The 61,610-nt window shown below is 31.1% G+C and overlaps 1 long non-coding RNA gene and 2 pseudogenes across 3 annotated transcripts; 2 read left to right on the top strand and 1 right to left on the bottom strand.

Annotated features, from left to right (window-relative positions):
- Window positions 1-29,915: 29,915 nt before the first annotated feature.
- LOC18612229 (4-hydroxyphenylpyruvate dioxygenase-like) lies at window positions 29,916-31,344 on the top strand (annotated as a pseudogene).
- Window positions 31,345-31,685: 341 nt separating this feature from the next.
- LOC18612230 (GDSL esterase/lipase At2g42990-like) lies at window positions 31,686-34,157 on the bottom strand (annotated as a pseudogene). Its single transcript, XR_016028433.1, has 3 exons — window positions 33,792-34,157; window positions 32,983-33,473; window positions 31,686-32,003 (listed from the first exon to the last, which is right to left on the bottom strand). The product of XR_016028433.1 is annotated as a GDSL esterase/lipase At2g42990-like (transcript).
- Window positions 34,158-49,079: 14,922 nt separating this feature from the next.
- On the top strand, window positions 49,080-52,003 carry LOC108662051 (uncharacterized). Of its 2 annotated transcripts, none has more exons than XR_016024145.1 (3): window positions 49,080-49,191; window positions 49,684-49,869; window positions 51,292-52,003. It is a non-coding gene; the product is annotated as an uncharacterized LOC108662051 (long non-coding RNA). The 2 variants fall into 2 exon arrangements; XR_001927824.2 differs by lacking the exon at window positions 51,292-52,003 and adding an exon at window positions 50,914-51,070.
- Window positions 52,004-61,610: the final 9,607 nt, after the last annotated feature.

Raw genomic sequence — 61,610 nt, forward strand, 5'->3', positions numbered from 1 at the left:
AAAGTTAATAATGATTTATCAAAATTATTGAAGGATCCCAAAATTATTTTCACAAGGTGAATTAATTCAAAATAATTGTAAAAGCATAAGACAAGAAAGTAGTAATTAAAATCGAAGATAATTTAGAAATTTCATCATTAAAACAAAAAACATTTTTATAAGTGTAATTAATATTCATTTTATTTTAATAATTTTATTGTGTAAATTATGTAGCTTATCAATAATTATTTTATAAATATTATATTTTCAAAACATGAATTTTATTTCGCTATTAAAATCATGTAATTAAAAAAATATGATTATATCAACATAAGAATATATTAAGATATAACAAATCAAATGTTTTTTAAAAAGTTTATTTAAATAAAAAATGTTGCTTAGTAAGACATCAAAAAATATTTTTAAAATATTGAATTTTTAAAAGAATTATCTTTAATTTGTCATTATTACTATTACTTATAATATTTTTAAATTTAAAATTATTTTTCTTTTATTACTATTTTTATTTATAATGTTATATAATTTAAAATTGATTTTAATAACAATTCAACACCCACGCAAAGAGGGGCACCACTCTAGTTATATTTAAAGAAAGCCCCAAAGGGCTTGTTTGCTTGACACTTGGCAATGATATTACAAGGAGGGAGGAAATCAACTATAAAATCCAAATTCAAGAGTCAATTGTTTTGTGAGAGGTTCAATTCTAAGTGAAATAACATTTGTACTAGTTTAATTGTTTGACAAGGTCAATTGCTCTGTCAATCTCATTTCATAAATTTATTAATAATATAAAAAAATTTTGATAACCAAATAAATGAAAACTAAAGAAATTTAAAATATGAGTTGGCTTACTTATATGTCAGTATTTTTTTACGATAACCATATAAAGCTAAACGAATCTCATAAAATTTTCAAAGTGAGTGTTTTCAAAGTTTTTTACTTCATCCAACAGTAAAAAAATATGTTTCCTCTTAAACACATAAAATTTGACATTACTAGAATACCCCATTTCAAGTCTACTCTATCATCTAAAATTTATGGGCATAAATAAGAAAAAAAAGTTAAGAGAAAAATGAATAGTGAAAAGAAGTATTATAATTTTTACAGTTACACTCTTTTGCTTCATCATCAGCAAACAAACACATAACTGTTTATACAACTTCAGATCACTAAATCAACCTGACTATGAAAAAAAAAATAAAACACTTACATGCATTTTAGATCACTAAATCAACTTGACTATTAAAAAAAAAAAGAAAACACTTACATGCATGTGGGCGCTCTATTTAAGCTAATAAATAATCTCATGTAAGTTTTTTACAGTAGATTGGACATTGAAAATTATGAATTATGAAAAAATTTTGTTATATTTAAAGAAAGTCCCAAAGGGTTTTTGGCTTGATACTTGACAGAGTTCTTACTTTGACACATGGTTGTTGGGCTTGAGGTCTAGTGGGATTAGTTTGTGGCTGGGTTTTTGGGTGTGAGCTTGAGGTCTAGAGTTGGGTTTGGATTAGATTTTTTTTTTCTTTCACGGTTGATGTTCTAGATTTTTCTTTGACTGTTTATATGTGAGTATTTATAAAAAATAATTTTTTTTATATCATTATTTATTACTCCTATATCATTTTGCAGTGTTAAAAGTAATTCATGTAAAGTGGTGCGTTTTAGCTAGCTAAAGATAACGTTTTGAGAGATATTGAATTACTACATATGCTATTTTTCAAGTGTTTTTTTTTTTTTTTGAAAAATGGATTTTATTGAATCAAAAGCTAGAAAGCCATAGGAAGTCTAGCACCCGAAACTGGTGGAAGCTATTTTTCAAGTGTTAAATGTAAGGTGGTGCACATTAGCTAGCTAAAGATAGGGTTTTGAAAAGATTGAATTATTACATATTATACTTTTTAGTGTTAAATGTAACTAATAAAAAATGACGCAGATAAATTAATTAAAGATAAAATTTTAAGAGAGATTAATTTACTACATATTCTACTGTAAGTTTAGAGATTTTATTTAAGGTTTTATTTTGTGGTTAGGTTGTTTATAGGTGTGTTTTGGTATGGAAGCACTACCACAAATAGCACAATGATGTCTACCATAACAACAATTATATATTTTGTAAAATAATATTTTATACATGTCAATATACACCAAGAATTAGATATGATAATGTAATTACTATTGCATATCTATTTCACAAAGTATTCTCAACTCAATTTAAAAAAAAATTTACCACTTCGAGCACATCACACAAGCAACAAACTAGTACGAAATTAAGATGACCTTTTGAGTTAAGATGAAATTCTAAACATTATACCTTTTGAATAACTTTTGTTCCCCAAGGAGTTAGGTTATTAATTTTACCTAATAAAACTACAAATTTTCTCTTAAATATGAATAAATAGGTCAACTTTAAATTGAGGGTATTTTTATTATTTTTTCAAGTATAATTAACCAGCTTAACTTCTTGTGAGAACAGAAGTTATTTACGGAGTATTAATTGGAGAAAAAGTTATACGTGTGGTCTTAATTGGGAAAAAAAAGTACAAGATGCCATGTGAAAAAAATCGAAACCACAAGGGATGTAATTAGAATTTGCCCTTATTTAAAAAAATAACAAAGCATAAATAGAACTCTTTTTCTTGTTTAACATAAATTGAACTTGCGGAGTGTATCTTGTTCGTACTATATTACAATGTTTACGACTTGAACAATATTATTTTTTATCACAAAAGTATTCATATAACCTCTAATTAATTAAAACTTGATATTTTAACTTTAAAAAAATATTAATTTCAAATCTTGAGATGTAAAAAGTGAAATTATAAGATTGAAAGAGTGTTCAATACCTCAAATTATGAAACCTAATATCCTATTTAGGAGAAACAATCATATATATATATATATATATACATATATATATATATATATATATATATACATATATATATATATATATATATACATATATATATATACATATATTAGTCAATTCATAGTGGACTAAGTGGCGTATATATAATCTTTGATATCAAACTAGTATTTTCAGCACTCAGCAGCCGATGTTACTCGTAATAAACTTGAAAAGTAAATCACTTTGAAGGAAGTGGTTTGTATTAAATGCTGAATTAAAAAACCAAGTACATGTATATGGAAAGTAGACCGGCATGAAACATGTGCAAGTACGAGTGGCCCTACTAAAATAGATCACCACATCACTGATCACCCAACAAATCCAATGCCTTGCATTTGCATTTAGACATCCATTAAAATGTTATAATTTCTCCCAAAATCATTGAATTATTGAATGACTACTTTTTATTCACTATGAAATTAAAGTTAAGATAAGATTTAGGTATAGATTAATTCCATTGTCAAATTTTTTTCATAAAAATATTTTAAAAAACTAATTTGAAAATCATATAATCAATAATTTGATCAAACTTGTTGAATAGTTAAGCATATAAATATTTACATAATTTGTGTAAATCTTTACTTTATTTAACAAGCTAAACATTTCATTAATTTTTCATTTTCTAAAATTCAATTTTTTAAAATATTATTATCAACAAAAATTTTGTCAAAAATGATATTTAAAATTTAAAATAAGATACGTTTGAATTTAATTTTTGAAGTATTAATTGTGGTGGAATTTTCGTCAAAAATATTAGGAAAAATCTATTGTTGAAACATGTTTTATTTTTTATAATTTAGTGGTCTGCATTACATTGTCATAAAATGAAAAATATTATTTTCCCCACGCCTCTTGTGTTATGTGTTGGTGTATTTTCAAAATAAGAAGTTATTTCATATAATGAAAAGTTATCTTAGCTCAAAGTTTAAATCGTAAAGAGTGACATAATGTGACTATTAGATTTTAGGTAAGTTTTTCATGTGAATAATTATGTCTCTTGGTAAAGTGACATATTGAAAAAATACCTTTAAATCCAAAAGTTACTAGACAATTGAAAAACACCACAACTGAAAAGTTTAGATATGAAATATTATCTTTTCATATGGTAGCTCAAAAATTATATTTTATGGTATGAATGGTTGTCTTTTTATAAGGTGATTATTAAAACAATACATTTATAATGAAAAGTTATCCTATCTCAAAGGTTATATCGTAAAGAGTGACATAATGTGACTATTAGATTTTAGGTAAGTTTTTCATGTGAATAATTATGTCTCTTGGTAAAGTGACATATTGAAAAAATACCTTTAAATCCAAAAGATATGAGATAATTGAAAAACACCACAACTGAAAAGTTATCTTTTCATATGAAATATTATCTTTTCATATGGTAGCTCAAAAGTTATATTTTATGGTATGAATGGTTGTCTTTTTATAAGGTGATTATTAAAACAATGCATTTATTCAAGAATTGTCAAACCCTACTTTGTAAAATAATTATAATGTCATTCACATGCCCGATAGAATGTTTGTATATTTAGAAAGTTCGAGAAATCATTAAAAGATGATATTGCCCCTAATGGTACTATTGAGTCGATTAAGCCTCGAACTAGTTCAAATAGGAATCTTAAGGTAAAATTAAGAGTTTCACAATTCAGGGATGACTCAAAATGGTAATTCGGAGTTCAAGGATCAATTCGGAGTCAAATCAGAATTTTCACTATCTAGGGGCAAAATCGTAATTTTTTCACTTGCGGATAAAATTTGAGATTTTGAGAGAATTTAGATCACATTTGATAAATTGGAGAATGGTATGAGTATAATGGATGAAAAATATGTCTATGGGCAATTTTTCAGTTTTTGGGGTAAAAATGTAATTTTTCACTTTACAGGGGGCAAAAGTGTAATTTTTAAAAATTTACTCCACCAAAACTTTGAAAAAGTCTAAAATTTTCATGGAAGACATGGATAAGTGAAGAGGATTGAGTGGTAGAAAAAGAAAGTCAAAAAGATGGCTAGAAAAAAAATAAAATAATAAAATATTCAAAAGGTAAATAAAATAATAATATTTTATTAAGCCTATTAAAAGGCTTGAAAATTCCAGAATTCTTCATTGGGAGGGTCAGCCAAAACCAGCAGGAGAGAGAGAGAGAAATAAGAACAAACCCTAGAGTGAGAAAATTCAAAGAAAAAGTGTGATTTTTCAAGGAATCAAGTGTTTAAAGGTATGATTTTTCAAGCTTAACTTAAGATTTATCATTTTCATGCATTTCTCCTTATTTTTCATGGTTAAATTATGTGTTTTGATGATGGATTCAAATCTGATCATATGGGTTTAGAGAGAGAAAGTTGTTATATTAATTTGATTTTGAACTATGTTAGTATTTAGTGTTAGTTTAGCATGTTTATGAGTAAAACAACAAGAAAAATATTCATTTTTTCCATGAATTTCTCTAGGCCGAATCTAGCCAATGGTGTGTGAGGATGAGGTTGACTTTATTTTAAGAGAATTAGATGAAAAAATGATGAATTATGAGGTTGGAAATTAAATGGGAATTTTTGGTGTAAAAAAATTGAAATTTTTACCCACTAGGGGTAAAAGCGTAATTTGTGATCCGAACTGATAAATTGGACCACATTCACAGTCATTGAGGTATTGTGGATATAATTGGATAATTGAAATTGAAATGGATGGAATTGGAGTTGAATTGGAGATTTTAGAAATTTACACCGTGTATAGGCGAGTTAGGTCGGACACTGTGATTAAGCGATTACCCAAACATTTCACACCCTATCTAGTGCATACGCATGGATAAGAGCCTGAAATAATATATATTGATTTGACACAAATTATTGAATTTTTTGTGTCATGTATTGTGGATAGGTGGTGAGCTATTTGATACCGGTAAAAGACTACACCCGAGGACCTAGAATAGGAGTATATCTACTCCAATTACAGTGAGTAAACTTACTATCGTCTTAATTATCTAGAGTAGATTTATTTAATTGTGTGATTTTATGGAAAAATGGTTTAATTGGAAAATTATTGTGTTTTATGGAAAAATGAGATTTTATAAAATAATTTTCTAAAATTTTTGAAAATTTAATAATGATTTCAAAAATAGAGTAATTGGAGACCTATACTATGATTGTGTTGTTTATCCATGATTTTACATTAAATGGCTTATGATAAATGTGGGTATGACTGGTTATTTTTATGATTTAAAGAATATGTGAACTGCTTTGATTTGCCTTGAATGTGTTAAGTGAGCCATGTCATACTATGGTGATTTTATTGGTTGGTGGATTATAAAGTGGGCACTGCAGTGACAGGGGTTCCGTGGGCCAGCCTAATTTGAGGGGCACGGTTCCCAATTATTGAGCTTACCTCGATTGGAGAGGCGCATAGGATAACTCCCGAGGTAGGATTTGAGTACACTTCACTCTGGCCACCACGTGAAATTGGGACTCAGCCAACGCCAAGGAACGACTGCGTTGTTAGAGGTGAAATGTGTTTGTGTGTGTGACAATAAACAGCCTTAGCGGTCTCGGTAAGATGCCTTCGCGGGGTATCCCCGAGAATGGATTTTTGGCAAGGGCTAAATTTTTGAAAAGTGCATAAGCCATGTTGAGTAATTGGATGAAATCCAATTATTTATAAGGGTTGGGATGAATTATTTTAATTGTCTCATATTACTCAGCTTTAGATTATTTTGATGATGTCTGTCTACTCACTGGGATTTTATAATCTCACCCCTTCTTCCTATACATTTTTCAGGCTCAGAATAGGCAGTAGACTGTCAATTGCATCGAGAAGTAAATTTCAGAGTTGCATCCTAGAAAGTAAGGTTATAGACTTAAACCTTCTCAGTTATTTGGGGGCTCACGTGTCATTGTAATTTAAATTGCATACTCTAATTTTCTATATTACAGTATGTATAAATTTATTTTGTTTTTATGTGCAAAAAATTAATTTTTGATGTTTCGAAAAAATATATATATATATATATATTGTTTTACATTAAAATAGATTATTTTAATTAATATTTTTATTTTATTTTATTATTCAAAAAAAAAGAAAGAGAGAGAAATGGAAAAACTGGTACAAAAGCCTTGCGAGGTCTCGAAGGGCATTCGAGGGAAGAATGTTTGTCGAGGCTTCGCGGTAGTTGTCACGTGCTCGATGGGAGTTCCGGGTCGTGACAAGAATTGTGTCTTGCAAAATATAGAAGTATCTTTGAGACAAAAAGGTGTCTTGAAGAAAAGATTGTATTCTTAAAAAGATACACTTGCAAGTCTATATAAAGAATTTTCTACTAACTATTTTGACACACCAAAAAACAAATAAGATAAGAGTAGAAAAATCAAAAACAGTAAAAGTGTTATGTTCTAGAAATAATCATAAACACTTGAGTTCCAATCATCTATCAAAGGAATCCAAATTTTTTATAATTTGCTTGCTTTAAAAAGTAGACTTTAAAATCGAACAACTTTACAAACTCTCGAGTGTATCTAGTGAACTTCTCTCGTAAAATACAAAGACGAAATTATTATCTTCATTATATTCCTAAGGCTATTCACACGATTCTCCTTTTGCATATTGAGTGATGAGAGTGAAATAAGTTTTAAAGTTGTATATCGAGTAGTGAGTGCGAAATAAATTTTAAAAATAACATTTATTAAAAGGTTTACTTTAAATTCAATTTTGTCAGTTTCTTATATTCCATCTAAATCTCATTTGCACCAATATTATGTCCTTAACAATTTTATACCTTTTTTTGTTTGCTTATCTACTATTTTGTAAGAAAGAAATTTATGTTATTATTTTTTAATAAGTTGCATCAATAGAGAAAGACAGCATCTTTTAATAAGTTATTATTATTTTTTTTAAAATAGAAAGTTTATGCTAATGAGAAAATCCTAATGATATCTTACGTTTTTATTTCTCGGGTTCGCAAGCTATATGATAGAAAATGTCTATAACATATTAAATCTTTGGTTGATAACCATAACATTTATAAATGTGACGTAAAATTCTTACAAAAAATAAAAATCATAATATTGATGGGCTTTTTTCCTAAATGAAAGCTGATAATGAAAGGGGTCATAAGGCAGTTGGGCTTTTGGACCTTTACCCTAAATTAACAATCATAAAGGACGGAGTCCCAACTGTCCAATCGTTTCCTAATTAATGGCCTTAACAGTCACCTAATTCTGACCGAATAGAACGGGTCACCTAGTTAACTTTATTATCCAGTATAATTAAAGCTACCGATTTAGTAGCTTCATTTCTATTTCTTTTTGGTACATATATAATTTTCTTTTTGGTACACCATTAACTTTTTTAATTGCTCTAAAATTTTTCACTATTTTTTTTATTACGGATATCTTAATAATAAAAGTGCAAGTCGTATGACATAGGATTATCTTTGAGTTTCAAGTTGTTTTAAATTTTGAATTGTTTAAGTTCAAGTTCAATTTCTTGGAGTTGGAGATCATTTCAAATTTTTAGTTTGATTGGATGTGTTTAAGCTGATCATTCCTTCAGGTTTTTGATTGACTTGCAGGTTAATTTCTTCTTTTTTTTTTCAAGTTCAATTAATTTGCTTCAAGTTAATTTTTGGTCAAAAAGAATATTTGCATCAGTAAAAGGAAACATATAGTAATGATATGATAGTACCATTGTTTAATTTTCTTCTTTGTATAGCATTGATTATCGATATATTTAATTACAAGTTAGAGTCAAAAAGTTTGTTCCAACTCGAAAATTCATTTGAACTCAACTTATTAGGAAAATTTGATAATTTGAATTTAAGATGATTTAAAATCTAAATTAATTTAAATTCGAAATGATCGAACATAAACAATCAAGTTTAAAATTAACTTGGACTTAAATTAAATTTAATTTAAAAATTAATAATTTAGATTTAAAATAATTTGAATTAGAAATCTAAATTCATAATGAGCTGAACTTAAAATAAATCAAATTTTGTTTGATTTGTAAGTTAAATTTTAAATATAAAATAAAATTTATGCCCATGAGTCTTTCATTTCTAATTTAATTAAAAAATTTTCTTTGAATTTTTCTTTTCTAAGCTTTACTCAAGCTAACTTTAGATGTTTCCTTTTTTTCTTCCTTTACCTAAGTTTTGCCTTACTTTACAATTAAATCATTAACTTAATTTTAGTTAATTTGAATGGACTTGAATCAAGTTAATTTTTATCATCACTAAATGCAAAACTAGCATTACCTCAACCATAATTAAGAAGAATTAATATTTTTTATAATATCAATACGTATAGAAAATTTATATAATATCAGATGCCTAATATTAATTTACTTTCATGTTTAAGCATAATTAAAAATCATCACACTTAGAGTCTATTTGATCTGACTTTTTTTCAGTTTATTTATCTTTTAAAAGCAAAAACTAGATCAAACTGTATTTTGAAAACTCTTAAAAATATCAACTTTTTTTAAAAAACAAAATTTAAAAATGAAGAGTTTAAAAAACTTCAGAGGAATTTTTTTTTTCTTCTTTTAAAAACCACGTCAGTTTTACAGGAAAATTTTTCCTTTTGTTTCAAAAATGTCTTCATCTATTAAAAATAATTCTAACATTACCATCTCAAAAAATATCCCCTCTCTCTCAATCGATCTCCCTCTCCTTTTCCTCTTTCTACAAATTGATTATATTTCCAAAAATTTGTTTTAAATAGATAAAAAATAAAATTAACTTTTTTCCATTGTGAACAAAGAAATTTGTGATTAATATAAAGTTATTTATTAAATATTTTTTATGATAACTTTAATTAAAATTAGAATTTATATAAACTGTTTTATTAAATAATTTATCTATAAAAAGAGCTATAAAAATAAATTTACCAACCAGCTTTAACTTAATTTTAAAATTTATTATTTTTTATAAAAATTTCATGATAACTTTTAAATTTTAAAAAAAAGTCGAATAAGCTCATACACTTAACAGTTAAGTTAATAACAGGTATATATTTCTCTGCTCAAGAGAATTGGATAGAAATCCCAATTCTCCACGTCCAAAAAAAATTATCACAAATGGATCCAAAAAAATTATCTCTCAAAGTCTCTGAAAAGTTTGTGTACTCTCTACCTATATGAAATAACTATTATAACTCAACTGGTGTTGCATCAATGCCTTCTATTTGACGAAACGAACTAGCATTGCTTGTACTATCCCATACTGCTCCTTAAGTGGTGCATAATGCAGCCCAGCCTATATAGAGCACTGCTGTTATAAATCTTTTAATGACACAAGTTAAGATATTACTAATATGATTATATATATATATATATATATATATATTTATAGTGGCTGAGGTAGACGGGTGGTCAGTGTTTAATTTTTTTTATTTGTATGGGTATAAAATTACAATTATATAAGTTTGTCACCCTTATTTAATTTAAATGAATTGGTTTGACATGGTGGTAAATCATCTAAGTTAAATTTTGGAGATCTGGTTCAATCCCTACTAGGATCAAATTTTGGAATTCTTTTTTTTCCTAAATTTTGGAATTAAATTATTTTTCTTGTAATTATTTTTTTCTTTTTTTCCCTTCTTTTTTCCTAAACTTTGTTTTTTTTCTTTTTTTGCCCAAAGTTTAAAATTATTTTTCTTTTCCTTTTTTTTCCTATAAAGTAAAAGATGCATGACTTAATTGCCTAAAAGTATAATTTTTTATTTTAATTTTTCTTACAATCTGTTGATACAATTTGAGCACTTGTGTAATATGTCTTTTACCTAAAAACCCTTCATTTTTTTTTATGTAACTTTACTAGAATATTTTGTATTATTTCATATAAAATATTATGGTCTTATAGAGTAAAAGATGCATTACTTAACTACTTAAAGACTATTATTTTTTATTTTGATTTTTCTTACAATCTACTAATTCGATTTGAGTATTTATGTAATATATCATATGTTTACATGAAAACCTGAATAAAAATGTGATTAAAATATTTAAAAATTTTCAATAATCTTATCTTACTTTTTCAAATTAAATAGGTACAAAGTGATTACTAAAACCATTGACACAAATTTAGTTATAGATGAATTTGAAACTAATGAAAGCACTTTGAGCACAGCTTACAATTAATTTTTCCTCTTTGCTTTATGTCTATTTATATTGATAAATTTGAGAACTTATATTTAAGTTGTTAATAAAAATTTATGTTATAATTTAATTTATTTCAAAAATTATTAATTTTTTACTCCAAATCAAATCATTGACCCAATTCATGACCTTGTATAATGCTCTTTAGCCACCCTTTATACAAAATCATAGATCCATCATTGTATAAATATATATAATGGTGCACCATATAATTAAAAAACACATTTTAAAGAATTTAATTATTAGAAATAAGTCATTATATGTTTAGCTTTGTGCCATGCATATTAAAGTTAGATCTAGGGGGCGAAGTCAAGGTGGGTAACGGCGGGTACCACTCAATTTTTAATTTTTTATTATTATATATAAAACTTGATATGCATAGTATTATTATTTTTATATTTATCATTTAATCACCTCTCATGCGAAATCTTGAATTTTTCATTGGTTAGATCGAGTTAATTATGTATTAATTAAATTGATTATGTCTCACACACCAATTTTTTTTGGGATTTGTAATTGACATGGCATGAATCACATTATTTTTATTGCAAAAAGTTGTAAAGCTAGGTTTATTTCTCTTTCCATGTCATCCACCTTAGCCGAATTGTTAGATTGTATTTAATTTGCACCTAAGTCAGCTCATCAATTTATTCCAAACTTGCGTATTTGTACGGGTACTATTAAACTATTGAGCCAAGGTTATTTATATCTATTTTTTTCCCTTTCATAAATTTCATTATCTACTTTTCAATATATAAATTTTAATTCAATTAAGATATTGAATTGTCTCGAACAATTTAAGATCTAGTTCATTAAGAAGATCTTATTATTGTAATTTTGTTGATTTGTTTACGTCATTGTTTGATCTGTAGTTAAAACTTCTATGGCTCCAACTATGATTTTGTTTTGTACAATTATTTGAGTATTTTGTTAAGCCACTTTATATTGTTTTGTAATTTGCATAGTTCGTAGAGATCAATGACATTTTGTATTGTCATCCATAGTTGAATTTTGGTTAGAAAAGAATCCTTTTCACTGTTAAAGGAATAATTGATCGTGAAACAAGATTGACAAGCTTCTGTGTGATCTCTCCTTTTTATAGTATGAGAATGATATTTACTTTTTTCAAAATTTAACCATCTCATTGTGAAACCTCGACCTTCATAAACACGTAATTCGAGGTAAAACTTATGTTTAAAGGTTTAATTTGAGCCAATGATTGTAGTTTTACGTTACTTATAATTATTTTATATTGTTATAGGAGTAGGATTAAAAAATAATTTCAATTGGTGAAGAAATGCGCATAGTGGATTGTTGCTCTATTTGCATATATTTTGGTTTTTTAAGCGTAACTCCCACTACAGAAGTTCAAATAACATGATTTTTCAACCATTAGAAAGCTAAGAGGTAGGGCTACAATTTTGATGATTATTACTTTGCTCAATTTTGACGGAAAGATGGTCAAAATCCTTGTCGAAGTGAAAGTACTACGTTAGAAGAACAGATTTGGACAGAACATTTGAGCACTGCAGCGCTGGAAATTGAGAGCCGCGACCCTCACCGTAATTTCCACAAATAACAAGTTTAAGGGATTTTTGAAGCTAGGACTTTTGGGGGCTACTTAAGGGACCTTTTTCAGAGGATTTTGGATTTTTTTTCAGTGTCAAAAGAGTAAAAAGATTGCACAAGAAAAGGAGAAAGACAAGTGGCCTTGTTAAGGGCATTATTGTTATTGCATGAGAAATTAGATAAGCTTTAACTATAAAGATCTCATCTTTTCTAGCAGCTTCCACATTTCTCAAGCAACTTCTTCTTCTTCCTCCTCATATCTCACGTTTTTCTCCTCTTCCATGAAAGTTTCTCTGAAGCTTCCATCACTCTCTCAAACTAACCTCAATTTTCGTGCTTTACACACCCTATTGTAGGGTTTTTCATACTCTTTTACTTCTTCACCTTAAACAAACCCTTAAAAGTCTTTCTTCAATACTTTCTCTCACCAACTGAACTTTGTGGAGAGAGAAAGAGAGGTTTCATGATAGCTTGAGAACTTTTGGGAAGAAATTTCATTACCATCCACCAAGGTGAATGATGGATTAGGATTGGTTTTAAGTTATTGATGATAGCTAGTAATTAGAGTTATGAGTTGTGTTATTTTTTGAAATTGTTTATCTATTTCTAGTGTTACTAAAGTAGAGAAACGGAATAGCCAATCAAATGGTAATTGGAAGGTAGATAGGAAGGGCTATTGAAGCTTGAATTGGGAAATAGCTTTTGGAGTGATATTAATGTAAATTGATTTGGCTATGATGTTTTTGTACGTGATAGGTTCCAACAAGGCCCTTTAGCCTTATTTGAACCATTAGGGAAGTTAGAGTCGATTAAAGGTTCAACAAGTACCGGTGAGTGAACTTGCATTAAAAGGTTTTAGGATATACACATATATGTTTGATTAAACCCTTAAAACGTTTTACTTGGTTCTTTCTTCAAAACTCGCACAAAAACAAGCCCTTATGAAATGTTTTTATGTTATGAAATGGATTGTGTGATGAATTCATATATTTCTGTATAATGTTGATATATATATATATATATATACTATGTCATAAATGGTACCATTGTGTGACAAATGCAACCGTGCATGTGCGGGGTGAGTGTGCACTTGCCGGTGATGACGTTGGTGAGGGAGATGAATGGTGATACTGTCCGTGTGTATGATGTGGGGGGATGCACATGATGGCATTAACTATGCACGATGTGGGGGGATGCACACGATGACTCCAGCTATGTGCATGATGTGGGGGGATGCACATGAGCTGTGTGAGATAGGGTGGTATAAGAATTGGTATATGCTTAAGTATATGTATATGCAATAAAATGATCATGATTATAATATGTGATTGTATGGTATGATGAATCTTGAAAATTGATTTTATTGCAGCGAGAAACATGTTGTTTATGCTACCTTGCTTGGATGATTGCTGGAAATTTCCTCTCTTTCCAATTTTATGCCGAGCATGGTTCCTTCATCATTAAATGATTTTACAACCCAGGGTTAAATGGAGGGATTTTAATAAGAACTTGAACTAAGTTGCATTGTTTTCAAATAAGTGCATCATGATTATCAACTTTCTTTATCGTTGCTTGTTCCTTTCTATGTTCACTCACTGAGTTTGTACTCACTGTTTTCAACTTCATGTTTTCAGATTAGGAGGCAGTTGGAACCCAGGCCGAGGTGTCCACGTAGTTTCATCTCTTTGGTAGGTATGTTGGCATTTAGTAGCCGTCCCTTCACCTTGGTCATTCCGCTAGAGGCCTAGAGTCATTTTGTTTGTAAATACGTACATGTGATGTAAAGAATTAAAATGCAAGCCTTAGAGTTTATACGTATATTTTGATTGGTAAGCCACCTGAGTGGCAATGATTAACATTATTTGAGTTAATGTGAAATACAGTTTTGATTGCTATAGCATATTAATTAAGTTCTTATATATTAGAAGTATGAAAAATGAATTTAAGAATAGTTGATGGAATAATGAGTAGGATTATATAAGTAGGCTTGCTTGGACTTTGTGGGCTATGCCTATTGGGTCCATGCGTCGGTCACAACTCGAAAATCAGATCGTGGCACCTATGATAGTCCAATAGTTGTTAATTCAATAAAAAATCAGAATAAATATATAGAAAAGAAAAGTGCCAGTGGAAAGGCCCAAAAGTGAGGTACCAGAAGCTTCACTTTGGTCCATTCCTCGAATTCTCAATCGTGAACCAACAAAGGTAATAAAAAATGATTTTTTATTTCCTGGGGTGGATCTCTTGATAGGAGGTCGTTATTCCAGATATTAGGAATTATTATTATCTCAACTGATCTCACTTGTTTTTAAGGGGACAAAATCTGACATGAGTTTAGACCAATCAGCCTAAACATGTTCAAAATTCAAATCAAGTTCACTTGAAATAATTAAAAAAAAGTAAAAAAATTCAAATCTAAAAGTAATATGTGATCTTTGATCCAAAATGAACAATATAAAACAACCCAAATTTAAAGTGAAAGCAATCCATGAATGAAGAAAAACTTCGGACTTGAGATATGTGATATATTTTTAACGAAATTAATAACTTAAGAAAATTAGATTGGGGACATTGCACACTATTTTGTGATTGTCTATTTTTCAGTTTCTAGTCTTTTATTTACAGAGCAGTTCATGTATCAATTTTTTAACACATAGTAAAAAAAAAAAAAATACTAGAGTGTTACAATCAACCTCAGTCATCATCTCTTAAATGTAAAAATAGGACCCACATTGAATTAATTTGTTTTAGATATCATAATTTCTTATAATTCGTAAGTATTAAGATTCGGTCAATTGATTGTGCCTTACAGAAAAAATTAGGCTTATTGATCATTTACCCATTTATATTTGATTTATATAATTTAAGTGTTTAACAATCTAAGTGTAATACTTGTACAAAGAAAAAAAAAGAGTTTAATTAGAGCTTAGAGGATCAACTGCAAGGAAAATACTTCATACATAAATTTTGTAATAAAATATGAAAAAAAAAATTAAATCAATTTAGGCTCAACATGTGAAGAGTATTCCTTTTTCTTTATAAAGTTATACCTACAAGTAGAAATGTCACGACCCGGAACTCCCATCGAGCCCGTGACAACCGCCGTGAAGCCTTGACAGATATTTTTCTCCCGAATGCCTTTCGAGACCTCGCAAGGCTTTTGTACCAGTTTTTCCATTCCTCTCTCTTTCTTTTTTTTTTGGAATAATAAAATAAAATAAAAATATTAATTAAAATAATCTATTTTAATGTAAAACAATATATATATATATATATATATATTTTTGAAACATCAAAAATTAATTTTCTGCACATAAAAACAAAATAAATTTATACATACTGTAATATAAAAAACTGGAGTATGCAATTTAAATTACAATGACACGTGGGCCCCAAATAACTGAGAAGGTTTAAGTCTATAACCTTGTTTTCTAAGATGCAACTCCGAAATTTACTTCTTGATGTAATTGACAGTCTACTGCCTATTCTGAGCCTGAAAAATATATAGGAAGAAGAGGTGAGATTATAAAATCCCAGTGAGTAGACAGACATTATCAAAATAATCTAAAGCCAAGTAATAGGAGACAATTAAAATAATTCATCCCAACCCATATAAATAATTGGATTTCATCCAATTACTCAACATGGCTTATGTACTTTTCAAAAACTTGACCCTTCCCAAAAATCCATTCTCGGGGATACCCTACGAAGGCATCTTACTGAGACCGCCAAGGCTATTTATTGTCACACACACGAACACATTTCACCTCTGACAACACAGCCGTTCCTCGGCGTTGGCTGAGTCCTAGTTTCACGTGGTAGCCAACGTGAAGTGTACTCAAATCCTACCTCATGAGTTATCCTACGCGTCTCTCCAATCGAGGTGAGCTCAATAATTGGGAACCGTGCCCCTCTAATTAGACTGGCCCACGAAACCCCGTCACTGTAGTGCCCACTTTATAATCCACCAACCAATAAAATCACAATAGCATGACATGGCTCACTTAACACATTCAAGGCAAATCAAAGCAGTTCACATATTCTTAAAATCATAAAAATAACCAGTCATACCCACATTTATCATAAGCCATTTAATGTAAAATCATGGATAAACAACACAATCATAGTATAGGTCTCCAATTACTCTATTTTTGAAATCATTATTAAATTTTCAAAAATTTTATAAAATCTCATTTTCCCATAAAACACAATAATTTTTCAATTAAACCATTTTTTCATAAAATCACACAATTAAATAAATCTACTCTAGATAATTAAGACGATAGTAAGTTTACTCACTGTACTAGGAGTAGATATACTTTTATTCTCGGTCTTCGAGTGTAGCCTTTTACCCGTATCAGATAGCTCACCATCTATCCACAATACATGACACAAAAATTTCAATAATTTGTGTCAAATCAATATATACTATTTCAGGCTCTTATCCATGCGTATGCACTAGATAGGGTGTGAAATGTTTGGACAATCGCTTAATCACAGTGTCCGACCTAACTCGCCTATACACGGTGTAAATTTCTAAAATCTCCAATTCAACTCAAATTCCATCCATTTCAATTTCAATTATCCAATTATATCCACAATACCTCAATGACTATGAATGTGGTCCAATTTATCAGTTCGGACCACAAATTATGCCTTGACCCCTAGTGGGTAAAAATTTTAATTTTTTTGCATCAAAAATTTCCATTTAATTTGCAACCTCATAATTCATCATTTTTCCATCTAATTCTCTTAAAATAAAGTCAACCTCATCCTCACACACCATTGGCTAGATTCGGCCTAGAGAAATTCATGGAGAAAATAAATATTTTTCTTGTTGTTTTACTCATAAACATGCTAAACTAACACTAAACACTAACATAGTTCAAAATCAAATTAATCTAACAACTTTCTCTCTCTAAACCCATATGATCAGATTTGAATCCGTCATCAAAACACATAATTTAACCATGGAAAATAAGGAGAAATGCATGGAAATGATAAATCTTAAGCTAAGCTTGAAAAATGATACCTTTAAACACTTGATTCCTTGAAAAATCACACTTTTTCTTTGAATTTTCTCACTCTAGGGTTTGTTCTTATTTCTCTCTCTCTCTCCTGCTGGTTTTGGCTGACCCTCCTAATGAAGAATTCTGGAATTTTCAAGCCTTTTAATAGGCTTAATAAAATATTATTATTTTATTTATCTTTTGAATATTTTATTATTTTATTTTTTTCTAGCCATTTTTTTTACTTTCTTTTTCTACCACTCAATCCTCTTCACTTATCCATGTCTTCCATGAAATTTCTAGACTTTTTCAAAGTTTTGGTGGAGCAAATTTTTAAAAATTACACATTTACCCCCGTAAACTGAAAAATTACATTTTTACCCCAAAAACTGAAAAATTGCCCATAGACATATTTTTCATCCCTTATACTCATACCATTCTCCAATTTGTCAAATGTGATCTAAATTCTCTCAAAATCTCAAATTTTGTCCACGAGTGGAAAAATTATGATTTTGTCCCTAGATAGTGAAAATTTCGGTTTGACTCCAAATTGATCCTCGAATTCCGAATTACCATTTTGAGTCATCCCTGAACTGTAAAACTCTTAATTTTACCTTAAAATTCCTATTTGAACCAATTCGAGGCTTAATCGACTCAATGGTACCATTAAGGGCAATATCGTCTTTTAACGATTTCTCGAACTTTCTAAATATACAAACATTCTATCAATCATGTGAATGACATTATAATTATTTTACAAAGCAGGGTTTAACAACACTACCCCCCTTAAAATAAAATTTTATCCTCAAAATTTTACTTGTCAACTCAAAGAAAAGGTGGGGTATTATCTTTTATTCGATGCTCAACTTCTCCTGTTATCTCCTTTATAGGGAATTTTGAGTTTCTCCTCGTATTTATTTCCAACTCAACTTGAATACTTCACTTATATCTATTATTACCCTTTAGAATTTGATCAGCAATAATCCTCTCGATCATGAGTCTTTATGTCATTTAGGATTATACTAAGTGGTTTCCCAAGATAAAGAGTCTACACAGCCTCCTGTCTATAATCGATGCTGCAGTCATTGACTATAAATAAGACTCTACGTCAACTCCACTATTTCGCTGTTTACCACAAGAGTTGCTTCATTTAATCACTTTTCATTCAATTGAGTTAATACAAGAATTATAAATCCTCATAGTAATCCTTTATAGTACTCATTTTCTATGCCACAGTCGTAATCCTTTATTCACAAATTCGTTACTTAACATTGATGTCCCTTCTCATTAATCTCTCATCCTCTTTATTTCTTAAGATTTGACTTTGATCAATACATTATTGATCTTAATACTCCACAAGGTAATTTATTTCAATGTAGCTGTTGGAATCTACTAAATTAAAATAAATCTTTTACTTTTGGAGTTACTACCTTAATCATTCTCAACGGCTTGGCCCCTTTTTGAGTCTATACCACAATTAGCAAAGTAAATTTTCTATCACAGATGCATGATCGAGACACTGACCCTAACATATCTATATTATCTATGTGATATGTCACCGCCATCCCTTAGGGCATATTTTATTACCAATATTCACATATTTTTACCATGATAATTTCTCAAATAAATTAAAACTTGTGGGGAAAAACATACTTTACAATTTATATCTCCCTCTATAAGCATCTCCAAAAATCCTCATGTCCTATGTCCCACCTTAGCACAGTCTTCCCATATGGTTCAATAGATCATAACTTCATCACACGCCTAATGATTCATTATTGATAGTATCCCACTAATCTCATAGTTGTAACCGATTATATTCCTCATCTTAAAATTTTACGATATCACCTTCTAATTCCTTCCATACTCAAATTTATAATCCTTGACTTAACCCCGTTAACTGGTGATCAATTCATAGTATTGTAAGGTTTAATCGTTATTAAATCTAATAATTGTTGAAACCATTAATAGCTTCCTATTTCAACCTTCAATACTTATTTAAAATAATCGATCTTGCCACTAAGATAATTATTCATCCTCAATACTTATATTACTAATCTACTTTTGTCATACTAAAAGATTTTTATACTCCTTCTGGATTATTAAGTTCAGGACACCATCGGCTTTCAGCAGTAAAATCTGTTGGTCCCTCACTAACACTCTGTGAACTATCAGAATCATTGTCCCCCTAGACATGTTAAGTGTAATCCAACACACTTCAAAACCCATATGAAATCAAACGAAAATCACTTAATCTCTTGTACACCCTGCAAACAAACAAGTCTCTATATGCAGACTCATGTATTTTATTCGACTTAACTTAACTCGGGGACACGCAGTGTCAGTGTGGATTTCTTAAAACAACTTTAAAACTAAACACTTTAAAATCCAAAGCTTTAAAACCAAAATCTTTGATCTTTAAACCATGCTCTGATACCACACAAATTGTCACGACCCGAAACTCCCATCGATCCAGTGACAATCGCCGTGAAGCCTCGACAGACATTCTTTCCCTGAATACCTTTCGAGACCTCGCAAGGTTTTTGTACCAGTTTTTCCATTCCTCTCTCTTTCTTCTTTTTTTTTTTTGAATAATAAAATAAAATTAAAATATTAATTAAAATAATCTATTTTAATGTAAAACAATATATATATATATTTTTTTTTGAAACATCAAAAATTATTTTTCTGCACATAAAAATAAAATAAATTTATACATACTGTAATATAAAAAACTGGAGTATGCAATTTAAATTACAATGACACGTGGGCCCCAAATAATTGAGAAGGTTTAAGTCTATAACCTTGCTTTCTAATATGCAACTCCGAAATTTACTTCTCTATGCAATTGACAGTCTACTGCCTATTCTGAGCCTGAAAAATATATAGGAAGAAGGGGTGAGATTATAAAATCTCAGTGAGTAGACAAACATTATCAAAATAATCTAAAGCCGAGTAATAGGAGACAATTAAAATAATTCATCCCAACCCATATAAATAATTGGATTTCATCCAATTACTCAACATGGCTTATGTACTTTTCAAAAACTTGGCCCTTGCCAAAAATCCATTCTCGGGGATTCCCTGCGAAGGCATCTTACCGAGATCGCCAAGGCTGTTTATTGTCACACACACGAGCACATTTCACCTCTGACAACACAACCGTTCCTCGGCGTTGGCTGAGTCTCAGTTTCACGTGGTGGCCAGCGTGAAGTGTACTCAAATCTTACCTCGGGAGTTATCCTACGTGCCTCTCCAATCGAGGTAAGCTCAATAATTGGGAACCGTGCCCCTCTAATTAGGCTGGCTCACGGAACCCCCATCACTACAGTGCCCACTTTATAATCCACCAACCAATAAAATCACAATAGTATGACATGGCTCACTTAACACATTCAAGGCAAATCAAAGCAGTTTTGTCACGACCCGGTACTCCCCTCGAGCCAGTGACAACCGCCGCGGTGTCCAGATAGACACTTATTGCCCTGAATGTCAACCCGAAATCCCGCAAGACTTTACTATCAGTTTCTCTGTTCCCTTGTGAGCAACCATTGACAAATATCGTGTTCTAAAAGATTTTAAGCTGTTTCCAACTTTAAACAAATAAAATATTAATTTTTCGTCTCACAGGGGTAATTTGGTCATTTTTCTCAAAAATTTTGAAACTGGCTAAAACGTAATATACAAGTACAAAACACACAATTCATATTCAAAATGAGTTTAAAAGTCTAAAATCTTCATTTAAAACGAAATTATGGTTATTTGAATATAATAAGAAAATAAAAGAAATATTAAGTAAAATATTCTATTTTCTTATAAAACAATATTTATAGAGTTATACGTGAATAATTTTTATAGCGTAAAAGCTAAATAAATTTATACATACTTAAATACAGTAAGCCAAAATATTTAATTTAATTTACAATAACAAGAGTGCCCCCGAACAAACAAAAGTAAAGAGGACTGTGAACCTACGGTTTGAAAAATACAGATCCCACTGTAGTCTTCGATGAGATCAGCTATCTACAGTCTATACTGAACCTGAAATGGGTGGAAATGAGGGTGGTGAGATTATAAAATCTCAATGAATAAACAGACATCATCATAAACATCTAGAGTTGAGTACATGGAGACAATAAAGTAAATCATCATAAACTGGGTTATACAATTAGAACACATCTCGTTCAAAATACGTAAAAAGGCTTATGAATCTCATAACAATCTAGGCTTGTGCCATAAATCCATTCTCGGGGACACCGTGGCCGAGGCATCCTACCGAGACCGTCAAGGCTATTAAAATTCACATTTCACATAAATCATGTTTTTGTTTTGAAAACATAGCCGTTCCTTGGCGTTGGCTGAGTTCTCCCTCACGTGGTGGTTTAGCGTGAAGTGAACCCTAAACTTTACCCCATGAGATACCCTACGCGCCTCTCCATTCGAGGTAAGAATATAATGGGGTTTACCGTGCCCCTCTAAAAGGCTGGTCCACAGAAACCCCCTACTGCAGTGATTAATTAATATATAATCCACCATATAATAAAACTCAATAACATGATATGACAATTTTGTAATTCGTAGTTTTCAAGGTAACCAAACAATTCGCATTTCAATACAATTGCCAACTAGCCAATCATGCTCGATTTATCATCAGCCAGTTAATTTAAACAATCAAATTACCACAATTAACAGTCTCCGTGTACTCTATTTTTCAAAATCACTATTAATTTCAAAACAATTTATAATTTAATTTCATTGAAACTCATTTATTCATAAAACATGAAAATTTATCTTTTTAAATTCCTTTTTCCATAGAATTCATGAAAGCATCTAAAAACCACCATAGATAATTAAAATGACAGTAAGTTTACTCACAATGTCTAGAATGCAGACTTTTGAAGCACTCTGTCTACTGGTCCTCGGATGCAATTTCCTTACCTTTATCGGAGGACTCACCACCTTGACACAGTACAAAATCGAGAGTTTCACCAAGTTGGTGCTAAATCAAAATTAAAGTAATTTAGACTACCAATGCATGATATGGAATGCAAAAATGCACTGGTAACTATCTAAACCCGGTATTGACTAATTCGTCTTATCACCCGATTAAATTCCTAACGGGTCCGTTTAAACTCCAATTTAATTCTTTTCAGTTTCTATACCTCAATTGCACCCAAATTAACTTAATGTCCCTCAGTGTGGTGCAAATTATCAGTCCCAACAGTAAATTACGAAAATACCCCTAATGGGTAAAAATTCGTATTTTTGCTCCGAAAATTTCCATTATTTTTCTAGGCTCATAATTCATTATTCCTTAACCAATTCTCCTAGAATAAAATCAAACTCATCCTCACTCACTACATGGTAAATTCAGCCATTAATGGTTGGGGGAGAAAATAAATTCTTTTCTTGTTGTTTTATTTCTAAATATGCTAAACTAACTAAAAACACTAACATAAATTAAAATCAAATAAATCTAACAAATTTCTCTCTCCTAACCCATTTTTCCAGAATTGAATTCATCATGAAAACATGTAATTTAATCATGGAAAATAAAGAGAAATGCTTGGGAATAAGAAAACTCAAGCTTAATAGAAAAAATCTCACCTTTTTCACTTAATTTCCTTGAAAATTCACACTTTTTCTTTGATTTTCTCTCTCTAGGGTTTTGTTTTTGTTTTCTCTCTCTTCTTGCTGGTTTGGCCGGCCATGGGGTGGAAGATGGGCTGATTTTGTGCCTTTTAAAAAGGAAAATAATAAATTAATAAAGGCATGACACATGGCATCATGTCATTGGCCCGTTTTTAAAATTTTAAAAATTTAAACATTTTATCTCCACCACATGTTTAGTCAAGGGTCAAAGATGAAGACAAAGGAAGACCATGTGCTGGAAAAAATATCCTGGTGGTGGAAAATTACAATTTTGCCCATGAGGTGGCAAAATTACCATTTTACCCCTATACTCTAAATTATACCGAAATTAAAATTTTTCACTTCTAAACCTCAAATCATACTTCAATAAGTCAAATTATACCCCAATAAGTCAAATGGGGCCAAAAAATTCTTTTCTAAAATTCTCATTTTGTCCCCAAGTGGCAAATGACCATTTTGCCCCTAGTTAGTGAAAATTCCGATTTGACTTTAAATTGATCCTCAAACTCCAAATTACCATTTTAAGTCATCCATGAACTGTGAAACTCTTAATCTCACCTTAAAATTCCTATTTGATCTAGTTCGAGGATTAAATAAACTTTGTTGTACCTCTAGGTACAATACCGACTTTTGTAAATTTTTCGGGACTCTCCTAGCATGCAATCATGCTATCATCACATGTAAGTCATGAATAGTATTTTATAAGGTCGGGCTTTACAAGTTCACATATTCTTAAATCATAAAAATAACCAGTCATACCCACATTTATCATAAGCCATTTAATGTAAAATCATGGATAAACAACACAATCATAATATAGGTCTCCAATTACTCTATTTTTTAAATCATTATTAAATTTTCAAAAATTTTATAAAATTATTTTATAAAATCCCATTTTCACATAAAACACAATAATTTTCCAATTAAACCATTTTTTCATAAAATCACACAATTAAATAAATCTACTCTAGATAATTAAGACGATAGTAAGTTTACTCACTGTACTAGGAGTAGATATACTCTTATTCTCGATCCTCAGGTGTAGTCTTTTACCCGTATCAGATAGCTCACCACCTATCCACAATACATGACACAAAAAATTCAATAATTTGTGTCAAATCAATATATATTATTTCAGGCTCTTATCCATGCGTATGCACTAGATAGGGTGTGAAATGTTTGGACAATCGCTTAATCACAGTGTCCGACCTAACTCGCCTATACACGGTGTAAATTTCTAAAATCTCCAATTCAACTCAAATTCCATCCATTTTAATTTCAATTATCCAATTATATCCACAATACCTCAATGACTGTGAATATGGTCCAATTTATCAGTTCGGACCATAAATTACGCTTTTACCCCTAGTGGGTAAAAATTTTAATTTTTTTGCACCAAAAATTCTCATTTAATTTCCAACCTCAAATTCATCATTTTTCCATCTAATTCTCTTAAAATAAAGTCAACCTCATCCTCACACACCATTGGCTAGATTCGGCCTAGAGAAATTCATAGAGAAAATGAATATTTTTCTTATTGTTTTACTCATAAACATGTTAAACTAACACTAAACACTAACATAGTTCAAAATCAAATTAATCTAACAACTTTCTCTCTCTAAACCCATATGATCAGATTTGAATCCATCATCAAAACACATAATTTAACCATGGAAAATAAGGAGAAATGCATGGAAATGATAAATCTTAAGCTAAACTTGAAAAATCATACCTTTAAACACTTGATTCCTTGAAAAATCACACTTGTTCTTTGAATTTTCTCACTCTAGGGTTTGTTCTTATTTCTCTCTCTTTCCTGCTGGTTTTGGCTGACCCTCCCAATGAAGAATTCTGAAATTTTCAAGCCTTTTAATAGGCTTAATAAAATATTATTATTTTATTTACCTTTTGAAAATTTTATTATTTTATTTTTCTAGCCATTTTTTTTACTTTCTTTTTCTACCACTCAATCCTCTTCACTTATCCATGTCTTCCATGAAATTTCTAGACTTTTCCAAAGTTTTGGTGGAGCAAATTTTTAAAAATTACACTTTTACCCCCGTAAAGTAAAAAATTACATTTTTACTCCAAAAACTAAAAAATTACCCATAGACATAGTTTTCATCCCTTATACTCATAACATTCTCCAATTTGTCAAATGTGATCTAAATTCTCTTAAAATCTCAAATTTTATCCGCGAGTGGAAAAATTACGATTTTGCCCCTAGATAGTGAAAATTCCAATTTGACTCCGAATTGATCCTCGAACTCCGAATTACCATTTTGAGTCATCCCTGAACTGTGAAACTCTTAATTTCACCTTAAAATTCCTATTTGAACTAGTTCGAGGCTTAATCGACTCAATGGTACCATTAAGGGCAATATCGTCTTTTAACGATTTCTCGAACTTCCTAAATATTCAAACATTCTATCAAGCATGTGAATGACATTATAATTATCTTACAAAGTAGGGTTTGACAAGAAATTACAATAGTAATAAAACATTATATATCTTATATAAAACATTATTGATATGAACAGATAAACCAACCAACAATCAAGATAATGTTGGACAAATTTAGCATAACATAGATTATACCCACTAATGGTGAGATTTGAACTTGAGATCTCAAAATTCAAGAGCCTCCTTTTTATTATTGAAACAAAACCTCATTAGTTAAAAGGTGTATTACTATTGTTTAAATATTTATTTACTATACAAATTTTCAATTTCTTTTTTATCAAAATTTTTATATGAAAGATATTAAACTAATTTATAGTATTGATATGGTATCATTTATCCAATAAGAAATATTATTTTTATTGAGTTAATAATGACATGTGCACAGGTCTAATAGCCCACCAGAACCATGGTCTTGGCTCAACTCTAGATGTTATTATATTATTAAATAAATTATTTTTCTACAACAAATATGACTTAAAATAGCATATTTTTAAAATGTGTTATTAAAAATATTGTTAATAATACTTTTTTATATTTTTAGAATATTTTTGCACATCTAACTTTACTATATAAAGTTTTAGATGTATTATGAATAAAATGTAACCATAAATATTGCATATACTAGTAAAGGTTGTATTTTTTTATATTACTACTAAATGTGAAAAAAGTGAAGCGAAAATTTTAAATAATTGCACTGTTTAAGATTTTATTATACAAAAATAAATGTCGCTTAAAGAAGTGTGATTTAATCTCAATTTTGTTATAGTGTTTTTAGGGACAAATTTTGTTAACACTCAAAAATAAAGTGCTTTCGAAAATAACCTTTTTTAATTTTAACAATTTTTAGTCAAAAGAAAAAATTTTAAAAATAAAATTACCTTTAATGAAACCTCCTCATATTCAAGTGCACGTGTTGAAAAATGTCATGTTGAAAAAAAAATTATTACACGTCATTTTTTTTATGATTACAGAAAATGTAACAAATAAAATAACCCCAAAAACTAATTATCCAAATTTATTTTATGCTAGCAATAACATTAACGTTGAATAACTTTTCAATACATCTCCCTTTCCATATCAAATTCTTTTTTAATTTTAAACTTTATCTCTATCATGAAAGTATTTAACTCTAAGAGTTTATTTTCAATTAAAATTCAACAATGGAAACAAAGTTACATGCTATGTTTAAAAAATGTTGTTATTACACATCATACTAAAAAAAAATATTGTTACAATTAAAAACAAAAAAGCTGTTACACACTTTAACTCCAAAAATTTATATTGTAGTGAAATACAAATGAGCAAGTTACACATCATGTTTAAAAAAATATTGTTGTTACACGTCATACCGTTACACACTTCAATAAAAGACGTTGCACACCAAAACTTCAGCAGCAGATGTTACATGCTAAGAACAAAGCTTCAGCACCAAATATTACACACCAAGACCAAAGCTTCAACATAGATGTTATACACTTAGGCTAAAGCTTCAACATCAAATATTACATGTTAAAACTTCATTCTTCCTACTGATGTTACATGCCAAGGTATGAATCATTTTGTTACACGCCAAGGCATGACTTGAATCACTGAAAAACTCAACACTAATAAATCCAAGAACATGTTGTTACTCGTTATATCATACTTTTTGGTCTGTAGATCAATGATGATATAACAGGATGGCAAGAGATAGACAGAGAGAAAGGTTTGTGAATGTAAACCAATAAACTCAAGAACATGTTGTTACATGTCATGTCATGCTCTTTGATCTATAAATTGATGACGATATGGCTAAATGGCGAGAGATAAACAAGGAGAGATGATAATTGTGGTAAAATTAAAAAGAATTGGATGACGAGAGAGAAAAATGGGAAGCACAGCAAACGAATAACAAGAGAGAAAAATTGAGAGCATTTAATTGTCTGAAATGATTTTAAGGGCATTTTTGTAAAGTCATGACAAAAGTTGAGTAAAAACGGTTAACTTTATATTGAAGATTATCTTGAAATGAGCTTATCAAGTTCGTTATTTCTCACAATTTGCTTTATTTTTTATTTAATTTTAACTTTAAAATATGTTTTTTTAATTATTTAGACATAATTTTTAGAGGTATTAATCAAACTCATCTCAACTCATGAATATCTCTACTTAATAACCACTAGACTCATTTAACAATTGCAATTGAAACCCAATTGAATTCGAAGAGACCCAAACTTATAACTATCTTCACTTAAATGTCCCATGCATAAGACAAATTAAAACTTTAAGACACACTTGGTTCACGAATAGAAGGAGAATGAAATGCTTGACAATCTATCAGAGATATGGTAGTCAGTAAAGTAACATCTGCCCATAATGGAAAATTTGATTGCCAATATATTCCATCGGAAAGTCATCAAATCTGTTAGTATTTGCATTAGTCGGTAATGATATTGGTCCTATTCTGTTGGTAAACAATAATACAACAACAACAATACAAATTAAAACAAAAATAGAACAACACAATAAGAATAATAACAATAAAATAATAATACAAATTAAAACAATAATACAACGACAACACAATTACAATAACATAATAACACAAATTAAAACAATAATACCACGACAAAAAAAAAAATGCAACAACAGACACAATAACAATAATACAACAACAATAATGCAACAACGTACACAATAACAATAATACAACAACAACAATAATGCAACGTACACAATAACGATAAAACAATTATACAAATTAAATAACAACAAAAATACAAATTAATGGATTTTTTGGGGGGGGTTTATGGCTACCAAACAAGAGGAGCAAAAAAGAAGAGCAATGTGACGACGAACGGGAAACTTGAAAGAGAGAAGAGAGGGAGGGGTGCGGTCTGCTGGGGAGAAGGGGTGCAATCGACAATGGGAAGGCTGGATAAGCCAATCGACAACACAAGAATGGCTTGTAGGGGTCAACGATTGGGGGGGAGGGGGTAGATATGAGAAGAGAGGAGAGAATTTTGATTCAAATAACCTTAATCCTCATTATCGACTGAATATTCGATCGATAAAATCATAATATTTTTTCTGACCTATATTCGATCGATAAGTTCATCGATAAGTTAGTAAATACCTATGAAATCTTCAGTTGATAATATTAATGTCATTCCTATTTCTTTGGCACCAAATCATTACCGATCACATATCAACTATTTCATTTCTGTCAGTGGCATCTTACACATTGATTCATCGTCATTTGATTAGCAATTCGTCAATAAATGAAAGCTTTTGTATGCTAGGGTTAGGTTTTAACATATATAGGATAGTAATTTCACAAAATCATTAAAAATATTTTTGTCTAAAACTTTTTCTAACTATTCCTTAACTTATGGATTAACTATAGTCATTTCAATTTCTTGAAATGATTATTCTGTGAATTAAAAAAGTGTAAGAGGGCATTGAGAAACAGAGAGAATGGCAAACCAATGAACCGACGAGAGCAGAAAGCCACTACTCTTTACTAATGGACAGGTTCTCTGTCCAAACAAGGAACCAACAGAAAAGCAAAGAAAAAAACAATTGATTGCTGGGAGATAATTGAGGAAAATTTTGATTTTATTAGGAATAAAGTTAATTGCGGCAATAATGGATATAAACATAGGGAATAAAACCAATTAAATAATAATGACCAAACCTAATATATTAATGCACCATATTCTAATTTGAAAAGAAAAAATCAAGGACGATTAAGAAAAGGAAGGTTTGAAATTTTATTGATTGAGTTTAATTTCCATTTACATTAGGAATTTGAATAAATTAAATTGAATTAACGTAGATAAAGAAACTAATCTATGTATTTATTGTCTTGTAAAACCGGCATGTCAAGGGAATTTTGGACTGTAATGTAACAATGGGACATGTCGGCAATCCTTGCATGGTTGAAATGCCAATCCAGTTAATTTCCATTTTTTTTTTCTTATTTGGGAAGAAAGAATTTGAATCAAACATTTAGAGTAAAGAAAATGTAATATTAATTATAATTAAGAATCAAATGACGAATTAATTTATAAATCACTATAAAAATCCATATGAATGCCCCCAAGATTTTTCAAAACTTGTCCATTCTCCAAAGCCATTTCCAATCTATTCTATCAACTGAAAGTGGACAAGAATGGGCAAAGAAATCGAGAGCAGTGGCTCCAACTCTGTAGGATCCTCCAAGTTTGTGCGCACCAACCCCATGTCCGACCGCTTCAAAGTCAAGCGGTTTCATCATGTAGAGTTTTGGTGCAGCGATGCCACAAATGTTGCTCGCCGGTTCTCATGGGCCCTTGGCATGCAATTGGCTGCCAAGTCCGACCTTCCACTGGAAACATGGCTCAGGCTTCCTATCTCATACGCTTTGGAGAGTGCAACTTTCTCTTTACTGCACCCTATTCTCTATCCATTGCTCAAGCTGAAAACCTTTCTCCCTCTGCCACTGCCTCCATTCCTACCTTTGATCACGCCATCTGCCGTGCCTTTGTCGCCTCCCATGGCCTCGCCCCACGAGCCATTTTTGTGGAGGTTGAAGACGCTGAGACTGCATTCTCATTAGTGTCTCCCATGGCGCTAAGCCTTCATCCCCTCCAACAGTCCTCGACAATCAGGCTGTTCTTGCTGAAGTCTTTCTCTTCGGTGACGTTGTTTTGAGGTACATTAGTTTTAAGAACTCTGATCATGAGAGTCCTAACGATGATGAAAATTGTACCTGGTTCTTGCCTAGGTTCGAAAAAATGGAAGATACTTTGTCATATCCTTTGGACTATGGGATCCGTCGGCTTGACCATTTGGTCGGAAGCGTACCGGAACTTGGACCAGCAGTGTCTTATTTGAAAGAGGTTACTGGGTTTCATGAGTTTGCAGAGTTTACAACAGAAGATGTGGGAACTCTTGAGAGTGGGCTAAACTCTTTGGTGCTTGCAAGCAATAATGAGATGGTGCTGTTGGTGATTTGCGAGCCGGTGTTCGGGACGAAGAGGAGGAGCCAGATACAGACGTTTTTGGAGCATAACGACGGGGAAGGGGTGCAGCATCTTGCATTGGTGAGTGGGGATATATTCAAAACCTTGAGAGAGGGTTGGAGGCCTCGAGTTTATGCCGCCTCCACCACCAACATGTTACAAGAATTTAAAGAAGAGAGCCGGCGATGTGCTAAGTGATGTGCAGATCAAGGAGTGTGAAGAATTGGGCGTTTTGGTTGACAGAGATGATCAGGGTACTCTGCTCCAGATTTTCACCAAGCCCTTTGGAGATCGGTACCTGCATGGCTAACAAGTTTACTTTGTTTGGATTTTATTTTGTTAAACATGTACCTAGGGAGCATGTAGTTGTATCGATTAACTTTACTAGTTGTTCTTTTGGGCAGGCCCACTACATTTATAGAGATAATTCAGAGAATTGGCTGCATGCTCAAGGATGATAAGGGAAAGATGTACGAAAAAGGCGGATGTGGAGGGTTTGGCAAAGTTAACTTTTCCGAGCTTTTCAAATCTGTTGAGGAATATGAGAAGTCACTGGAACGCAAAAAAACTACTGAACGTGCTGCAGCTTAATTAACAAACAACACCTTTTCTACTTCTCCCTTGTGTAATGTACTAAACCATGAGTTGAATAAGATTCTAAATCTAGTTGAAGGCTCTTTTATCTGATTTTTCGATTGATTAACACCCATTATTCCTTTATTTTGTTGGGAAAGTAAAAAATGGTAATTTTAATGCCCAAAAAAAAAAAAACAGGAACGTTCAATGACCACCCAAAAAATTTTACTCCACGTTTTTTCATACACAATTTGTTTCAAATTTATTGTTATATAATGCCCATCCAATGAAATAATTTTTCCCGTAATTCAGAGAAAATGTACAAATGCTGTATTCTTTCTGCCTTAAAAAGCCTTGTGGCATTTCTATTTTGTTCAATTCAATGGAAATTGTTCCTCGTTTCTCCTTGTAGAGTCGCTAATATCCTGCATCCGATCATCCATTGTTGGAAACTGATGCAAATAGAGACTCGATTTGTTTGAGAAATCAAAGAAACAGTGGTTTGAGGGCCCGTAGTAAATTATCTGAGGTAATTTTATTAGTTCGCTGTGAGGGGTCGATGGCATCCCAAAATACATACTTATTTGCATCTGTACACGTGAGTGGATGATGCCGATTGCACAGAATAGCCGTCTCGAACAGCCCTGTGCCACAACACCCTTCTTCTGAAACCTCAAATCCTGACAATCAAACAACAAACCATGTATGTTTATCATCAATTGTTCAAAGCTTTACGGTTAATGTATAAGATAATAACTTTCTATATCATTTAGTTTATTTGAGACATGCATTATTATTTTTAATGCGAGAGGATAATGAATCAGCCAGTTGGTTCTCCCTAATTTTTCAATAACCAATCAGATTATAAATTGCTCTGCGCCCATTCATCATCGGATGAAAGTTCAGTAGCATGCCCTTAAATTGGTCTGCTGTCCGCAAGCTCAATTAATGATGGTGCACAACAACTTTTGTTCACCGGGAAATTGTTAATCGCTAAACCCTAAATACTACTACCTAATTGCTTGTATAATAAATTTGCTCTACTTATAGCTTAAATGAATTCTGCAATCTTGATAGAGGACCTCTTCAACATCTAGTTATAGCAAATGTCAAGAGTTGAAGAGACTTCATTTCAAACAAATTTGAGTATATTCAAACATGTTAAATATAATATTCCTATCCATTTTTTTTCAAAAAAAAAACAGGTATATTGCATACAATTAAGGTTTTGTTCTTTTTTTTAGTCAAATAAGTTTTTATAATTAATAGTTGATTAATTGTTACTAATTAAAACGTTACTTGTCATTTTATATGCACGTAACATTAATGTGAAGAATGAAAAATATCACATGACATACCATATGACCATGTCATCATGACACATAATCATGTAATGTCATCATTTATTATAACATATTAACATACCACGTCAGCAATATGTGATAAATAATGATAAATAATATTTTGATTAAGTAATTATTAATCATATAAAATTATATATTTAGTTCAAAATAAAAATATAAGAACTTGATTGAATAAAATATAAGTACTTATTTGAATTTGTTTAAAATAGATTAAGATATTTTCTAGATTATTTTGCCAAAAATATTTTAAGATAATTATTGGCGACCGAGTAGGACAATGATAGTAAAAACTTACCATACTGAGAAGGATTTTTGATAAGCTGCAAAAGTAGGTCATAAGTATCTGCGAAGAACACTTTCAACCCAGGAAGGTCCTCGTCCAGCTTTGCCACCAACAGTTTCAACTTGCCATTAAACTCCAAGGCAACTTTGTTGCGTTCCTCCACGCAGTTAAGAGGGTCCTCAAAATTTGTGGCTCTCTGCACTGGCAAACAGCCAATTGGCGGAAGTCCTGTGAGGGACATCTTTCGAGCTCCTAGACCGTAAATTTGCCTAACGAAATTTTCAGCAATGCCAATGAGGAAATCCTCATATTCTTGTACGGTGAATTGGGACTGTCTCTCTGGAAGGGCATAATAGTTTTCAAGGAAATCATTCGTTCCTATGCTTATTAGATATAAGGCCTCGGAAATTATCCCCGTTCGCCTTCTTATCACCCAGATAGGCTCGCAACTTCTTTTGGTACTCCTTGTAGCACTCCACTTCCTTCCACAGAGGAATCACTTTCTGCCATGGTATAATCAATACCACTCAATATCACAGAAAGGACAGGTAAATGGATATCATATACTGGATACCGTCAAACAGTCATAAGAATTTAATGCCTTAAATGGCAGAGTTATGTTCTTGACTTAAGTAGCAATTTCTGTGATGAATGAGGAAAGACAAAAGAAAGGAAAAACCAGAAGACCAGCAACAATTATATAGTACAGGATGAGATCAAACAATCCTGAATAGCTTAGATACTTAACAAGCTTAAGTTAAATAACTATGATGAGGAATATGCTCAGTGTGGTATTATAACCAGTTTGACTGAGAGCTTACCAGTACATCTGCCGTAGCATTGTCGTAGCCAGTTGCAGCAGAAGCAAAGCAAACTCCAGAGGCGAAGTCTGAGATGTTTAAGGTAGGATCCAAGTAGGCAGGAATAATAGGCTTTAGCCCAAAGCCCTCGGAGATGAAGTCAGGAGGAAGGCGGCCATTGCAGAAGCGTCCGGTGGGGGTGCCTCCAGGAAAATCACGGCCATAAGGCTCGAAATTGCACTTGGCAATTGTTGGAATGTAATTGTTGTTGCCTGAATCCACAAATGAATCTCCGAAGGCTATAATAGCAGAAACTTTAGCTTCGGATTTAGAAGCCAGAACCAAGATTTGAACGAAGAAGATCCAGGGAATGTTCATTAGTGCCATGCCCAGTTCGAAATCCCAGTTAGCACGTAGCTAAACAGGGAATGTACCCTAAAAGACTAAAGATAAAGCAAAAGCTTTGTGATAGTAAGAGAGTCCAGCATGATGGGCAATTATATATGACAAAGTTGGATGGTAGCTAGCTTAATTCACACTAGTCGTAATTAACTATAATCAGTGGAAACAGAAATAAAGAGAGAGGGCGCGTAACCAATTATATAAATAGAAAGAAGAAATTAAGGTTTTATATGCTGTGTTGGAACTATTGTAATATATTTTCCATTGTTTATTATTTACAAGATGATATAATTGCACGCGTTGAAGTCTATGGCCCACTTTCAGGATGCTCCTCCTTGCACGTGTCAACTTAATTTCTAAACTCAAAAAAGAACAACAACAAATAAAACACCAAATCCAACTCTTCATAAATACAGAAAACCAAGATGGCCACAATCTTACATAATCAGAAACAGAAAACCAAGATACACAAGAATATATGATGGTTCTTATTAAAGAATCCATTTAAAGGTATTTAATAAAAATAACATATTTAATTAATGAAGAATTCCAATTAGAAACAATAGCATTATTTGACACAAGAGCAGATCAAAATTGTATCCAAGAAGGATTAATACCAACAAAATATTATGACAAAACAACAGAAGGATTAAAAACAGCAAATGGTGGAAAACTTAAAATCAATTACAAGATAACGTATGCAGAAATATGCAACCAAGGAATTAAATTAAAAACACCCTTCTTAATGGTCAAAGACATGACTCAAAATATCATTTTAGAAATACCTTTTATCTCATTGTTAAAACCCTATGAGGTTACTCACCAAGTAATTACTACCAAAATATTAAAAACTAAAATAAGTTTTCCTTTTGTAGAAAAACCAAAAATCAGAAATATCAATTTACTAAAATCCCTATCAATTTACACAAATCAAATTAATTCTTTAATTAATTTTAAGCAAAATCAAATCACATATCTAAAGAAAGAAATTTCTTTCAACAAAATTAATCAACAGCTAAACACTAATGAAGTTAAACAACAAATTGAACAAATTAAAAAAGAAATAGAAGATACGATCTGTTCTGATATTCCAAATGCTTTTTGGGACAGAAAAAAACATCAGGTAGAATTCCCATATGTAAAAGATTTTAATGAAAAGCAAATCCCTACAAAAGCAAGTGTAACACCCCGTACCCCGTATAGTAGCTAACTTAACCATCTCGGTAGGACAAAGGACTAGTTGATACGACTTTACGTGCTAAAGAGTGAGAAAGGGAAAAAGGAATGCCCAAGAGTAAAATATTTCGCACACGTGAAAATAATAATTAAAAAATAAATAAATAATATCTTTGTCCGAGACGAATTAGCAAGCTAAAAGATGATTTGGAGGTAAATTGGGAAATACTAAGATGTTTCGGGACTAGAGGCGACAAGTGAAAAATTTTGAAATAAAATAATATTTTATTTGATAAAATAATATTAAAATATTAATATATAATCGGATGTTGGAATTAGTCAGGAAGAAAAATTATGTGATCAATTCAAGTAGGAGAGAAGAAGTAAGGAAGAATTTTGGAGAAAAACGACGGTAATTGTACCCGCTTGATTTTATTAAATTGAGCTAATGCGGGTAAGTAAATATTCAAATATTATAGTGATACTGTGTTGAAAGGCAACTTTGATATTTCGATTGTATATGTGTAAAGGAGTAAAGATAGAAGGAAATTGGAACTTTTAAAAGTGTCGGAAGGACCGAATTTTAAAATACGAAAGTTGGGGTTTGTGTAGTAAATAAAATGAAGTTGAGGATTTATATGTAAATTTTAATAATGGAAGGGAATAAAATAAATAATAAAAATAATAGAAAAATAAAATATATATAATTAAAAAAAAAAGACCCACATGGGCAGTCGCCCATGTGGTCAATTAAGAAGTCCACAAAATAATTTTTGTGGAGAATGGTGGTAGGGGCCGACCTAAAGAAGCAAAGAAGAAAAAAGGAGAAGCAATGATGGGGTGAGGCCGACCAAGAGAAATAAAAGAAGAAAGGAGAAGAAAGAAAGAGAGAAAGGGAGAGCGGCGTGCTGGAGAAGAAGAAAGAAGAAAGAAGAGAGAGGGAGAACAGCGACGTGTCGGAGCAGAAGAAAAAGAAGAAGGAAGAAAGAGGGAGAGTAGCGGGGTGCTGAAGAAGAAGGAAGAAAGAGAAGAAAAAGAAGAAGGAAGAGAGAGAGAGAGAGCAACGGTGCCAGAGGATAAGGAAGATGGAGAAGAAAAAAAAGAAGAAAAAGAAAGAGGGAAGGAATAAAGAAAAAGAAAGAAAAGTATAAGAGAAACACCGGCTGGAAGGAAAGCCAACAGCAAGGGAAGAAATGAAAGGAAGAGATAGAGAAGGAAAAAGAATGGCAGCATAAAATATATATATATATATTAAATGGGTTACAATATTTAAGAGAAATAAGTAAAGGTAGTGCACTACAGTGGCAGGTCGAAAGAAATAACGAGCGACCGGCAAGAAGGAATAGCTAGATACGTCTTCAAATTAATAGCGATGTGGTATCCCGCCATTGTGAGGTGAGTAGGAGGTATCGATTTTAAAATTTTCATATTTGTATATATGCATGTATATTTTACTTTAAATGCAAAATTATGGATAACATGAGCTGTTAAAAATTTTAGGAGATTGTGGATGCAAGTTATTTTTAAAAATTATTTTGGATATATGTATAGGTAAAATTATATACGTAAAGTGTTTTGAAAATCGAGAAACAAGCCTTTCACATTGTTTTACATCAAAATCTGTACCTTATATTTGTGCAGTGTGCATTCATGATTATATTACTTATTCACTATGGAAAGAATTACGAGTTTCAAAACCTAAAGAGATTTTAGTCTCGAGCAGGAAATCAAATAAAATTTATGATCACGCTACCACGTAATAACATCCGGGAGCCTCACTCCACCGGATCCCACATGCCATGGCAGTCTCAACGATGTTTGCTAACATCAAAAAATCAAGCGGTCACAACTGCGTAATCATCTATTGGCCTAGCCACGCATACATATATCACAGACCGTGGCCCCCATCATGCCTAACCGTCCGTCAGTGACCTAAAGGTTATCTAGTTAAAACTCACTCGTGCACGAGGGTCACACTTAACCGATGTGACATCTGACCTACTCTCGACACTCTCGGTTTGTCAAAAACGTTTTAGAAATTACATTACGTCCTTGAAAATTCATGTCAAAATTATTTCCAAAGCATCCAATATTGTGTATTATAAAATCTATCACTTTCTCAAAATAAAATTTATAAATGAATTTCAAAACAATAATTTGCATGGTGAATGAGCAATATAATCATGAATGCACACTGTACAAATATAAGGCACATATTTTGATGTAAAATGGTGTGAAAGGCTTGTTTCCCGGTTTTCAAAACACTTTACGTATATAATTTTACCTATACATATATCCAAAACAATTTCTAAAAATAACTTGCATCCACAATCTCCTAAAATTTTTAACAGCTCATGTTATCCATAATTTTGCATTTAAAGTAAAATATACATACATATATACAAATACGAAAATTTTAAAATCGACACCCCCTACTCACCTCACAATAACGGGATACTACATCGCTATTAGTTCGAAGACGTATCTAGCTATTCCTTCTTGCCAGTCGCTTGTTATTTCTTCCGACCTGCCACTGTAGTGCACCACCTTTACTTATTTCTCTTGAATATTGAAACCCACTTAATATATATATATATATATTTTTTTTTTTTATGCTGCCATTTTTTTTCCTTTTCTATCTCTTCCTCTCTTTTCTCCCCTTACTGTTGACCTTTCTTCTAGTCGGTGTTTCTCTTCTACTATTCTTTCTTTTTCTTTCTTCCTTCCCTCTCTTTTTTTCTTCTTCTTTTTCTTCTCCCTCTTCCTTATCCTCTGGCACCACTACTCTCCCTCTCTATTCTTACTTCTTTTTTTTCTCTCTCTTTCTTCTCCTCCGGCACGCCATTGCTCTCCCTCTCTCTTCCTTTTTTTTTTCTTCTCTCTTTTTTTTCTCTCCCTTCCTTCTCCTTCGGCACGTCGCTGCTCTCCCCCTCTCTTTCTTTTTCTTTTTCTTCTCTCTTTTTTTTCTCCTCCAACATGTCACTGTTCTCCTTCTCTCTTCCTTCTTCTTTCTTCTTCTCTCTCTTTCTTCTCCTCCAGCACACTGCTCTCCCTTTCTCTCTTTCTTTTTCTCTTTCTTTCTTCTCCTTTCTTCTTTTATTTCTCTTGGTCGACCTCACCCAATCATTTCTTCTCCTTCTTTCTTCTTTGCTTCTTTAGGCCGGCCCCTACCACCATTCTCTACAAAAATTATTTTGTGGACTTCCTAATTAACCACATGGGCTGCAGCCCATGTGGGCCTCTTTTTTTTTTTTTTTAATTATATATATATTTTATTTTTTTATTATTTATTTTATTATTTATTTATTTTATTCTCTTTCATTATTAAAATTTACATATAAATCCTCAACTTCATTTTATTTACTACATAAACCCCAACTTTCGTAGTTTAAAATTCGATCCTTTGGACATGTTTAAAAGTTTCAATTTTCTTCTATCTTTACTCCTTTACACGTATACAACCGAAATATCAAAGTTGCCTTTCAACACGGTATCACCATTATATTTGAATATTTACTTACCCGCGTTAACTCGATTTAATAAAATCACGCGAGTACAATTATCGTCATTTTTCTCCAAAATTCTTCCTTACGTCTTCTCCCCCACTTGAATTGATCATATAAGTTTTCTTCCTGACTAATTCCAACATCTGATTAAATATTAATATTTTAATATTATTTTATCAAATAAATATTATTTTATTTCAAAATTTTTCACTTGTAGCCTCTAGTCCCGAAACATCTTAGTATTTTCCAATTTACCTCCAAATCATCTTTTAGCTAGCTAATTCATCCCAGACAAAGATATTATTTATTTTTTTTTTAATTATTATTTTCACGCATGCAAAATATTTTACTCTTGAGCATTCTTTTCGCCCTTTCTCACTCTTTAGCACGCAAACTCGTATCAACTAGTCCATCATCCTATCGAGACGGTTAAGTTAGCTACCATACGGGGTACGAGGTGTTACAATCTCCCCCACTTAAATAGAATTCGTCCTCGAATTCACGTTAACGTTGGGTCGTTAATTCCAATCTAGGCTCCTATTTCATTCCTTTTTCGATAAGGAATTTTGGTTTATCCATCTCGTTTACCTTCAGTTCAATTAGAATACTTCATTTATGTCTATTATCATCTTTTAGAATCACATTGGTGGTACCTTCCACAACTATTATAGCTTATTATTAAGATGTCGAGTGTGCCTTTATCTCCATCATTAACTTTGATTTATAACTCCATCTCAATCAGATCAATTTTGATCACATATTATATTTATATATAACTAATCACCATCTCATTACTTCGTTCCTTGTCGAACTTCTCGACATTCATTCATTCATTCTATCCCTACACCATATTTGGTGGCTTACAGCATCATAAACATGCCATGTTCATTCCTGTATGTATCCTCAACGTCGGGGAAAATTAACGTCTTCAATTATCCCCATATACTTCTTATTTATCTTGCACTTATGCAACTTCAATCTTCTCCATCTTTCCATTAATTACACGTTCACAAATTCACACTTTTACCTCATTCTTAATTTAATACAGTTCAAATTGTGTAGAAAGGCAATTCACTTGTCAATCTTTATTTTCAATTGTAATTCTTTCATTCGCCATTAAATTCTTTTCAGCAATTCTAGCCCTTCATGTTTTAAACTATATTATCATTATTAGGACTTAGAACTTTTTGACCATCTTGGACAAAATTAGGTTTCATCTTTCTTACTCAATCCCGCCGAATTCTTTCATTATAATATTATCGCCATTTATTCTCCATCTATAGCTCTATTGCCGCATAAAGAATTTAGCGTAATTATGAAATAGCACTTCATTTATTCTTGCATCTTGATCATATAATTCCATCTTGACTATTATTCCGAAATTCTCTTTATACCCATATTGGTCAATTTTTCTTATGATATCTTTTGTCGTTATACCATTTACACAACTCGTCAGATATATTGTGTTCAAAACTCATATTACTAAAAATAATTCTTCACTTCCATCGGTTACACATGCAATTCCACATATACATACATATATTCATTTAAATGTCAATATTCATCACCATATAGAGGTGTCCTTGTCAACTATATTTGGATTGGATTTCCTTCTTTTTTTTTCAATTCTGACATTTTTAGTTTATCCTTCTAATTCACTTCCAAAGATCATATTTAGTCCACGAACATTAGATCATAATCAATTTCCAAATTACTTCTTGGATAGTTAAGGTTTCATCCATCTTACATCTTACCATACGTCATTTCTCATGTAATCCATATGAACCCACATTATGCCTATGCATAATTTCACATAATTTACATGTTTAAATCCTTCCTTACCATTTCCAATCATATATATAAATTTCATTATACCATGTATCCTTACATCACCATGTCATTATCCATATCTCAATCGATAAATATCATTTCCATCTAATGATAATTCGGTATCCGTATATGCTTTACGTCTTATAGATCCGTCCAACTTCATCTTTACTTGATCACTGCATCTTCTGTAATATCACAATTCCTAAAAGTCACCTTCCTTTCTTAATTACCCATTTTACTTCCAACATATAGGTCCTTATTCATTTCAATATTACTTTGTCACTTAAAATTTAGATTCATCGAGGTCGTGTACACTTCTTGCATTTTTGAATACTAATTTCCACATTAGGGAATTTTCATTAACCAGCTTCATTATCGGGATCACCTTCGATCATCTTGTACTATTCCTTTACACCAATATACCATTATTTTCCCTTTTTGCATCTACATAACCAACGCTAGTAATTATAAAACTTGAGATAGGGTTTACTTAAATATTCCTCAATATCATTGTCAACATCCAAGTTCAACTCGCATCAATGACCACGTAACCTATGCTTTAACCATTAAGTTCCCTAGGCAATTCCATATACCACATTTCCTTATCGGACATGAGAAATATACCAAAGTAATGTTAACCATCATTCGATTAATACTCGTAATTGCAAAACGTGAAACAAGAGTATGCCTGAGTACTTCTCAATGTCATTACAAGTATTCACTTCCAACTTACTTCTTCTTTTTTGTAACTCCACAATTTAAAACTTCTTTTATAAGATTCGTAGTGGATTCTTTTTGAGTATTACCTTATGAATACCCACCTTGAGCTTATATCTCTCAGCCTATGACTACATAACCCGTGGTTTAATCATTAGGCTTGGTAGCAAGTTTCAAACTACCACGTCATATCAATGTGCATACAAAATTCACCAAAGTAATATTAGTCATCGTCCTTGGCACATATAGTTTGGTATATTCCTTTCAAAAATTTTATCCACTTCTAATTACTTGGGCACTTATTTGTTCGTTAGTCCTTTAAACAATTTGGTCTATAAGCATGTACTCATCCTCCAAGAAATGTAATAGTATTCACTTCCACTCACCCATCAATTTATTTTCGTAGTTTCTAATATGCCACATAATTAACATTGTCTTATCACTAGTCTTTTTGCCTTTAATCATATCGTAATAAGATTGCAGAACTTCTTAACGATACAGTAAGTTCGTTCTGTTGTTATGCCAACCTCAAATTCCTTCACAATTTCCTCACTTAGTATTAACGTCTCTTTATATCTTAGTATACATCTTTAGTCCACTCAATATTCCTCTTAATTCTTCACGTTACAATTTACCTCAGTAACTTTCCAATTTCCCATTTTTACTTCCATCCCACGATATCTAAGTCAATGAAGAAACCTATCAATTCATGTATCGTTCTTCTAATCGTTTAAATCTCCATATAATAACGTTCAATATCGAGGTCAATGACCTGAATTCAACTTGTACATTTATCTTGCATATTTTTCGCACCTCGTTCATGCATCCAATACATGAGATATTCCTAGCGTCATGGCGCCAGACAGTTGGTACTATGGCAGTGCAGCTATCAAAAATTTCTTCCACAAGGAAGTTCTCCTGCCTTTAAGATTATTACGTCAATCTTTCTCAACCATATGGCTTCTCTTTAAGCCTTTACCACAATTTCCTTATCCATTTGTAGTCCTTTACTTATCACATACACTAGGTTCAGTTAACACCTTTAAGCTCATCCTATCTCTTAGCATTGTGATTAGTCAAGCAAGTCTCACTTAAAACAACCTTTCCATATGGCATGATAAATTTTTCAATTATATACTGCCACCCATAATTATTCATCATTTCTAGTGTTCCATGATTCCTTTAATATTTAGAACTAATTGCCTTTCTCGTCTTGCAACTCATGTAATTCAACCATTTCAACTTAAAATTATCATGAGATTTGTCCATCTTAACAATTCTCCTTATGTTTACATTATTATTTCAAAAGTTGAGAATTTATTATTCCCCTATTCTCACCATCACCTCTAATGATATATATCATGTCAATTATCTTCACCTAGTATCGTGGCATTATGTGCCTCCATCCCACTAACTTTCATACTCTCAAAGAAATGGTTAAGAAACTCACAAACTTTTACCAATAATAATCTCATGCAACCATTCATAACAGGTTCCAAACACTCAAGCACATCGTTAATTTAATTACCACCTAACCATTCCAAATCACTTAAATTTAACCATATTTTAAAGTCTCCAAACACAATATTTAAAACCATACTTTAGTTCATCTACATCACCACAGCGTCACAATCTCACTCATTTCCTTGAGGCTATATGATTTCAAAAGAATCACTGCTAGCACTCGTGCTTGTCGACTAATCGTCCTTCTCGTCCTTTTTCAGGATCTTCCTCACCGTCTTTGACCTTATTCATCCAAGCTTGCTGTTACCTCTCGAATTCCTCCCTACTAACAAGTGCAGCACCTATTCTGCAACCAAAAGGAAAGTGTCAGACAGCAGCTACCTTTCTTGGACGAATATCTCCCTTTGCAATCGCTTCTTCCGTCTTTTTCTTATCCCATTCCTTAAGTAATTTCTTCACGCCTTTTCGAATATCAAAGCTATTCTGACTTTCGAGGCTTTTACTACTTTCGAGACTTTTCCCACTACGAAACATTATTTCCACTCCCAGTGAAATCCGTTCACCAAGAAGTTGGAGTGACTTACTAGCTACACTTTCAACCTTTGGTGCATAATGACACCGAGCAGTGGAGTCCATCGATCCCTCATCAGCATTAGGAAACCTTTCCTATTTCTTTTCGCTACTGCTCATGTTGTGTCATAGAGGCACCTCAAACCTGTACACAAACATGCATTAATTCTTAACCTTTTTAGTACTAAGACAAAAGTAGGCTTATGGATAAAGAAGAGTTTATGTAGCCTCATTCTCTTGATTCATATTGCGCATCCACAAACCAAAAGCAGGACTCTACAGTAACTCTAACAACTCCACTAACAGACACAAGAAATCTTAAGACTCAGCTAAACTTAGGACTCTGATACCAACGTTGTAATGACCTTTCCTAGATCGCTATAGGCGTTTGAGACCTCTGGGGAATCCCGCCAAATCCCAAACAAGCCTCATTTGAGATTCTCTTTAAATTCGTTAAATATACATTCACGTACGTAAGCGAATAATAATAATTGTACTACTGTTTACTCCATTCGAAATAATAACAATTAAATAGCAATCACAAGGTCTTAACAATACATGTCCATGAGTTAACAACACTTTTCAACATCTAGCAATTTCTTTATGACACAACTTTAGGCAGCAGAGCGACTCAAGATAAAATGCTAGAAGATGCCTTTACCTATCCGTAGTGGACCGAACGAGTTGATGATTACACACTAGGCTGATCCTTGTCTGCAAAAGGAGAAATAAGAGGGGTGTGAGTCTCATAGACTCAGTGATCATCGGCTTTATGAGTAGGGCGTAGATGGAAAACAAGCAATAAGGTGGAGATTTTGAATATTAAAAATTGCAAGAGTAGATAAAAATATTTTAATTCAAACGGAGATTTGTGCCTTACATATATAAAGAAAATAATATCAAGAATTTCTTGTAAGTTGTAATCAATCAAGATGTATATCAAATCAAGGTAAGTTAAATTTTCAACAACGAAGTAAGTTAATAAGCATTTTCAATTCAAATCATTTCAAATATCATTTTAAATCTAATGTACGTGAAAAATCTCTGCCATTGAAATCATTGCACGTATTATTCCCGTCAAATCAATACAATTGAGCAAGCTCCCGCAAAATCAAATATTATTTAAAATTATGCACAAATCATAACTCCCCCTATACACGAGGATTTAAAATTCATTTCACAGTAGAAATAAAGGAGCTGCGAAAAATCGTCTAGTTCCATTTTCACCACGCAAAGAATTACGAGTTTGAAAACCTAAAAAGATTTTAGTCTTGAGTAGGAAATCAAATAAAATTCGTGGTTTTGCTACCACGTAATAACATCCGGGAGCCTCGCTCCACCGGATCCCACATGCCATGGTAGTCTCAATGATGTTGACCGATATCAGAGAATCAAGCGGTCGTAATCGCGTAATCATCTAGTGGCCTAGCCACGCATACATATATCACAAGCCGTGGCCCCTGCCACGCCTAACCGCCCTTCGACGACCCAAAGGTTCTCTAGTTAGAGCTCACTCGTGCATGAGGGTCATACTTAACTGATGTGACATTTGGCCTACTTTTGACACTCTCGGTTTGTCAAAAACGTTTTAGAAATTACATTACATCCTTGAAAATTCGTGTCAAAATTATTTCCAAAGCATCCAACATTGGGTATTATAAAATCTATCATTTTCTCAAAATACAATTTATGCATGAATTTCAAAACAATAATTTACATGGTGAATAATCAATATAATCATGAATGCACACTGCACAAATATAAGGCATATAAGGCATAGATTTTGATGTAAAACAGTGTGAAAAGCTTGTTTCTCGATTTTCAAAACACATTACGTATATAATTTTACCTATACATATATCCAAAACAATTTCTAAAATTAACTTGCATCCACAATCTCCTCAAATTTTTAACACCTCGTGTTATCCATAATTTTGTATTTAAAGTAAAATATATGTACACACATACAAATATGAAAATTTTAAAATCGACACCCCCTACTCACCTCATAATAGCGGGATATTACATCGCTATTAGTTCGAAGACGTATCTAGCTATTCCTTTTTGTCGATCGCTCGTTATTTCTTTCGACCTGCCAGTATAGTACACCACCTTTACTTATTTCTCTTGAATATTGAAACCCACTTAATATATATGTATTATTTTTTTTATGCTATCATTTTTTTCTTTCTCTATCTCTTCCTCTCCTTTTTCTCCTTACAATCGACCTTCTTTCCAGCCGACGTTTCTCTTCTACTTTTCTTTCTTTTTCTTTCTTCCTTCCCTCTTTCTTTTTCTTCTTCTTTTTTTTCTCCTTCTTCCTTGTCCTTCGGCACCGCTGCTCTCCCTCTCTCTTCCTTTTTCTTTTTTTTTCTCTCTTTTCTTTCTCCTCTTACATGTCGCTACTCTCCCTCTCTCTTCCTTCTTCTCTTCTTTCTTTTTTTTTTCTTTCTTTTTCTTCTCCTCCGACATGTCATTGTTCTCCCTCTCTCTTCCTTTTTCTTCCTCCTTCTCCCTCTTTCTCCTCTTCCAGCACGCTACCCTTCCTTTCTCTCTTTCTTTTTCTCTTTCTTTCTTCTCCTTTCCTCTTTTATTTCTTTTGGCCGGCCCTACCCCATCATTTCTTCTGCTTCTTTCTTCTTTGCTTTTTTAAGCCGGCCCCTACCTGATGGGTTTGGCTATGGATAACATGCTCAAAATACACTGCAGAAAGAAAATTAAAACTTTATAACTAAACAACAAAGACATGCGTCCACCCATAGATCACCTTGGTGATATTTAACACATAAAAGCAAAAAATAAATTATTGTTTAGAAAGTTACCTTGCCAAGTAATTTCGTAATCACAATGGCACTTTCCGAAGCAATCCCACGAACATCACAAGTAGCAAAAATCCTAGCCAATCAAGTGCTTGGCCTCCAACGGTAGTACACATGATTGCACTTGAATCTTCAACAAAAGAGGAAGTTTTTCACTATACTTTGTGCCAACAAAGAGGACAACAACTGTCTTTTTCTTCTTTTTCACAATCTTAACCGAACCTCTCTTTCACACAAAGAGAGTGGTGGCAATGAAAGAAAATGTTTTTTTTTTGACAAAAACTACGTTTTCTTCAATTGTGAAAAACTCTCATATGGAAAATAGCTAAAATGTGACTTATATAGTTAAGTTAAAATAACTTCAACTTTACAATTGAGCCCTCAATATTACAACACATTATAATATTGGGATCATTACTTAATTAAACTCTTTTAATTAACTCCTTGAAAATTAAAATCAAAATTAATTTTTTTTATATTTTTCAATCAAGGCCTTATAATTATAATTATTTATAATTATGCCAAAAACTTAATTAAACTCTTTTAATTAAGTTTATAAAAGTTAATTACCTAGCATGTGATTTAAGTCTAATTTAAATCATCACTCTCCCAATTTAATTCAAATGTAATCATTGTGTACGACCCATTAAGTTCCCAACATGTTGACAATGGAATTGATTAATGACTTAATTGATTAATATAAATTTCAATCAAATAATTTATAATCAATTTCATAGACCAAGATTGGCATCTAGCAATGCATCATGGCTACCCAATTGTTAGGAGAGTTAAAGGGTTCTTTGACAACCTTTTAGTGCACAGTCTATCGGTGTAATCATTCCCTCATCATATACCCCGGAGATGATAAGAGTTTGGTACAGTGTCTATTCTTATTGACCTCCATATTTGTTCCTGCAATTATAGCATTAATTTTATAAAGAGTCATGAAACCTTTTCAAAATCTCCATATCGCCTTGGCCAAAGACTTCAATAAGCTAATGTTAACCAAGAACTGATAGGATATGTCCTCTAAAACACTTGAGGTGATGATTCCTATCTTGACCACTCATTTGCCTTCACATGCTTCATATTATACCCAAAAGCATCATGTTTTGGCATCTGTAGGGATGAATACAAAGCATAGCACTCCACACATAGGACAACCTAGTGTCTTAAGTCTAAGAAGTATTTACACAACTGACACATGAGAAGTGTTGCATAGACACTAGAATGTATTACCAAATGCACTTCTCAAGGCGGGTTATGTTCAGTGAATTTGCTCTCCTAGGCAAGCACCTATATTCTAGTTCCAAGTATCTCTATACTTCAATCTATGAGATCGATTGCTTACTTCTAAAGTAAGGAACATAGAATATACTAGTCTCTAAGCATCATTGATGTCTAGTCTCAATGATACATTGACCAAGAACATTTTGAGATTATGCTTTGATGTATAGGAATCTCATAACTGCAACTCATTACAATTTCCTTACAAGACATATTAATCTCATGGGCTTCATCCAATTAGACTTATAGCTCATTATAATTAATGTCTTATTGATGAAGGAAAACCTCTAATCATTTAACATGAATGATACTGTTGCATGATTGGAATCAAGCCTCAACCAATCCCAATTGGCTGCAGGGCTTATCCCAACACTACCACCATTCTCCACAAAAATTATTTTGTGGACTTCCTAATTGACCACATGGGTAGCTGCCCATGTGGGTCTATTTTTTTTTCATTATATATATATATATTTTTATATATTTTTTCTATTATTTTTATTATTTATTTTATTCCTTTCTATTATTAAAATTTACATATAAATCCTCAACTTCATTTTATTTACTACACAAACCCCAACTTTCGTATTTTAAAATTTAGTCATTCTGACACATTTAAAAGTTTCAATTTCCTTTTATCTTTACTCCATTGGTTTGGGCCATTGAGAGAAATTCTCCCTCCAAAAATAGACCAACTATATGAAAACTTTCTTTAAAATTTTCAACTTGAAGAAAATCAGGCAAATTTACATGTTTCTATTCATTTCTTCTCATAATTAATTATATCATGAATTACGTTGTGGGATTATTCCTATGACACTGATCCCCATTTCGGAGCCCCGATGGTAATCAAATCATTCAAAACAAAATGGTGAGACAAATTTGATGACACAAAGTATGACAATCAATATCTTCTAACATGGTTTGAGAAGAATCAAAAATTGTGCAAAAATCTTCAAACTTCACAAGAAAATGCAAGATTTCTGCAAGCAAAATCCCAAGCCAGTGCCATGCTTGCCCAAGCAAAAATGAAGACTGAGTATAAGAGGATAATAGCAGAAATGTTAAGTTCTCTAAACTCAAATGAATAACAAGAAAAAGAAGAATCTACCTCATCTAGAGCCATTGCAAATCTCTCCCAAGATGAGGACTATATTCCTCCAAGAATAAGAAAATAAAAGTAGACTCTCTGCCTGCAACATTTGGAAAAGTAGATTTCTTGCCACCAAAAGAAAGCAAAAAATACCATAAAGCAAACAGTGATAATCATCACCGAAAGCAGATTCCCTGCCAAAGCAAAAAAGGTCATAAAGCAAACAGTGACAAACATCACAAAGTGCACAGTGAAAAAGGGAACATAGTAAAAAGTAGATTTTCTGCAGCCTCTAAAAAAGCATCACGAGGTGCACAGTGAAAGACACAATAAAAAAATAGATTCTCTGCAGATGAAATTCAAATTCAAATGTAATTAAAATGTAAATGTAAGACAAGATCTTTTATATAATGCCTCAAGTAAAAAGAAAGTCTCAAAGTTCTTAAAACAAGGGGTTCCAAGAACTAAAACTTCTCCCTTGATTCTCTTGTATTTCTCAAATATCTATTTCAATATATTTTCATCAAAATATTTTCATCATCCAGTGCTCATTCCTGGTGAGTTTTGGTATCAGAGCTAGGTTTTTCTTTTATTGAATCTTTTAATTTTTGAAGGTATTCTTTCTTTACGGTTGGATCTTGTATTTTATCAATAATTTCAATCATGAATTCTTGGTTTTTTGTCAATACATGAATTAGATTTTTTCTTTCAGTTGAAGATTGAGATGTGGTATGTATGTCATTTATTTGTAATTTTTTGAAGATTCACTATCAGTCGTTTCATCAGTATTAGATGTCAATGTTTCTAAAAGTATTTCATTGATTTTTTGTTTAGTTTCTTGTCCTAGTTGGAGTTCGTTAATTTTCTTTCTTATTTTGTAATATTTCGAAATATGACCAATTTTCCACATATAAAGTATTTTACTGTTTTGTCTATGTTACTAGATTTGTTTTGTTTCTGTCTTTGTTTCCTATATTTTTTGTATTTTAGCTTCTAATAATATTCTTGAAGGTTTTTCTTATGTTTTCTTTGTTTTGTTGTTTTTGCAGAGCAACAAGGATTTGAGGAAAAAAATTCATTTCTGATATTGAATTATTGACAGAACGATCCTAATTCTTTTGCACATAGTTTTCTTTCTTTCTTTAATTGTTTTTGAAGTTTTAAATCTTGACAGATTTTTAGTCCTTCCTTTTGGATAAAACTTATGAGTTCTCCGTATGCAAGATTTTCATAAGGTATTATTCCTTCATGGGTTTCTCTTATCTGATTCCTAACCTTTTCTCTTAATAATGTAAGAAGTCCAACTAAGAATTTTTCTTTCCAAAAAGGTTGATTATTGTCTGATCTTTGCATTACTCTTGTCATAAACATGTCTTTATACCATTTGACGTCAGTTCATTTTGTGCATTTTAAATTTGATAGTAATTCTGAATTTTTATCTCTTAAGTGAGAAGGACCTCCTACGAAGTGTTTAGATATTAAGAAGATGAGAGTTACAATAGCATCTTGTATCTCTCTTCCTTGATTGTCTAAAATAATATTTCCTTCATTATCTTTTTTGGTAGCTTTTAATATTTCTTGTTGTTGGTTTGTTGTAAGATAATTATCCCACCATCCTTTTAGTTGTCCTGTAAATCCAACAACTAAAAAGTGTGCTATAGCATGATCTGTGATTTGACCAGTTTGGTTTTAGGTTTTGCAAACATTCGAAACCATTGTCATTTGTTTGAGTGTGTTGAGAATATTATATTCAAACATTCCATCTATGTTCCATTCATAAATGGTATTAGCATTATATTTATTTTGGAATGTTAGTTTTTCTTCAATATTTAAATCTGGGGCTGTTATTTTGGGATAATAAGATTTTTGTGGTTCCTTCCAAATCATTTTATTAATTTGTTGATTATCTAATTCTTCTGAATAAATTTGTGTTTCTATTGTACGAATTGTGCGAGATTGTTGTGTTGGAGTTTTTGGGATTATTAGTCCTGAGTTTTGACTTTCTAGAGCATCAATTCTATCTAGTATTTCTTTTAAAAATTGATTTTGTTATTCTTGGTGATATTTCTTTGGAACCTCAAATAGTGTGAATACTGGTTTTGAAGTTTCTGGTTTGTATTCTTCTGTTGATAAATTTTGAGAACGTTTAGGTTGGTTTTCAACTAAGATTTCTATTTTGTCTAATTGTTGTGATATAATGTGTAGATTTAAGTTTGTATAATTATTTTGTTCGACTATCATTTTTATGCCTTTTGAGGAAACATTTTTTCTTGTTTCAGGAGCTCTAATTCTTAATGGAGTGCTCTAATTCCTATGTTTTTATGTACATATCAGACTTCTGTTAAAGGGAGATGTTGTGATTCTATTTCTCCTTTGTTAATTTGCCAATTATTACCAGTTTTTGTGGTATTTATTGACTGAGTATCATAATGATTGTCAAACCATTCAAAGAATTCTATTAAGATTTTGTACTTATTCATGAAATTGTAATATTCTTCTAGTATTTCATCTTTTTGTTGATCTTAATTTTTGAAATAATTTTCTCTTTTTTGTTTATTTTTCTTTGAATAAAAATGTTTTCTGCACCATTCCTTGTCAATTTTAAATTCCTTTTCTAGTACAAATATTTCTGAATTTTGTTCATTATTTGCGTTCAGATTTGGATTATTTGTCGTTGAAGAGTATGTTGGTGACATGTTGGGAGAGTTTGTTGAACTATTTTCTTGTGTGCTGTAAATGGGTTGAGGTATGTTTAAGGAGTTGTCTACTCCATGTAAATGGGATGATTTTCATCATCCCTTTGCCTTTGAACTGGTTTTTATTTCTCAAAATGCCCCACAGAATCTGCCTCATCTAGAGCCACTACAGATCTCTCCCAAGATGAAGACTATATTCCTCCAACAAGAAAAAAATAAAAGCAAGCTCATTGCCAACAACATCTGGAAAAGCAAATTTCCTGCCACCAAAAGAAAACAAAAAATACCATAAAGCAAACAGTGACAATCACCACCGAAAGCAGATTCCCTGCCAAAGTAGAAAAGGCCAAAAAGCAAACAGTGACAAGCATCACAAAGTGCACAATGAAAAAAGGAACATAGTAAAAAGCAGATTCTCTGCAGCCTCTAAAAAAGCATCAAGAAGTGCATAGTGAAAAGCACACAGTAAAAAAGCATATTCTCTGCAGATGAAATTCAAATTCAAATGTAATTAAAATGTAAATGTAAGACAATGTCGTCTATATAAGTCCTCAAGTAAAAAGAAAGTCTTAGAGTTCTTAGAACAAAGGGTTTCAAGAACCAAAACTTCTCCCTTGATTCTCTTGTATTTCTCAAATATCTATTTCAATATATTTTCATCTTCATCATTCGATGCTCATTCCTGGTTTATATATATATATATATATATATATCAATTCATAGTGGCCTAAGTGGCGTATATATAATCTTTGAATTCAAACTAGTATTTTCAGCACTCAACAGCCAATGTTACTCATAATAAACTTGAAAAGTAAGTTACTTTGAAGGAAGTGGTTTGTATTAAATGCTGAATTAGAAAACCAAGTACATGTATATGGAAAGTAGACAGGCATGAAACATGTGCAAGTACGAGCGGCCCTACTAAAACAGATCACCACATCACTGATCACACAACAAATCCAGTGCCTTGCATTTGCATTTAGACATCCATTAAAAGGTTATAATTTCTCCCCAAATCATTGAATTATTAAATGACTACTTTTTATTCACTATGAAATTAAAGTTAAGATAAGATTTAGGTATAGATTGATTCCATTGTCAAATTCTTTTCATAAAAAATAGTTTAAAAAACTAAGTTGAAAATCATATAATAAATAATTTGATAAAACTTGTTGAATAGTAAAGCATATAAATATTTACATAATTTGTGTAAATCTTTCCTTTATTTAACAAGCTAAACATTTCATTAATTTTTATTTTCTAAAATTCAATTTTTAAAATATTATTATCAACAAAATTTTGTCCAAAATGATATTTAAAATTTAAAAATAAGATACGTTTTAATTTAATTTTTGAAGTATTAATTTTGGTGGAATTTCTGTCAAAAATATTAGGAAAAACCTATTGTTGAAACATGTTTTATTTTTTTGCAGATTAGTGGTCTGCATTTGTCAAACCCTGTTCTATAAAATAATTACGACGTCATTTACATGCTCAATAGAATGTTTGCATATTTAGAAAGTTCGAGGAATCGTTAAAAGACGATATTACCCCTAATAGTACCATTAAGTCGATTAAGCCTTGAACTAGTTCAAATAGGAATTTTAAGGTGAAATTAAGAGTTTCACAGTTCATGGATGACTCAAAATGGTAATTCGGAGTTCGAGGATCAATTTGGAGTCAAATCGAAATTTTCACTGTTCAAGGGCAAAATGGTTATTTGCCACTTGGGGACAAAATGAAAATTTTTAGAAAAGATTTTCTTTGGCCCCATTTGACTTATTGGAGTATGATTTGAGTATTAGAGTATGATTTGAGATTTAGAAGTGAAAATTTTTAATTCTGGTATAATTTGGAGTATATGGGTGAAATGGTAATTTTACCACTCCGGGGGCAAATCGGTAAATTTTCACCTCGACATTTGTCTAGACCAAGGAATTTTATTCATCATGAAAATAGATAAACATGAGAAATGTGTGGTGGAGAATTAAAGAATTAAAAGTCAAATATTTAAAATTTGAACCAATAAGGAAATGTTATGTGTCATGTTTTTATTATTTTATTATTTCTTTATAAAAAGGTAAAAAATCAGCCCATTTCTCCCATAGTGATCAGCCAAACCAGAAGAGAAGAGAAACCAAGGAAGAACAAACCCTAGGTGGGAAAAATCAAAGAGAAAGTGTTGGAATTCAAGGATTTGATCAAGCAAAGGTAAAATTTCTTTGATTTTGCTAGTGATTTACCTTACCCATGCATTTTCCCTTAATTTTCATGGTTAAATTACATGTTTTCATGATGAATTCATGGCTGGTCAAAATGGGTATAGAGAGAGAATGATCTTGGATTGGTTTGATTTTTAGGTATGTTAGTGTTTTTAGGTGATTAATGATGTGTAGCATGAAAACAAGTGAAGAAAACCACCAAAGGTTTGGTGCCCATCAATAGCCGAATTCTCTAAGTGAATAAAGAGGAAGAATGGGATGTTATTCTAGGTGATTTGATTAAAAAATAATAGTTTTTGGTGTAGGAATTAATGAATTATGGAGAGAAAATTAAGTAGAAAAAATCACGGAGTCAGTATACCATTATTGGCCGAATTTCTAGGGGACTATTAGCTGATGATCTTGATGTTTATTTGAGGAATTATTATGAATAATGATGAATTATGAGCATAGAAAAATAATGAGAATTTTCAAAGCAAAAATAAGAATTTTTACCCATTAGGGGTATTTTCGTAATTTATTATCGGGACTGATAAATTGAATCTCATTCACAGTCACTAAGGTAATTTAAGTATAATTGGAGTGTAGAAAGTGAGAAGAATTGATTTGGAGTTAAATTGGAGATAATAGGCCGAATTAGGTCAACACCGCATTTAAGCTATAGTCGGATAAGTTGCATGTCATATCATGCATATACACTGAGCCTGAATTGATTTTATAATGGTCAAGCATTAATGTGGTGAATTATGTATTGTACATTGTGGATAGGTGGTGAGCAAATTACACTGGTAAAAGTACAGAGATTGTGCCTGAAGATTGAGGTTAGGAGTATATCGACTCCTAGAACTGTGAGTGAATAATATATCATCTTAAATATCTAGAGTAATTATACGTGTTTGATGTTTTTATTGAATGGTGAGTTTGAATTATAAAATATTATGTTTTTCAATTAAAATGTTTTTTAATAAAAATGAAATTTATACTGGTTTTGAAATCAAATATTGTTTTGGGAAAATTGAGTATATGGAGACTGTGTTGAAATTTATGATTTTATATGTTATTGAAATTGGGGCTTCTGACACTATGGTAGCATGATGGCTAAATTTTTGGGGTTGGCAAGAAATATATGAACAGTTTTGGATTGGTCTTGGTAGACTGTATTACATTTTATTCGCCATATTATGCTACTGGAATTTTTATGGGTCTGGTGGTATATTAAACGGTCACTGCAGTGGTGGGAGTTTCCGTGGACTGTCTATGAGAGGGGTACGATAACCCAATTATATACTTACCTCCGGGGGAAGATGTTGGGTGAAGTATCTCTTGAGGTATGATTTGAGTGCACCTCACGTTCGGGCCACCACGTGAGTGTGAGACTCAGCCAACGCCAAGGAACGGCTGTGTGTCAGATGTGAAAACATGTTTATGGGTTTGGGTCATTGAACAGCCTTGACGATCTCAGTGGGATACCTTGACGAAGGTACCCGCGAGAATGATTCTGGCAGGGGCCAAGTTTAAGAAATTCATAAGCCGAAAAATTTTGATGAAAAGAAATTGTTTGGTATAGATTAAAACGAATTTTGTGTAATGAACATTATTGAGATATAACGTTTTTATATTGTCTCCATCTACTCGGCTTTAGATGCTTTTGATGGTAATTGTTTACTCACTGAGATTATGTAATCATAATCTCACCCCTCTTCCTATCCATTTTTCAGGCTCAGGACAATTTGTTGATAGTTGATTAAGACGAGAATTGATCTCAGAGTTGCATCTTAAAAAGTAAGGGTTCGTAGCCCTACATCTTCTTAGTCAGTTGGGGGCCCACGTGTCACTGTAAAAGTAATTTTATTCTTCAGTTATTTGATTTAAAGTATGTATGAATATATTTAGCTTTTACACAATGTTTTTGGCGAGTTTCGGTATTTTCGAAGAAAAATGATGAAAATGCCCCTGTGAGCCAGAAAGTAATATTTTATTGTTTTGATTTGGAAATGACTTATAATTTTTTTGAAATGTGAGATTTAATAACTGTCGCTCACTGGGGAGATGCGGAAGCTGATGCTAAGCCTTGCGGGGTTTCGATCGGCATTCGGGGTAATTAGTGCCTATCAAGACGTCGCGACGGTTGTCACGGGCTCGATGGGAGTTTCGAGTCGTGACAGCATTGCATTGTCTAAAAACCCAAAATATTATTTTCCCCACGCCTCTTGTGTTATGTGTTGGTGTTTTTTCAAAATAAGAGATTATGTCACGTAATAAAAAAACTATCTTAATTCAAAAGTTATGTCACAAAGAGTAACATAGTGTGACTATTGGATTGTAAGTGGATTTTTCATGTGAATAATTATATTTCTTGGTAAAATGACATATTAGAAAAATACCTTTAAATCCAAAACTTACGAGACAATTAAAAAACATCACAGATAAAAAGTTTAGATATGAAATGTTATCTTTTTATATTGTAACTCAAAAGTTATATTTTATGGTATGAATGGTTGTCTTTTCATAAGATGATTATTAAAATAATACATTTATTCAAGAATTGTGTCTTGCAAAATGTAGAAATATCTTTAAGGTAAAAAGGTGTCTTGATGAAAAGGTTGTGTTCTTAAAAAGATACACTTGCAACTCTATATAAAGAACTTGCTGCCAACTATTTTGACACATTAAAAGACAAATAAGACAAGAGCAGAAAAATCAAAAATAATAAAAGCATTATGTTTTGAAAATAAATATAAACCTTTGAGTTTTCATCATCAATCAAAAGAATTCAAATTCCTTTAAATCTACTTACTATAGAAAGTAAACTTTAAAGTCAAACAACTTTACAAACTTTTGAGTGTATCTAGTGGTCTACTTTCGTAGAGTACAAAGACGAAGTTAGACATTATATTCATTATATCCCTAAGGCTATTCATATGATTCTCTTTTTACATATCAAATGGTTAGAGCGAAATAAGTTTTAAAGATAACGTCTATTAAAAGACTCATCTTGAAGTCAATTTTATAAGTTCCTTAAATTCCATCTAAACTTCATTTGCACCAATATTATGTCCTTAACAATTTTGTACCTTTTTTGGTTTGCTTATCTACTGTTTTGTAAGGAAGAAGTCTGTGTTATTATTTTTTAATAAGTTGCGTCAATAAGGAAATAAGAAAAGATCGTGTCTTTTAATAATTTATTATTATTTATTGAAAAATAGGAAAGTTATGTTAATGAGAAAATCCGAATGATATCTTACGTTTTTATTTATCGGGTTCACCAGCTATATGATAGAAAATGTCTATAACATGTTAAATCTTTGGTTGATAATCATAACATTTGTACATGTGACGTAAAATTCTTCCAAAAAATAAAAATCATAATATTGATGGGCTTGTTTCCTAAATAAAAGCTGATAATGAAAGGAGTCATAAGGCAGTTGGGCTTTTGGATCTTTACGCTAAAGAAAGAAAAAAGGGTCATAAAGGCCGGAGTCCCAACCGTCCCAGCATTTCCCAATTGATGGCGTTAACAGTCACCTAATTCTGGCCAAATAAAACAGGTCACGTAATTAACTTTATTATCCAATATAATTAAAGCTACCGATTGAGTAGCTTCATTTCTATTTCTTTTGGTACACCATTAAGTTTTTTAATTGCTCTAAAATTTTTTACTTTGTCTTCTATTACAGATATACTTATTAATAGAAGTGCAAGTCGTATGATATTGGATTATATTTGAGTTTCAAGTTGTTTAAAATTTTGAATTGTTTAAAATCAAGTTCAATTTCTTTGAGTTAGAGATCATTTCAAATTTTTAGTTTGATTGGATGTGTTTAAGCTGATCATTCCTTCATGTTTTTAATTGACTTGCAAGTTAATTTCTTGTTTTTTTTTTTCAAGTTCAATTAATTTGCTTCAAGTTAATTTTTGGTCAAAAAGAAATATTTGCATCAGTAGAAGGAAACTTCTGGTAATGATATGATAGAACCATTGTTTAATTTTCTTCTTTGTATAGCATTGATTATCGATATATTTTAATTACAAGTTAGAGTCAAAAAGTTGGTTCCAAATCGAAAATTTCATTGGAACTCAACTTATTAGGAAAAATTAATAATTCGAATTTAAAATGATTTAAAATCTAAATTAATTTAAATTCGAAATGATTGGACCTGAATAATCAAGTTCAAAATTAATTTGGATTTAAATTAATTTTATTTTAAAAATTAATAATTTAGATTTAAAATAATTCGAATTAGTAATCTAAATTCATAATGAGCTGAACTTAAAATAAATCAAATTTTGTTTGATTTGTAAGTTAAATTTTAAATATAAAATAAAATTTACGCTCGTGAGTCTTTGATTTCTAATTTAATTAAAAAAATTTCTTTGACTTTTCTTTTTCTAAGCTTACTCAAGCTAACTTTAGATGTTTCCTTTTTTTTTTCCTTTACCTAAGTTTTGCCTTACTTTACAATTAAATCATTAACTTAATTTTAGTTAATTTGAATGGACCTGAATCAAGTTAATTTTTATCATCACTAAATGCAAAACTAGCAGTACCTCAACCATGATTAAGGAGAATTGATATTTTCTATAATATCAATACATATAGAAAATTTTTGTAATATAATTTACTTTCATGTTTAAGCATAATTAAAAATCACCACACCTAATGCGTGTTTGATCCAGTTTTTTTATCAGTTTATCTATCTCTTAAAAGTAGAAGTCGGGACAAATAAGATTCTGAAAAACTCTTAAAAAATAAAATTTTTTTAAAGAACAAAATTTATAAAAGAAAAGCTTCAGAAAAAACTTCAAAGAGTAGTTTTCTATTTTTTTTTTCTTTTAAAAACATGCCATTTTTGCAAGAAAATTTTTCTTTTTGTTTCAAAAATATGCTCATCTTTAAAAATAATCCCAACGTTACCATCTCAAAAAAATTCGTTCTCTCTCAAGCGATCTCCCTCTCCTTTCCCTTTCTTTGCAAATTAATTATATTTTCAAAATTTTGTTTTAAATAGATAAAAAAAATAAAGTTAACTTTTTTCTATCACAAATAAAGGAATTCATGATTAATAAAAAATTATTTATTACATATATTTTATGATAATTTTAACTAATTTAGAATTTATATAAATTTTTTTTCAAATAGCTTATCTATAGAAAAAACTTATAAAAATAAATTTATTAAACAGTTTTAACTTAATTTCAAAAGTTATTATTTTTTATAATAATTTTATAATAGCTTTTAAACTAAAAAAACAAACCAAATAAACTTTTACAATCGAACATTTAATTTAATAACAGGTATATATTTCTCTGCTCAAGAAAATTGGATTCAAATCCCAATTCTCCAAATCCAAAAAAATAAAAAATTATCACATTTCGATCAGAAAAATTATCTCTAAAAGCCTCTGAAAAGTTTGTGTACTCTCTACCTATATGAAATAACTATTATAAGTCAACTGGTGTTGCATCAATGCCTTCTGTATGACGAAACTAAGTACCATTGCTTGTACTATCCCACACTACTCCTTAAGTGCTGCATAATGCAGCCCGGTCTATATAAAGCACTGTTATGAATCTTTTAATGACACAAGTTAAGATATTACTAATATTATATATATATATATAGTGGCGGAGGTAGAGGGGTGGTCAGTTTTTAATTTTTTTATTTTTATAGATATGAAATTGCAATTATATAAGTTTGTCACTCCTATTCAATTTAAATGAATTGGTTTGGCATAATGGTAAATCATCTAAGTTAAATTTTGGAGGTCTGTCAATCCCTAGATCAAATTTTAGAATTATTTTTTTCCTAAATTTTGGAATCAAATTATTTTTCTTGGAAATATTTTTCTTTTCTTTTATTTCCTTCTTTTTTTGCCCAAATTTTGTTCCTTCTTTCTTTGCCCAAATTTTGGAATTATTTTTCTTTTCCTTTGTTCCTTATAAAGTAAAAGATGCATGACTTAATTGCCTAAAGAATATAATTGCCTAAAAAGTATAATTTTTTACTTTGATTTTTCTTACAATCTGTTGATTCGATTTGAGTGCTTATGCAATATGTATTTTTCCTAAAAACTCTTCAATATTTTTTTTGTAACTTTACTACAATATTTGTATTATTTAATATAATATATTATAGTCCTATAGAGTAAAAGATGCATTGCTTAACTACCTAAGAGGTATAATTTTTTATTTTGATTTTTCTTGCAATCTATTGATTCAATTTGAGCACATATGCAATATGTCATATTCAACATGACAAACTGAACATGAATGTCATTAAAATATTTAGAAAATTTTCATAATCTTATTTTACATTTTCAAATTAAATAGGTACAAAGTGATTGCTAAAACTATTGATACGGATTTAGTTGGAAATGAATTTAAAAGTATGAAAACACGTCAAACACAGCTTACGATTAATTTTTTCTTCTTAATTTATGTCTATTTATATTGATAAATTTGAAAATTTATATTTAAATTGTTAATAAAATTTTATGTCGTAATTTAATTTATTTAAAAAATAATTAATTTTTTACACCGAATTAAATCATTGACTCGATCCATGACCTTGTATGAATGCTCTTTAGCCACCTATCATACAAAATCCTAAATCCACAACTGGATATATATAACGGTGCACCATAAAATTAAAAAACACATTTTAAAGAATTTAATTATTAGAAATAAGTCATTATATGTTTAGTTTTGTGCCATGCATATTAAAGGTAGATCTCGGGGCTAAGTCAAGGTGGGTAAGTACAACTGTTGCCTCTCAATTTTTAAATTTTTTTATTATTATATATAAAACTTGATAAACGTAATATTATTATTTTTATAATTATCATTTAATCTCTTTTCATATAAATTTCTGAATTCGTCATTGCTTAGATTAAGCTAATTATGTATTAATTAAATTATTATGTCTCACACACCAATTTTTTTTGGGGTTTGTAATTGACATGACATGAATCACATTATTTTTGTTGCAAAAAGTTATAAAGTTAGGTTTATTTATCTTTCCATATCATCCGCCTTAGCCGAATTGTTAGATTGTATTTAATTTGCACCTAAGTCAGCAGATCAATTTATTCCGAACTTGCATATTTGTACGGGTACTATTAAACTATTGGGCCAAGGTTATTTATATCTATTTTTTTTCCTTTCATAAATTTCATTATCTCCTTTTCAATATATAAATTTTAATTCGGTTAAGATATTGAATTATCTCAAACAATTTAAGATATAGTTCGTCAAGAAAATCTTATGTAGAAACTCTTATATTATATACATGCTCTAGCTAAAAGTTTTGATGGAATGTCTCCTTTAACCTCCTTGTTCAAGTTTTGGTTTTGCTAATTTGATTTCAATTTAATTTCAACCTCTGAGATTGCCTCTTAATTTTGATTTTCAAGCACAATAGACTTGGGGTATATGTAGAAATGTTAAAATCAAGTGCTTGTAAACTTATAATTGTAATATAAAAATCAATTAATATATCAGTGAATCAGTCATCCATACCCTTGAATTTTGAATATAGGGCATAAGAATAATAGATTTTCTTCACCCTCTTTTATACGGCAACGACTAGGGTAAAGCCGATCTTATTGTTACTGTAAAATTCACCTCTTTTTACATATATACTTATTATATTCCTTTCGAGGGTGTCATACTCTTTTTTTTATTAAAAAAAATACAGTGATTGTAGCCTAAACATTTATCCAAACCTTGAGTTAAAAATCAGGATAAATATATAGAAAAGAAAAGTGTCAGCATCTCAATTTTTGTGGGTTCACATGGGCAAGGCCAAAAGGCGAGGTACCAGAAGCTTCACTTTATTGCCTTTATAGGTAATAGATGTGGTCCATTCCTTGTATCATCAATCGTGAACCAACAAAGGATGCCGTCTCACACTAGCTAAAGTATCTAATCCATTTCCAAAAGCCAAAAACCATAAAGTGAGGCATCTCTTCATGTCGTTCAATCACAACCGTCCAACTACAAAATGAACATGAAAATTTCGTACGTAAAACCCCCTTCATATCACATTCCAATGGTTCA

The sequence above is a fragment of the Theobroma cacao genome, chromosome 1, assembly GCF_053813885.1.
Source record: "Theobroma cacao isolate CCN51 chromosome 1, ASM5381388v1, whole genome shotgun sequence".
In the NCBI taxonomy this organism is placed as follows: domain Eukaryota; kingdom Viridiplantae; phylum Streptophyta; class Magnoliopsida; order Malvales; family Malvaceae; genus Theobroma; species Theobroma cacao.